General features: G+C 46.6%; 2 protein-coding genes across 2 annotated transcripts; one reads left to right on the forward strand and one right to left on the reverse strand.

Annotated features, from left to right (window-relative positions):
- Positions 1-2,128: 2,128 nt before the first annotated feature.
- Positions 2,129-13,254, forward strand: LOC142771555 (uncharacterized). The gene is made up of 2 exons (XM_075873192.1): positions 2,129-2,582; positions 12,246-13,254. The coding sequence occupies exon 2, from the start codon at positions 12,308-12,310 to the stop codon at positions 13,142-13,144; it is 837 nt and encodes a 278-aa protein (XP_075729307.1). The 5' UTR covers positions 2,129-2,582; positions 12,246-12,307; the 3' UTR covers positions 13,145-13,254.
- A 1,282-nt stretch (positions 13,255-14,536) lies between these two features.
- Positions 14,537-55,038, reverse strand: Cc2d2a (Coiled-coil and C2 domain containing 2A). Its single transcript, XM_075874357.1, has 27 exons — positions 54,946-55,038; positions 53,501-53,714; positions 50,036-50,158; positions 49,335-49,474; positions 49,111-49,233; positions 41,518-41,715; positions 35,973-36,096; positions 35,315-35,369; positions 35,015-35,107; positions 34,856-34,940; positions 34,556-34,709; positions 34,342-34,477; positions 33,155-33,266; positions 32,860-33,042; positions 31,951-32,052; positions 31,691-31,782; positions 30,227-30,429; positions 29,399-29,540; positions 28,145-28,316; positions 27,130-27,294; positions 26,160-26,390; positions 25,376-25,465; positions 22,259-22,516; positions 19,104-19,226; positions 17,747-17,907; positions 16,256-16,331; positions 14,537-14,763 (listed from the first exon to the last, which is right to left on the reverse strand). The coding sequence occupies exons 2-27, from the start codon at positions 53,616-53,618 to the stop codon at positions 14,575-14,577; spliced, it is 3,648 nt and encodes a 1,215-aa protein (XP_075730472.1). The 5' UTR covers positions 53,619-53,714; positions 54,946-55,038; the 3' UTR covers positions 14,537-14,574.
- Between the last annotated feature and the right edge of the window lie 14,055 nt (positions 55,039-69,093).

A 69,093-nucleotide genomic window follows, 5' to 3' on the forward strand; every position in this document is an offset into this window, starting at 1 on the left:
CGTTTCATAAATAAAAGCTCCGTTTCATAAATAAAATAAATCCTAACGTCTGCGTACGTAGGGATTTTCTGTTCATTGGGGTGTGTCAGAGCAGCATCTCCTCTATTTTATCGATGCCAGCCAGATGCGCCCAATCCAGCCGTTCACCGCCCTCTCCTCTAGCCTGTTCCTGCTCTCGCCTACAGCGTTTGCGAGTGCTTTGCGGCCATGAGGGAGAGAGCCCGTCATGTAGTGCCCGACGACGGAGACCATGTGAGGCAATTTCTTTGTTCAACTATGTACAGATCCACGGCGAAAGGCCTTGCACTCCATGTGTTCATAATTTTGGCTGTCACGCTGGCCCTGTAAAAGATACGGTGTTTTGAGATAGCGTGTCACCGTTCATGGCGCTATGCCGGCAACCAATGGGGGAAGCGTCACTGCAACGCTACTGCATGCGCGAAGGAACAAATCTGACAGTCGTATGATATTGGAGTGGGAAACAAGTATCTCACATCTCCGGGGTAAAGCACTCGGAAGAACGAGTGACGCGAGGTGGTGGCCAAAACATTTAATAACCATTAAATGGTTAGACAGAGAGGTGATTGGGTTGGAGCCTTCTTGGCCTCCCCTCACAGTGGTAGGTGGAACCTCTGCGCTACCCTTCATGTCGCGCCGCATCACGACCATTTCCTGAAATAAGGCAGACAGACGGCTCCCGTTGACAAGTGCGCATTTGCACTGGTATTGAAAAAAAATGAAGGAGGCGTTAATCAGAGCTACAAATTCTGTGTCTCGTCGGAAATAAACCAGTTGGAAGTAAGTGCTCTTTTGTTTCTGTGTGTTGGTTCCGTCGTTCTTTTTTTTTGCGCTGTTATTTTTTTTTATTGTATGTGCCACTCCTGAAAGCAGGAATCTTAAGAATATTCGTTTTCATGAACCAGTTACAAGTATGAGGCCACATGTTTCTTTGATGATGCTCGGACACAAGGTTTTATGTTAGATGTCCTTTTTTGGGGGTGGGGGGTGGGGGGGGACGTAAATTTGGCCTTAAGGCATAATTGTCAATGTCGATGAATTGACACTGCGAAAATCGGGAAGTGGAGTTTGGCCTTAAGGCATAATTGTCAATGTCGATGAATTGACACTGCGAAAATCGGGAAGTGGAGCAGACCCCACGGAAGCATCGTTTCAACTCAAAATTCGTTCATAAGTCGAGCAACCATGAGGCCTGTCAGGTTCAGTGTCACCACAAGACGTTGCTAAAAAACGCGCAAAATTTGCAATGACATATGCGCTTACAAAAATTCATGCTCCTTTATAACAAACAGAAGGTCGAAATCTTTGAAAGTTTATTTGACATATGACGCGTAATGATTACAAAGAATACACTTTCGGGATCCAGAAGATTTTGTTAAAGGGTCCTTACCGGGTTCATAATCAATATGTTCAAACATATCTGAAAGGCTATAGTGTAACCATTGATTTCATACCTATCGGAGTTGGACGCTGATGTTTGTTGATTTCAAACGGCTAAATAACAATGTTGTGGGTTTTACGTCCTAAAACCGCGATATCATTACGAGAGACGCCGTCGTGTGAGGGCTCCGCAAATTTCGGCCACGACATCACATCTCTCGGTGAAAACTTTTCTTGTGCCCTTGTTCATCAACACAGTCATTAACACATTTGAACAAGTCCGCCGCGGTGGTGTAGCGGCTAGGGCTCTCGTCTGCTGACCCCAAGGTCGCGGGTTCGATTCCGATTGCGGTGGTCGTATTTCGATGGAGGCGAAATGGTTGAAGCCCACATACTGAGCGATGCTAGTGCACGTTAAAGAGCATCAGGTGGTCCAAATTTTCGGAGCCCTTCATTCTGTGTCTCTCGCAATCATATTGTGTTTTGGGACGTGCAACCCCAGTTACAGCTATTATCATCTTGTGCCCGTGTTTGCGCGCCCGGCCTTCCGTCGGAACGTTTCTATAACGCAAAGGCTTTAAAACGGGAACGACGGTGCTCCCGATGATGACGACGCAAAAGATTCCGTACCGGTCCGACGCGCGATAAGCGAGCGGGCCTCTTGGCGGTTGCCATGGAAACGAGACTGGTTTCCTGGAAGATTTCGCTCACATCTTGCGCCGCTTGTGCATCGGGCGGACGCTCATGGGCCGTGCCAACGTGTTTCAAGTGAAAGTGCCCGTGACGTCTTTCGGCGTGTGGTGTCAACGCCTACAGACCCACGTGTCTTACACCGTGTTGTGCACAAAACTGAGGTGTCGTGCAGGAGAAGACGTCAGTGGGGAGCCAGTGATGCCGGCACCATTCTTCGCTGTTTCATCGATTTTCCAATGGTGCGTTCATGGCACGAGGAACAGAATAATCTTATTTAAAACACTGTAGTGCTACTTTTAACGACGACAGTACAGAGGAGAACATTCACATCATGACGAGCTACACTCGTCATGATGCTACAACGACGCTACAATATTTTAATTAATGCTGTACCACCTACTAGCCACTCACCATGTTTTGACAAGTACCTCAGGCCTCAAGAGGGAGCCAGGTTCAAGAGAAGTTCAGCTCGAAGACTCGCCGAGAACCAGGTAATGCTAGCGGATCACATTTTATGGAACGCATGCGTAGTGGGGCTTTTTTATTATTATTGTTTCGCGTGGTAATGGTCACGCACTCCGGCGGCGGTGGATAACTATACCGTGCCAAAAGCAGCCCTTTTCGTGACGTCATAGTAGCTTTCACCGCGAAAGTATCCCACACGAATGGCATGTGCAGTGCGAGGAATCTACCTAACACTTGCGTCGCTGAAGCATAAAATTGTGCCCGGCGTGAAAATATGGGAATCGCTCAACGAGTGCATCGAGCGGGCAGTTAAAAGGCCCACACACTACAAAACAATCTTCATCAACAGCGACATCGTCAAAGTGTTCAGCACATTCCAAAGTGTAAGGCGCAACGACGACAACTGAGAGAGGGAAATACGTGCACAAAGCGTAACCCCCAACAATAGTTTTATTCAGAAAAGAACACACTACGTGGATACATCGCACGTGGTATCGCTAACGCGAAACATGGCACGCAGTGATTAACCTGCTTCAGCGTGATAACGACGTCGTTGCAACGTTATTGGGCCTCTGCGCGTTAATAACGCAGGAACCAGCATGCAGTGCACTGAAAACACTAACGTGACGTCGCAAATTTCGTGTCCCACCGTGTTGGTGTTCAAACGTGGCGTGGCTGTTTCATTGTGACGTCAGTGCAAGCCATCTCGATGCAGCACGCGCTGTCACAGATCGTCGACGCGCAGTCGCATTCGAGTAGGACATCTTTTCGGGGTATTGATTGATTGATTTGTGGGGTTTAACGTCCCAAAACCACTATATGATTGAGAGACGCCGTAGTGGAGGGCTCCGGAAATTTCTACCACGTGGGGTTCTTTAACGTGCACCCAAATCTGAGCACACGGGCCTACGACATCTCCGCCTCCATCGGAAATGCAGCCGCGGCAGCCGGGATACGAACCCGCGCCCTGCGGGTCAGCAGCGGAGTGCCTTAGCCATTAGGCCACCGCGGCGGGGTATCTTTTCGGGGTAATCATAAGTGTGTGCCACATTGACACACTTATCAACTGCATCTTGTGCATCTTAGCTTTCATGATTCATTTCACAAACTTGTCGAAGCTCTCTGTGGCAATAGAGACCAGCCGTGGTGGTTTAGGGGCTGAGGTACCGTAAACCCGCAGGTCGCGGGTTCGAATCCCAGCCGCAGCGGCCCCATTTTCAATGGAGGCGGCAATGTTGTAGGCCCGTGTGCTTAGATTTAGGTGCACGTTAAAGAACCGCAAGTGGTCGAAATTTACGAAGCCCTTCACCACAGGCGTATCCCGTAATCATATGGTGGTTTTCAAACGTTAAACGCCAACAGTTATTGTCATAACGGCGGCAATAGGCTCCGTGCAGACGCAAATCATGAAAGTGATTCAAGCGTAGATTCGGAAGGACGTTCTCAGCCGCTCGTACAGGGAAGCAATCGCGGAACGATGCCTTTTCCGATACCAATGCTTTTCGCGCTTGGCCGTTGACGGGGCCGTCCACGTTATCAACGCGATCAGACAGCCGCCAGTGTTGGACGATAAGAGCAGCATAGTCGAACGCGATAGTACCTCTGCAGCGGCCGTGAGAGTGGAATCGCTGCTGTCGGTTTCAAGCTGCCGCTCAGTTGGTTGCCGTGTTGAACCCGAAGGTAACAAGCTTCCTGCCCCAACGCGGTGGTCTAGTGGCTAAGGTACTGGACTGCTGACCCGCCGGTCGCTGGATCGAATCCCGCCGGCTGCGCCGGCTGCATTTCCGATGGAGGCGGAAATGTTGTAAGACCGTGTGCTCAGATTTGGGCACACGTCAATGAACCCCAGGTGGTCTAAATTTCCGGAGCCCTCCACTAAGACGTCTCTCATAGTCATATGGTGGTTTTGGGACGTTAAACCCCACATATCAATCAATCATGAGCTTTGACTGTTCACTGACTAAAGCGGCCTACGCTGCACGCTTGTAGTTTCGCTCAATGAGATTGTCACCTTCGTTATCGTTTTGATCAACAATTTGATGTGGTTGCGTTCGCCTGAGGGGGGTTTCGCCAGACTTACCCAAGTCCGGCGAAAATAAAATAAAAAAACGCACGCGCTAACAATATGGTACTCGCAAGGCTCCAAACAGTTTACCCTCTGTTGAAAGCAAACGATAACAAAGGCGCTTTAAACAAAGCACGGCGCAGTGGCTTGCCGCCACTTGCGTCAGGCTGCTCCCGCCATATCTGCTGACGTGGTTGATTTAACGCTGGGGGCAGCGCGCGACTGTGGCGGCTACTAAGGTGCGCGCGGTCACTATACAGAGCTGGTGCGAAATTTTCAGATTACACTAGTAGTAAACGTTCCTGAAAGTGGCGCTCTGTGTCTCCGTTTGACACTTTCAAAACGCTACAAGAAGTCTCAGTTTGTCCATAAAGTTGCCTTGAATGCATATTACCAGCGAAAATGTGAAATTACGGCAGCTTCGCACTAGTGATGCCAAACTTGAAGAAAAAGCGCAGCTGGGTCGATTTCGTTCTATCTATGGCTTATTTTTTTTTCCCGCTCTTTTTATCTTTGCTTACCTTTTTTTTCAGTCTCTCTCTCTCATTTTGCTTATTTTTTTTCCTCTGTTTTCCTCTATCACTTTTTCTTTCTTGCTCAGTTTTTTTTTCTTCATTTCCTGTCTACTTTTGTGTATTTTCCCGTCTCTTTCTATGTTTCTCTCTTTCTTTGTACCTTTTTCTTCATTCTGATAATTCTCTTTTTTTTCTTTTTTTTTCTCGGTCGTTTTCGCTCTGTTTTTCACTATGTTTACCTTTTTATTATTTTATTTCTAGCTATTGTTCTCCCGAACTTTCATTCTAAATGTTCTCTCTTTCTCTCTATTTCTAATTATATCTCACCATTTTTATTTTTTTCTCTCTCTTTTCAGTGTTCGCTTTTCTTTTTGACACTCGCACCGGCTGTGTCCGGTAGCCGGGCTTGCCCAATTCCAGCGGCGAACACCCCCTTCTCGACCTTCCTGGTGACACCGCACAAACTCTTGCTAGCTACCGCAGATTCCTAGTTAAAAAATGTATGCGTATCTACAAAGCGAATGCTGATGACAGGCTGAGGCAGTGTGCACCGGATAATGAACCATGGCCTTTCATTTCGTTCTGGTTAACAGCCTTTTATTTTGTCCGGTTGTAACGGTTCTGTATATTTCTGTTTAGTTTGTTCTGGTTAACGTCCTTTCGAGAACCTTTTTTTGTTGTTCGCAGATGTTACGGTCTGTTCACATGTACCTGCGCTACATCAGCTGTATGCGTCGGAATGCGGTTTGAGGAGATCGTGTGGCCTTAATATGCGTCGCCCCTTAGAGAGGGGACGAAGGGCGCATTATACCAGCACCAGCAGTGGGGAAATGTCGTTCTTCAATTGGTCTGTCATGTTGACTACGCGACACGTAATGCAGTAGCGTATGCATAGCTGTTTTGGGCGGGCGTTTCAAGCAAGTGTTACGGGAAGGATTGAAGTCAAGTGCAGTTGTGTTCACATCATGGGCTCACCGGAAAAATTACACTTCACTGGCCTTTACTGGTGACCACACGGGTAACTCTTGGTCCGACGTAACGTCAGGACGATCGCTATAATCGAAGAGAAACCTGTGAAGCTATGCACACACGCCGGGAGCCAGACAAGTGTGTAAGCGTAACTTCAATCATCCTCGCAAAAACAGAGATTAGCTCCATGCGAGGGTGAATGCAAGACACGTAGCTTTTGAGAGCGTAGCTGTTTATGTAATTGCAACGCTACGTCAAGTTTTGATGTTTATTTGCGGTAGTACTCACTTTATATGCCATCATTCCTAAGCAAAGTTTTGCTTAAAGGCTAGTGATCATGCTTATGGCATTTTTATTCGTCGTTAATTTATTCCTGCTGGTGATACGTATCCAAGTCAAACCAACCACTAAGGTTTAACCGTAAACTTAATTTTTTCATAGATCTATTTCTCTATTGATGTACTTTTTTTTTCGACGCCTTTAGGGGTATCGTTGAAGGGCATTAAGAAATTACGTACACTTCGGTGTGCGTGTGCTACCTCAGTGCTTAAGGGTAACCAAGTGGACCACATGTCTTGTAGGATTCACCTAAATATAGTAAAAGTGCGGCTCGCCTAGCGCTTCTCTTGGTGACGGGGCTTCGGAGCCGGCGTTTTTTCGAGGGTGGCCAACTGCCCAGAGCAGCGGCTGCCGTCGAGGCCCTGCAGGACTTCTCTGAGGTCTTCCACAAAGACGTCTATGAAGGGAGCCGTCCAGTACAGGTCCGACTCCATCCGCTCCCTCATATCCGGCGAGGCGCTGCTTCCATCTATACTGAACTTTGCGTGAAAGCATTCCTGGAGCTAGCACGGACGGCTCGACGTTTTATTTTAGAGGACCTAGCAAAGAGACGTGGTCACTAGTTTAATCAGTTGGTAAGGATAGATGATAGTCCAGTGTGGCCAATCACCCGTCTACCTCATTAGTGCAGTGGTTACGGTGATCATCAAGCTGACCCGATAGGCACCTGACAGTGGACCAGAGGGCAGGACGAAGCTCTTTGGGCCGCCTCAGCGATGGTCGGTAGGATCCTAGTGACGGCGGTCGCGTTTTGATGGAGGTGTTACGCTACAGTCCCGTACTCTTTGCGGTGTAAGTTTAGGTTAACGGACTTCTGTTAGTTGAAATTCCCGTTGCGCATCACAATAATATCGTGGTTCTGGCACGAAAAATTCCGGATATTTGTGCAATCCCGAAACACGACTCGACTTCGAAAGCTATGTTATTTTTTCTTCTTATACCTGTGTCACACGGGCGCGCAAAAAGTCTTTTAAGTAAGCGGTCTTTTACGAAGTTGAAAGACTTTTAACAAAGAGGTGTTTGCGGCGCAGACACACGGCAGCAGCGATCTCCTTTTAGTGTTTTCGTTCGAAGACGCTAGCGAAAGCGTGGCGCTAGCAGTTAAAAGAGAAGCAATGAAAATAAACGATGTATCACGGTGTACAAATTAAAGACTTGTTGCACTGCTCGTTTCTTCAACTAAATTTAAGAACAAGAGATGAATAAACACCAATGTGAAAGTTTGTTGCACTATTTAAGGAAGCATTCCCATAACTAGTGACGTGCGCAAGTCCGTCTGGCACCACTGGGCTTTTATTTACCGTATTTGTTTTTCGCTGCTCTCGACTGCTCTCGACACGTTATGGGCGACCGTACGGGAGAAAAAGCGAGGATCGCAAGCCTCACGGCCTGCCTTCTCGCTCTGGAAAGCGAGGCAGACGCTGCAAAAGCCGCCAAGGAGATGATAACGTGTCTGCTTCCGACCATTGCAGACGCTACCATTTCCGTGGGGCGCCGGCTGCTTGATCTGCGGAGTTGGCCATAGACGCTCGGACTCGGACCACATGAATGACGGGCAAACACACGACTGCCACGCTTTCCTCGCTTGTGCAAAATGGCGCGGCGTGAGACCGAGCGTCACCGCGTGATATTGCCGACGCGTTGTAGCTGCTTACAAGAGTAGAAAAGGAAATAACCATTAAAAGAGTTCATTACACCTTCTGCAGGATATGAAATTTGTTTTTACAAAGAGTTTTGGGGACAGAAAAATAAGCATTTGCTCTTTTTTTCCCACCACTCGAAAATTGCTGGCGCCCACTGGTTTCGAGGCTACTCATTCGGAGCCGTAAAAGAGATCGACGAACTCAGTTTACGAAAAAGACCGCTTCTGAAAAGGAGTTTGCTCTGTGCCGTGTGTCTGCTGTCAGGAACTCCTTTTCGGAAAAAGACCGCTTACTTAAAAGACTTTTAAGTGCCCGTGTGACAGGGGTATTATAGTCGGTGTTCTACTTCCTTCACTCCTCCACTGTCTCAAAGCTTTCGTCATCTAACGTGGTTTCGCACTGCCTCCGTGATCATAATCCATTGAAAGCCTTCTGCACCTCGCTTGGTTTTGCGTTGCCTCCGGCATCAATCCACTTTTGGCCAAGCCGACACTATCAGGCGATGACACCATTGCCTGATAGAGCGCTTACGTAACGTCATAGACACCTTACGTGAGCGGAAGATCCCATTGAAGGCCTTCTGCACCTCACCTGGTTTTGCATTGCCTCCAGCATCGGTCCACTTTTGGCCAAGCCAATACTATCAGGCGATGACGCCATCGTCTGACAGCGCCCTCACGTGACGTCATAGACACGTTACAGCAACATCACGAATTTTCGCTACCTGTGACATCATGACTATGCGATGACGTCACATAATGACATAATCGTGTCATAATTTTTTGTATCATTTCAGTTCTTGTCTATTTCAATGGGAGCCTTCTGAGGAAAAGGTTTCCCTGGTGTCTTTGCTTCCCCACTGTAAAAGTAGGAAAGCAGTCCAAAAGTTGAGGATTTAGCCCCTGTGATAAAGCTCAACTGATGTCTGACGTACTGCCGTTCCGCTACACTTGAGCATCACCCAGAAAACTCTCAAAATGAGATTACAGTTGAAATATTTATATAATTATTTCTTTGGATATTTGTTCTTACGTGATATAAGAGCAGCCGAGTGGACGCACGCACAGGCTTCTGGTTAATTGAGTAGAAAAGCGTTTACGCGAGTAGTACATTTCCACAACTCCCTTCTCTCCTGTGCTGAGTTGTCTTGTCGCAGTGAAACTTTCTCGTATAATTGTAAGTATGGGTTATTCTTTGTCATATGATTTATTGGCACAGTGTTGACAGATGTAGCAGAAGCGACGCTCGTACGAACGTACTGCTGAGCTTGGAATAAAGAAAAAGTTACAAATCTGATCGCAACGCAATAAACTTTTTTGTGTGTGTAAAGTGCCCAACACCTCTGACTGCAAAGCAATAGGCAAATCCCAACTACCTGTTGTCTTCAACGTCGTTGAATATACGGTGTTTGCGTAGAAGAAAGATAGTTTACAATATGCATGTGAACAGGGGTGTAAGACGTGAAAGATGAGAACATGAAGAGAATTAGGAGCAGAAGGAGACTTCACTTGTTATTGGCAAGGAGCTTGAGGGTATGTCTGGGTTTACCACGGTCAACTTCCAGTGCTTTAGTGTATGCGGAGGCTCGAGAGCCACCTTTGGCAGTACTCCGAACTAAAGAAACATCTCGAAATTTATTTAGAATTTTCACGCAACATGAAAGTCATTTTTTATCTGGTGCACTACCAAAAAGGACGGCAACGAGGCTACAGGATTCTATATCATCATTTCAAGCAGTAGTACCAGAATTTAAACAATGGAAACCTTCTAAACCACCTTGGACGCTGCCACTTCTCAACGTTATCCGTGAAATAGACGGCATAGAGAAGAAAGCAGACATGGCACCTCTAGTGGCGGCACAGTTGGTACTTCATCAGCTTCATGTAATGAAAAAATGAAGATATATACAGGCGGATGATGCACAGAAGAAGCGTCAGCCTGTGCGGTCTCTATACCCGAAATTCAGAAAAAGAAGATGTACAAATTATCGCACAAATCTTCATCGACGACAGCAGAATTGGTGGCTATATTTGAAGCAGTTAAGCTTATCTGCGAGAATCCTGAACCACGAAAATGGGTGATATGCACTGATAGCAAACCTGCTCTTCAGCTAATCAGAAATGTGAGATCACCTTACAAAAATGGTGAAATAGCACAATGTACCGCAGAAACTGTGGAATATGCCTCATCGCAGGGTCGCAACATCGTGTTCCAATGGATACCCAGCCACATTGGAATAAAGGGAAATGAAGATGCTGATAGTCTCGCGAAAAAAGCATTGAAGAAAGGACGGGATTGCGCAATCCCTATGTCTGGGGCGGATATTCGACATTTTATATCGCAAGGAGCTAACCATTGTTCGATGGAGAAGTGGTTTGAGAGCCCTAAATCAAAGGAAACGGTACTTTATGAGGTTGATCCACACAGAAAATTTTCCATAGCGACAGACCTCCCACGACACCTAGAGGCATTGATCCACGGACTTAGATTAAAAGTAGCATACACAAACAGCTTCCTGCACAAGATACATCGATCCAACTCACCGGAATGTCATTGTGGTCATGCAGAAGAAAATGTTCGCCATATTCTTTTGGAGTGCGTTAAATATGCGAATGAAAGAGAAAAATTAAAGAACAAATTAGCAAGTTTGGACAGACGGCCCCTCACAATAAAGAAACTACTTGGACCATGGCCTGAGATGCATCTCCAGAAAAAGGCAATAATCTTCCTGACAGACTTTTTAGTGGAGACCGGACTGGACAAGCGCCTATGACTGACAGCCAGAGATGGGTATTATATAAAATGTGGTCATGTATATACTGACATTAGATTAGTGAGGTGTGCGTGTAAGTAGTTTATGACTGTATGAACTGCGTGAAGAAAACTATGTATTGGCATGATATTTGAACTGGTTTCAGTGTGCTATTATGTTTTTTTTTTCTTTTCCGTATTGTTAATTTTTGGGTACCGTTCTGTATTATTATTTTATTTTTCGCTGCAGAACTTTGTGATATGGAGTAGCCGAGGCAATAGGCACCTCAACCTCTCCACAGCAAAACAGTTAAAACAGTTAACAGAATTAGAAGAAAGGAGGAAGGATGACGTAAAGCCGTCAGCCTTTGCAAGCCAACCTGTTTTGAAGCCAGCAGTGTAGGGTCCAACACGGAACCTTTTGCGGTCAGATCACGCAAGAAAATAATTTGCCGACACTTCGGTCACATGGCGCCCACTGTATTTTAATCTAAGTGTGCTTGTGCGGTGGAGACCTGCCGGCTCACGGAGGAGGCTCAAAAACAGAACGCCACCAGAAGTACTAAAACTTACCGCGTGCTCTTGCGCTCTGGTCACGTGTTTGACCGACACATCGGGCCTCAATCGTGTGACGTAATGATTCCTCCTGTCTTTTCGTTGTTGTTATTGTGGGCCTCCGTGCATGGCCCACACTAGTGCAGGGTATTAGCCGAGTAGTAGGTGAAAACGCGGTCAGAAGTGCGAACAATCTTTTTTTCTTACGAAACATTGTCATCTGTCTCTCTTTAATAATTACGATAAGTAGCGCAGGCCAACGTAAACGTCTTCCACCTGCCACACCGTAAAACCGCGTTTCAAAGAGGGAGTGCACCTTTCTGCTTGCTCATAAATAGATTTGTACGTGTGAGTGTGAATATGCGTATGAAAGACTGAATTTTTTTTTGTAAAGTGGAGAGGAGGTTTATGGCGTGCAATACTACCGTTACGAGCTTATGCATCTTCGGTATCGAGTAATAAAGCCCCAGCGGGTCATTATAAACGCTGCCCATGCACGATGGCTGTTTATAAGGCAATTACGCTCTTTACGGAAGAAGAAAATTACACTGTAAAATTTAATGCTAAAGAATTGTTCATTACAAAACACACAATTTTTGCGTAAACCCCACTACTCATACTTACATTCTTTAACCTTTGGATGACGATCTTTTTACCTTGAAAAAGACTAACTACCGCATTGTGCACCACTCCTATACGTTTTATGATTGCATGATTTGTGTTTCGCCTATTTCATAGCTCTCCCACACATTTTCTCGCTCTTTTTGTAAATCGTGATACCGTATAATTTTAACAATTCTCTACGGGTCGCATGTCTGAACTGATTTCGAACATCATCATCGCCGTGAACAGGACGAGATCGTGAAGCCTATCCCAAGACTCGATCGCCAACGGTCATTCCAGGCCTAACGAAGATGACTCACGGCAAAGTTTGCCGCGAGAAGTCGACCGCCACGCAGTCACTAGAAAACGGCGATGAACGACGCGAGGGCAACTCCCTGCCAGAAGACAGCGCCACGTCTTTCAGTCGAGACGCGACCGGCGTCGAAGGCGACATCCACCTCCTGAATCCAGTCACCAACAACGGAACAGAGACGTCCAGGAGACCGGCACAGACCAGTGCCAAGCGCCCCCTGAGCACGCACAGCGGTTGCTGTCCGCCGCTGAAGAAGGTCAGACTGGAAGAGTTCATTCCATCTTCGCAGGTCATCGACTATGAGAAGCGGGACCGGTACGAGGTGAAGCTCTCTTCTTTCGCCGAGGGCACAACACTGAGGCAAGTGTCCGACGTCTGCAAAGGGGCCCTGCAAATCCGCACCGGTTTTCACGGTGAAAACCTCGCCTGGGCCTTCGCGCGGTTCGCCAGCCAAGAAGAGGCGGCCTCCACCGCGCGAACTCTTCAGGGCACCGTCCTGAATGGAGCCCGCATCAGGGTGACGTACTGCGGCGACAAGTGGAAGAATCCACAGCGTCCCCCGCGGTACTTGTACGACACCCTGGACGTCCAGCAGTTGCCCAGGAAGCACAGGACGGCGGCGACGGTGGCCACCCTGTTCCCTACCGGTCGTGTGATCATGGTGACCAACACGGGTCACGCTAAGGTGAAGTTTCGGTCGGGAGCCGAGCTCGTCGCGGCTGTGAGAAGACGCGAATGTCAAGTCGTCGAGGGTCAGAAACTCAAGTTCGCTCTCGCTGTCAACTTCAGAAAAGACCCGACCGGATCGGAGGAAGAAGACGAGAATGCGAGATAAGGTTAGGGATGGTCGCTCTATGGGCGTAAGATGTCGTACATTCCTGCCATTCTCGGCGCGTGATTATCTCCGACAATTCTAAAATAAAAACAAAATTTTGCGTGCCTTTCTGGATGAAGAAAATGTGGCGTCATTTGCATGTGTAGAAATAAAGGAAAGAGTAAATAGTAAGTAGGGCTCCTTGAGTTGCAAAAATGGCGTGCCCATAAAGTTTTAGGACATTGCCAGAACTTTTTAGGCAGGTGGAAGGGGGGAGGTCTACCATAGTTGCAGAAACGACGTGTTCGTAAAGTACCGGGGCCTAACCAGAATTTTTCAGGGAGGGGGAGGGGGGCCGTCTACCATAGTTGTAGAAACTACGTGTCCATAAAGTTCAGGGGCGGAGCCAGAACTTTGTTTGGGAGGTGGAAGGGCGGGCGTCTGTCATACTCTGTGCATGTTTCTGCATGTGTTTGCATGTGCGCGTCTGTACACAGGCAAAAAGGGTAGATGGGCGTAGTTCGATTCCTCCCCAAGCTCAGTGGTTAAGCCGCCAATCAACTTTCCCTACATCTCATTATCCTTGAACATTAATTTATAGTATGTTCCTCCCCTGCAAAGCCGCAAGGACACCACTACCTGCTTAACTTCTAATTTGCAAGGTTACGTCTTTCAATTTCCATTACATAGCGTGGTCCTAAGCTTATAGAAATTACTTACGGTCCACGTTTCTACCCGACACATTACTACTGGTGGAATACAATCACTGTACTTAAACTTTGTACTTTGGTACGACGGCAACTTTCTTGTCATGGGCTGGCAATGCGCGTTGCATGCGCATTAACTAGTTCTTATTCTTCGGCAAATTTCTTTCTCGCCGACCAACTTAGCATCGCCTTTGTCTCTAAAATTGCGCAAATTTAACACTCACCTGAATGTGGCTTCTGAACTCGTTTGCATATTGGTTCGTGTCTTCTCGTCTCCGTCCTGTTTCAGCGCTGTTTCTTCATTTGAAGTCAGTATGTACCAGCCAGCCTGATTGAAGACGCTATTGCATACTAGAAATTTTGATAAACTCGTGGGGTTTTAAGTTGCCAATAGAATATCCGTTGAAAGCACTAAAGGCCGTACAATAGGGGACAAGAATCAGCGGAAGAAAAAAAAAAGCAGTTAGATGAGCTTCGGGGCCATCACCGCGAGTACGTAGGATTCAATATATTTAAGGTGATTATCATCACCAGCAACGCCTGTAGCAATCACGCGAATCGCACTAATCGAAGCATCCAAGGGGAGAATGGTATACCATGTTGGTTACTTGAGCAAAATTGTTACATTTTCAAACAGCTTTCAAAGAAAAGAAAAACTGGCAGCACGAACGTGAATGCTAATATTACTCACTTTGACGACCGATTTTTTTTTAATTTCTAGAATAATCTGGACGCTTTCGGCGCTCAGGACTTTCTCGTCAGTGCCGCAATGTACACCCACACTGCGAGCACGCCGGACGGGTAAGGGTGGATGTGGACTGCCAGGGCGAACTCCACGTTTCTGGACTCGGTCAGGTGAACTCCGGTGGAGAGAACCGTCTCGATGACCGTCTCCACATCCGTGAAGCTCATTGACAGCGGGAAGCCACTCATCTGAAAAAGAAAACAAAAGGAATGCGACCATGTCAATATAGTTGTTGTTTTTTTTCACACTTACTTCGGAGAACCAGTATACATACATAGTTGCCTAGGAGATCGACGAAAAGGCAAGAAAAATCCCGACAAAACGTCAATCCAAGGTGTACACACAAGAATAACTAGTTACGCATGACAAAAGAAATATGAATGTATACAACTGAATTTATTATAGCGAGTTTTCCCGAAATGTTCAGAGTATCTGCGCTTTGCGTAGCAATGAATCTATAACACGGCCGCTGTCACGAAAGCCAATGTTCAGACGAGTGGCCCAGTCTCTTCCAAGGCTCCTTGTCACTTTGTCCTCGTCTCCTTGTCCTAGCGTCCTTCTGCAGTTACTGCCTTGCAGATACGGCCCCTTGCCGAAGCGTTGACCTCGAGTGACAATCCGTGTTCAGAAACGCTCGTAACATAAAGCATTCGTGCTTGTCACAGCTTCCGTCTTGTTTGCAGTCGCATCGCAATGATGAGGTTCAAAAGGACTTTGTGCTGCCGTGATCTAGTCACAGTTCGGCACGTGTTACACTCTTGTGACACAAGAAGGTGAAAGACTCGCTGCACTCGTGTAAGATATCAACCGGAATAAGCTGTAGACATGTTTAGAAATTAACAATTTGAATGCCTTATTGATTGATTTGTGGGGTTTAACGTCCCAAAACCACCATATGATTATGACAGACGCCGTAGTGGAGGGCTCCGGAAATTTCGACCACCTGGGGTTCTTTAACGTGCACCCGAATCTGAGTACACAGGCCTACACCATTTCCGCCTCCATCGGAAATGCAGCCGCCCCAGCCGGGATTCGATGCCGCGACCTGCGGGTCAGCAGCTGAGTACCTTAGCCACTAGACCACCGTGGCGGGGCTTTGAACGCCTTATGTGAGCCCCTTTTTGTATTGTGCATGTATTCACGTCCTCCTATCGGAATGCTCATCGTTGCTGCACTGTTTCCTTTTTGCATTTTTCAATCTCGTTGCCTTCGGCATCGCACTTGTACAGACGGGGAAGCACAAATAGTGACACCCATTTCTTTGGCAGTGGCAAAATCACGCGGCCGCCGCAAGGGCATACACGCTCCATCGCTCGCCTCGTCACCGCCACCTAGCGACGCCGGCAGCGGTCGACGCCGCAGTAGCTACGCCTCTTCTGCGGCTACTTTGCCGTAAATTGGCAGCGTACGCGCGCCCACTTTTGTGGGCGACATCACCTGTTACTGGAGCGTAAAACCGAAAGGAGTCATTGACTGCGCGCACATGCGTTGCTTTCACTCGCTCACAGCTGTTTCCACACGCATGCGCAGCACGGTTTCTTCATCTACGCGAGTTTTACGTCAATGTCACCGGCTCTCCTTTCAATATCGAGGCCCAAGACTTCTGCCCTGAAAGATCTATCTTTTCTGTACTATCGTTCGTGTCTTTAACGAAAAGGGGAGCTGCAAAAGAAAACTGACCTTGTAAGAAGTAAGTATCTCGGAGAGTTCTTGGATGTCGTCAATACAGGCTGATGCCGACGCCATCGACTCGAGTCTGAAAAAAAAGAGAAATGTGCGAAAGTTGAACAAACGTACTCTGCTGTAGAAATATATTGCCCTTTCACTGTTGACAGTATCGGTTCGGGAATAAAAAGAAAAGAGGTTCTCTTTTGGAATTGAAAATTTACACTTGTAAGGACCATAATACAAGGCTCTGGCCAGGAGACGTAATTAAGGTAGCCTAAAGTGGCCGCAAACATTCAGGTTTCGTCTGCTCTTCTATATTTGAAAAAGAGTGCGCAATAAATTATGACAGAACAATATTGCGCGACTTCCACTTCTTCACGCGGCAGCGACTTATTTTAATTATACAAGACTGCTTTCGCAACCTTATATATAAATAAAAAAAGAGCTCGCAATTACTATGAAATGTTTGTAGATGATACATGTAACTAGAGCCTAGAGCTACAGGTAAGAAACTTGAGAACAAACTTAGAGCACGAAAGCAAGCGCTGCCGCTGAAATTATATGTGCTTACTGCTAACTTGCGTTAAGACTTTAAAGCAAGGGTATGCAAACTTTACACTCTACGGTAGTGTCTTAAAGTAAGCGGTGTTAAACGAAAGCAAAACGTCTCCACGCTCGCTGCCACTCACGTTCATGGCCACTGTCTTACACGTATACGTCCATTCATTCATGTACGATCACTGACGTGTCGTATTCTTGTCTGCTTTAATTATTACCTTCGTTCACAAGTCAGCTGACACTGTCGTTCCAGCTGAGGTCTGCTCAGATCTTTCTTCGCTAATTAAGGCCATATATAGGGACAATAAAGGGAGTTTGGCGTGAATACGAGTCAACTGCCTATTCGTACAGCGAGCCAGTTAACTCACGCACGTATCGGTTATTATAGCGATAGCCTCGTCCTGGCAGACCTAACAATGCCTTAATGCGAGGAATCATTGCTCGCCTGCCACCCGAAGCTGAAATCACGTGCCACGTGGTGCCGTGAGGCAAAAAAGGAGTGTTAACACTCACCGTCTCTGCTAAAAGTAGCGCTGGCTAACGCACCCAAGAATTCCGTGTACAGAAATACCCAATGACGTGACCTAGAAGCGCCCTCTGTCGCTGCTCGATTCGTACAGTGTCGTAGCGGCAATTCGGACTCCATAAACGGAAATGTTCAGTTATCGTCCACTTTGAATGATATCGATGTGCGTCATAGTTAGTACACTACTGTTAATGATAACTATTATTGTCCTTGGTCTAATTCCTTGGTTTAGTTGCCCGTCGGATTTATTTGGTTGTGTCTACCACTGAAACAAGCCTCCGAAAAATTTCCCTTCTTACGTTCATTCTGACAAACTCACAACGTCATATCTCAACTCCGCTGGGATGGCCAGCAACTAGAATACCGGCGACAAGGGCCGTAAGAACGAGAAAAAGAGGCCGATGTACACAGTGACTTACCTGGGTAGTATCTTGCGGAGTACCTGGCTTGCGTAGCGGTTCCACGAGGTGCGGAACCGCTTGCGCCACTTCATGACGCTCTCCTTGAGCGCGTACTCGATCTTCTGCTGCAGCCTGGACACGTACGAAGGGTCGGTCGGCTCGTACGACAGCTCACTCGGCTGCGACAGGGTCGGGGAAAAGTGGGAGCAAAAAATGATGCGCCAGTATTTAGGAATGTTTGTCAAGAAAGAGAAGTGCAGAAGGTTGGGGTGTGAATCGGATAAACGTACTTTAATCTACTTAATAGTCCAGAGTTTGATAGAACACTGTCTAGGGGGGGGGGGGCATACATTTTTCGCAAGTAAAGGAACACTCGCCAAAGGTGCAACAAAAAAATTCTGACATTTCCAGATCCCTACGGGTCTCATGTCCACATACATTGGAAAGAAATTGGCCTGTGGCTTCATATGCATCATATAAAAACACGGCCCAACTTCTTTCACTTGTATGTGAAAGAGAAACCCCTATAGGGTTCTTCGAACGTCATCAATTTTTTTTGTTTTTTTTTTAGAAATTTTGTTGTGTGCTTATTTATTTGCAAAGTACATAACACAGCGTAGCGTAAATCACACTCAGTCTGCAAAGTCTCAAAGCAGCTTTATGATGAAAAGACGGAGGTCTTCAAATACACATGCATTGCATAGTTGCCTAATAATACACTAGGGGAAACTCTGACGCTACATTGTCAATGGGAAGTTCAACGCATGGCACTTCAGCCTGCGAGAGAAATATGCGTATAGTACACGGATTTGTCTAAGCTTCGTTCATTCGGCTACGCTTGGCTACATGTGACCTGGAGCCGCTTTCTCTCAAGACGAAGCTCAAAAGATGCTCAGCAGTTACATTTCACCGCTTTTAACGTTTCGGGCTCACCAATTGAAATCGGCTGTTTTTAGACCAAACAAGTGCCAAAACACAACCGTAAACGAGGCCCCAAGTGCACTCGAAGCTGTATGCACGAAGAGCAGGATATTATCATGGTGGCTGAATGATGGCATCACCAGAGTTACCATAGTAAATGGTGTAGTAAACTCTATGGTGTGCTGCCCTTACACCAGCTGAATCAAAGTTATAGCTCCCACAGATTGGGAGCGTAGCCAGAGATGTTTTTCGATGGGGAAGTAATCATAGTTTATGTTCGTGCATGCATTCGCATGTGTGCGTTTTAATATAGGCGAGCAGCACTGAAATGTTTCGGGGAAGGGGGGTGGACTGTTGGAATCCCCCACCCTCCTTGGCTACGCCACTGCCCCAGACATCAGCAAATCAGTTTTTTTTTTTCACTCATTTTTTGGGGATTTGCGAGATTGCGCACCTGAACGGAGTCGAGGGTCGGCGGCACTTTACCCTTGGCGAAGAACGGCTTCCAGTGACTCGACTTGCTCAAGTTGTAAGACAGCCTCGAAGGATGCTCGTGCTTCTGTACGTTGGCCCAGATCTGGAACGACAGGGTGGTATCGGGGAATTTTTAGCCCACAGGAAAACTTCGGCTATCATGTAATTACAACACAGATCGAAAACAAGACGTCGTTATAATAAGTTTCGGGCGTTTTAAATGTCGAAACTATGATGTTGATATATGATTATGGCACGCCGCATTACTATAGTACGGCTGGCATAGGCGATAACGTACTCGTAGCAGCCATCCTTGCGTTCAGCGAGAATGACGCCGAGGCCGACATCGCTAGCATTCGTGTGAATTTCAGTGGATGCATTGGGATCGAAATGGCGGGGAACTGGCGAAGACGTGAGTATAGCCGACGCGTCGTCGTGAATGAGTCGTCGCAATTGGAATTCCAGCCCGAGAGGTCCGCGCTACCGGAGAGAAGCTGCGTCAATGGGGAGATTATGGAGGCAAGATTACGGATAAAACACCGAAAATGTGAGCACGCTACGGAGCTCCTTTAGGGTAGTAGAATCGGGGCACTTGGCAGCGGCTCGTGGTTTGGCAGGGTCCGGTGAGATTCTTTCCCTTGAGACGACGTGACGCAAAAATTGCGAGTATGCGGGCGGCAAAAGGGCATTTTTTTCTTTTTAAGTCCAGTTGCAACCCGGTTGGCGTAAGGCACTGAAGAACTTGTTCAAGGCAGGAAAGATGAGTTTCGAAATTTGCAATAACAGACAACTATGTCATCTGAAAAATAGCAAAGACACGCGTGCCCTTTAAGTCCCCTAAGAATACTGTTCATCCTTTCGTTCCGGATCATTTCGACCCGCTAGACGTTATATGCAACAGCTCATAAATCTAGAAAAAATGGCACTACAGAGAGTAAAAAGCCCTGACTTCAAACTGTCTTTCTTTAGTTTTATGCACTGTTACATTTGTGGACAACGAACCAACCAGCCCGGCATGCAACAACACGCTATAGAGTTCTCTAAAGCATTCACCGACATCGCCCTCTAGCACTTCCCATTCATAGAAATGCGACCACCACCGCCGGTGTCGAGCCCGCGACCTCCGGGGAAAGCAGCCGAGCACCGCAAAAAGAGAGAGAAAAATTTCACTAAAGAAAGCGTGAAGTAATGAATATTTCTGAATATTTGACCAAACTGTTTGAAATCGTCTCGGCGAGTGCAGTCACTAAAGTTACAGGTGCGTGCCCTCGCGGAATGAGCTACGTTAGACGTAACCGAGTGGCGCCACAATCCGACCACTGACGCACCTCCGGTAATCCGCAAGACGTTCGAAAGTTTGCGGATAAACTACAACTCTAAAGAGCGCTATTCCGTTAAGATCGATACACTTTCGGACGAGCTACCGCGCTGCACTTCAACAAATGGGACAATCGCAGAGGCTTGGGCTTGTCCCATCAGTGTATACATGCTCTGCGAGCCACTTAGAGTTCACCTCCGATTACTGAGCAGACACAGACAGCACCCACTGTCAGTACTACCCGCCACTCACCCAGATTGCAGTTTCTCAAAAGTAATATCGCGGTATGAAAATATTATACCATCAAGGACTTCTCCGCCAAATGCCCCTGCAGTGCCTCCATGGGTTCTGCCTAAACTACCTATCTCTATTACGATACCTGGAATCACGAAGAAGTCGCTCATTTCTTCTGTTGGCCTCAGACAACTGACACTATATCACATTTATACAACGTACAGTGATTCTCTGCACGTGTACACCGACGGATCCACCACGCTAAACACCTCCGCCGCAGCCTTTGTCATCCCAGACATGGATATCGCTCGACGATTCAAAGTGGACCATAAAACCACATCAACTGCCGCAGAGCTTGTCGCTATCCGAGAGGCGATAAGGTTTATTTCCGGAGAGCGACCTCGAGCCTGGACGATTTTCTGTGATGCCAAAGCCGCTTTGCAAACCATTAATTGCATCATGAAGCAAGGTCCATATTACAGCTTGGCAATAGAAATCACAGAACTTATTCAGGTTGCTTCAACAAATGGCCATCTTATAACTTTCCAGTGGATTCCCGCTCATTACGGCGTGATGGGAAACGAAGAGGCAGACGCTGAAGCTGAAAATGCCTTAAGCAGTGCCCCTGAAGTACGCATTGCGTTTTCACGAGCTGACACGAACGCCCTGCTTCGCTGCGTGATGCGCAGCTACACACTTCAGCACTGGACCAAACCGGAATGGCGACACCAGCGACTTCACAAATGGGACCCGGAAATGAGGTTCCGCATGCCTCCTAAATTGAAACGGCAACTCACAAGTATGATCCACCGCATTCGTCTTGGTGTAGCGTACACCAGACGTTACGCACATATCATCGGTCGCAGTGACACCGGTCCTAATTGTGAACACTGTGATGTGCCAGAAACATTTGAGCACATATTTTGTGTCTGCCCAGCATACGCACGTGAACGACAAACACTGATTTCTTCTACTGAACTATATCGCAGTAGGTCATTAACTGATGAGACCATGTTGGGCCCTTGGCCAGACACCAACAGTGCAACTGCGGTCACAAGAGCAGTTATTACCTTTTTAGAAACAACTAGACTATATGCGCAGCTATAAAATGTGTCTCAGCTAGAAAGAACACTACATACTCACCTCTCTATCTCACCATCGTCATCCATTAATCTTTCTTTTCCCCTTTCCCTTCCCCCAGTGTAGAGTAGCAGGCTAGAGCAAGCTATCGCTCAGGCCGACCTCTCTGCCTTTCTGTAAATAAACTTACCTCCTCCTCCTTCGGACGAGCTAAGTGTTCCCGCTTTTCTTTCGAGGCGACACTGATTGATTGATTTGTGGGGTTTAACGTCCCAAAACCACCATATGATTATGAGAGACGCCGTAGTGGAGGGCTCCGGAAATTTCGACCACCTGGGTTTCTTTAACGTGCACCCAAATCTGAGCACACGGGCCTACAACATTCCCGCCTCCATCGGAAATGCAGCCGCCGCAGCCGGGATTTGAACCCGCGACCTGCGGGTCAGCAGCCGAGTACCTTAGCCACTAGACCCCCGCGGCGGGGCTTTCGAGACGACACTCACGTTGTCGACGCCGACGAGGCAGCCGACGCTCTGCAGCGGCCCGTAGCTGTCTGTGACGCTGTACGAGCGTCCCGTCACGGCGTTCCAGATGCGCACGTCGCGCCCCCTGGAGGCGTTGCGGGTCAGCACGTACGCGGTCTGGCCCTCGGGTATTCCGCTGCCCAGCAGCAGGTACGCCTCTGCGCCCAGGTGGAGGAAGTAGTTGCACAGCAGCAGGGCGTGTTCCTCTTCGTCGCCCGTCAGGACGTGCAGGAATTGCTGCGCGGAATAACATCGAGTTGTTGTTGTTGTTGTTGTTGTTGTTGTTGTTGTTGTTGTTGTTGTTGTTGTTGTTGTTGTTGTTGTTGTTGTTGTTGTTGTTGTCGTTGTTGTTGTTTCCCTGTGCAAATGGCTCGTACCCAAAGGACGGGATTGGCCGATTATAAGGTGAATTTGCCCTATACTTTCAGCATTGCGTCATTCCTACAAAACTTTTGTACCTTAATTTTGATTTGAAATGCCGATAACAAGTTTGCAGAAAAAAAATGAACAAAAATAGTGAGACCGTAATTTAGCAAGAAAATCGTTTAGTCGCAGTGATGTATTCTTCAACGGCGACTAAAACATCCCTATGGTTTTCCACATGCGCACGTTTTAAAGGGCTGCAGTCAACAGGCTCCCAAAACGCGCAGGAAAAGCTCGCGCATTTTCCCTGCGCGTGGCCAACCTCCTTATACGCGTAGTGACGTCAACTCGGCGATCGGCGACTTGACGTAGCACGCAGCTCGTCGATTGGTCAAGACCAGGTCTCAGCGCAGAGTAATGAAGTCAACGTCACTGATAGTCGAGTTGACGTCACTAGGCGTATAAGGAGGTTAGTCACGCGCAGTGAAAATGCGCGAGCTTTTTCATGCGCGTTTCGGAGCCTGTTGACTGGTCCTTTAAACCGCCTAAAAAAATTGCTGAAAATGCAAGAAGTGAATGTTGATGATGGAGCGAAGCTTCACTGACGAAATGATGAACGAAATAAAGAATGTTTACACTTAAGCTATATGCATGTTATGTACGCTCTGTAGCCGGTTTGTGCACGAATAACGGTAGAGTATGTACAGAATGTTTATTTTCAAACCATATGCGCTCCATGCACGCTCTATAGACGGTATTGCACACAGATGCTTCGCACCTGCGTTTCGACTACACTCAAAGGCAAGATAGACTAAAACGAGCGTGTTTTTTTTCCCGCAACAATAATGGTGATCTATTTTACGGTCCTTTCTTTACACTATCGCCGCGCGTCCGGCACTTTCAGGTCACGAACGACGTGCGCGGTTATGAGCGTGACATCGCTATCTCGATAGGAAGGTGGCCAGCGCCGAGTTATCCAGACAGGAAGCGCAAGCAAGCCGGATGACGATTATTGTTGCGGGACAAGAAGGCACCCTTTTATTCTTGGGGACATTCCACGCAAAAGCTTCGGTCGGTCGGTCGGTAAGTCGGTCGGTCGGTCGGTCGGTCGGTCGGTCGGTCGGTCGGTCGGTCGGTCGGTCGGCTTGCGTTCTATACCTTATCACCTCTGAGACGGGCGGGTGCGCTAGTTCGCCTCCGCTGCACGCTCGAGGCACTCTAACGCAGCGCCTCCGGAATACCATTCACCGATTTCTTGCGCAGAACATCAAATATATGTTTTGTTCAGTCTCTCCACACGCAAGACTGTCATCTTTTGACGACATTTGCAGAGAACATGCAGATACGGGGCCAATTTTTTTTACTAGATTTTTTTCTTCAGAGCACATGGAAGACGGCGAGCCTTGACGACCGTGGTCGGACATGGTGGACGCCTAAGGAGCTTCGCGCCTAAAGTACCAAACATGGGCGCGTCATTCTCTCTTGGCGTTTTTCGTCATTGCATCGCGATTAGAGACGTCAGGAGTTTGCTTACGTGACGTCAGGATGGAATAAACTGTCGATTGGCCAATATATGAGAGGTATCTGTGGTACATGATGACCTACCCTGCTTGGCCGTGCAGTCGTACGTACGGCCTGTCTTGTCTCACATTACTATCGTGAGCGCTAAACTGATTTCACTTCCTTTTCTGCGTCTGCGACTGCGCAAACGGACATAGTCGAAAGACGCGAAATTTTGCCGTTCTATAACGCATAGCGGTGAGATTCCACGGGTTTTATTGTCTGTTAGTTTTCGTTGATATCACGCATTATTGTCTGTTAGTTCTCATCAATATCACAATTATCCGTGCTTATATACTGATGTCACGTGAGCAAATAATTATCATAACAGATTTCTTTTCATTTCTATTAACGCCAGAGTCGTCAGTTCAGAGCCTCACTAACCACTTCTTCCAGTTTTTGTCCTTGTCGGCGCAAGGGTCCGCTTGTTTGCTCCAACTCTGGGCCGTCACCAGGAATTTTTTGGGGGGGAAGAGGGCGGGGAAGCACGTGTTGATGTCTTTAAAAAAACGCCATTTGTATCATTTTTCCTCGGCAAAACACGCCCTCTATACAAATTTCGGAAGGAGGGGGGTCCGACTTCTAGTGCACTGCCCCCCCCCTGCTATGAGCCAGTAGGTTAAGAATATATCAGGTAAAAAAGGTAAAATCTTGTTAAATCGACGTGTCAGGTCGTTTAAAGTCATTGCTATAACAGCCCATTATGAGAGGACAATAGAAGTGAACAGAGGAAGGTTCTGTATGCGAGAAAAATTCGCAGAATAAAGAAAAGTGGTTTCTAAATCTACTGCACACGTTACTCTGCTACTGTTTCATGAAACGCACATGGCAATGTGCTGCTGATAGTATATAGTCTACCGGTATGTCATATTAGGTTCAAAGATAATAAAGATTCCAATACGCCGAAGATAATCTTCGCGCTGTGTACAGCAGATTAATTTCTCGTTTGTAACTCAACTAAAAAAGACAATGTTATCCATAATACTGGGAAACACACCGCTGCTGCAGTCTTCAGATTTAAGTGCCATACCGGCTACTGAAGTGCAAAAGAAGAAATCGACATCAAGACTAAAGCTTTGCTCTACTTTTATTTTATTTGTTGCCTGAATTTTTTTAGTTGCGTCATGTTGTCAAACTATGCTTTTAAGGTGTTTTTGAAGAAGCAGTACTTACGTCACAAGTGCTCCAAATGTCACAAAGCCCCGGAAACAAGACGCTGTCTGACAGCATCGGTATTAGGGACACGAAACGAGCAGCCAGTGCCTGAAAAAGAAACAGGTGTCAATGAGGAATGAACACACGCAACTAACTTCCTGTTTCTAGCTACATAGGAACAGTTATGTGAAAGTGCTGGATGCCTGTTAAACTTATCTGCAAATTAGGGCTTATCGAATTCAAGATAACGACATCGAATATGTCAAATTTCATCGAGAATACAACAATACAATAAACAGCACTTCTTTAAGGTGCTATCACGACGTCAAAATGCCTACTCTAGTATAGGGTCGAAAAGATCTTTGGTGAGCATGTTTTTAGTACTCAAGCCACTGTAGCTGGAAATATTATTCTCATTCATGGGGCAAATGAATCAATTCAAGAGCTTTTCTGCTATATGACGGCTTCATGGTGTCGATAAACACGATAACAATTTCCAAATTAACCATTAAATACCCGCTTATATGAAGTATTGAATGCTAATAAGGTGTTCACCTCAAAAATGGACGACCCTGTATATCCCACTTCTCGTTTTCAGCAGGTCTACATATTGCAGTTTGTAAAACGTTCCTAGAGTGAAACACCATAATACCGACGTCCTTGAGACATTCACTATACTTCGCATCAAGGAATCCTTCCGGGAACAAGACATTTTGATGTTGAATCGGCTGTCTGTATTCTATCTCAATGTAAACTGTGCGTGGTGACAGACTGTCAATGTCATGTCTTTGTGCGAACCCACCATGACGTCCCTGGTCGTAGACGAGACGTCCTCGACGAGGCTTGGGCGCCTGGCCGAGTCCAGGAGCTGCTGGGGTGGCGCCAGGGGCTTCAGGAAGCGAGGCACGAACACCCACTTGCCCGAGGCGTCCATCGCAAGTGCCTTGACGAAGCGGCGAGGGTATCGGGACTCAAATGAGCTCTGCCACTCCTCGGCCTGCTGGACCAGCTGAGGGGGCTCGTCGCTGTCGCACTGGGAAACACGGATCGTTGTATATAGCATCGGGATTTTCGTTTTGAAAAAAAATACAAACACGTGTGAGAGACAGGATAGGTGCTACCATAGTCTTTCAAAAACGTATTGAAGGACTATGGAGCTACTAACAACTGGCTCGTAGCAAACGTTGCAAAAAAATACGTATAGCAGAGTGGTACGCCGACGTACTGAGCGCATATCAAAACGACATCACTTATCAGGATACGGGCGAACGATATAAAAAAAACAATTTCGTTTTCGTACTGGCAGATGGACGTGTCACTATCGTTGTCGGTTCTTTTTTTGTTTTGTATATGGTACGCCTGTCAAACTTCACGAGCTAATCTGTTCCGGCTTCGACCTAGAATCGTGGCATCACGTTGTATATAGCTTCGCGGTGTCGTCTCCCAGTCATTGAATCCGTTTGGCAATAACTTGACCGAACGACGAGGACACGGAGCGCAGACTAAGTACTGGAACATACGATAAATAAAGGAGATACGCTTTTAAATGTTGCCCGGCTTTACTGCGCGGCCGTCGACACTAGTAGCAGCAGAACAAAAGTAGCGGCAGTCACAGTAGTGGTGGTGGTGACGACAACGACGACGTGAGTCATCAACATGCCCAATCGACGACCCAAGTAAGGTGCATATAGATCGCACTGACGTCCTGAAGTTACCCAATATGTTCGGTCACGGCTCAACCCAAAAGGAGGTCACGTCGTCGTCGCACTCACCCGTGCCCTGAGCACCTCGGGTGACTGCAGCCCCGGCTCCACCGTCATGTAGAAGGACACGTAGGTACTCGACGCCGGCGCGTCTTGCGCCGGGGACCATGGCTTGACCTCGTGCGCGTAGCCCAGAAGGACGACGGGAACGTCGATACGGAACGTGCCTTCGATCTGGGCAGACAGACAGACAGACAAAGAACTTTATTTCTTCGATCTGGAAAGAAGCAGAAATACGTTTGGCTGTTGTTCAGTCGGGAAACATCATCGTTCACACGCCCGCCGTTCTTATAGCTTGCGCATCTTACAGATGACATGACGGGCAGCTTTCTAAGAATACTGAAAAATACTACTGTATCAGTGAGTGCTGCCCACCAGCGAGACATCTTTCGCACTTGTCTGAACAACAGCACGTTCACACACTTTTCACTTTGCTAGGATTCATATTGGAAGAAAGTAAGCCACTGCACGCATGCAAGACAAGTCGTTTGTATTGCAAGTTTTTTTTGCGTGTGTTTTTGTCGACTTCACTTTCTTTTGCGAGCGCTTTCGGTAGGTTTGAGATTCCACGCAATAATCATGCTTTTTCAACGCGTCTCATGGTCTGAGTAAAAAGGTCCAAGCAAAAGGATAGATGGGTGGGCTAGTTGGTAACTCAGTGGTTCCACCTCGTCCGTTGTCCTTGCTCCAGCGCCAACATTTCTTTAGACCGTAACAGCCATACACGTTTTGTAAGGGCATTACGGTGGCCGATGTACCAGACTAGTCCTCCAGCTCTCCATCGAGGTATATAACTTCACTGATAACACTCTCGAGATGTCATACAAAGGATCGTAAATGACGACGACTTTGATCACAAGTTCAGAATTACGAAAAACTTATTTTTACACTGTCTTTATTAGGCGAAACGTTTACGTTAGCTAGAACTGTATTTCCGGTAACGTGAGACACTGCATTCCACATACGCAATGTCAATTGTCGAACTTCTCTTTCCCACGGAATTAATTCGATTTTACCCCCTCACCTTGGCGTTGATGTAGAGAGTTGAGAAGGGTATCTTGAGGCTGCCCAGCCACCGTCTCTCTAGTCGCTGGTGCACGGTGCTGTGGCGCTCGCGCTCGTCCTCCAACAGGTCGAGAACCACTTCGTCGAACAGGTTCAGGTAGATCACGTCTTTCACCACACCTTCCTCGGGACTGAAAACAAGAAAAAAGCGTGAAGGTGAATGAAGAATCGATCAGCAGACCGACTTTTATAGTTATTTGTTCAGTAACTACTTTATTGACGGCTGCGGCGGCTGCGTTTCCGGTGGAGGCGAAAATGTTGAGGCCCGTGTGCTCAGATTTGGGTGCACCTTTAAAGAACCCCAGGTGGTGGAAATTTCCGGAGCCCTCCACTAACGGCGTCTCTCACAATCATATCGCGGTTTTTGGGACGTTAACCCCCACATATCAATCAATCAATCAACTACCTTACTGGCTGGTCGTCCGATTACTTGATTTACTTACTCTGCGAGTCATTCTTTCACGAGCTAACCAACTATATTGGGTGCTTCTAGTTTTCTACAGAACGAATTTATTGATTGATTGAATAATTGACCTACTGATTGATCAATTCATTCATTTACTACAACGATATCCATTAATATGTCGGGCTTAACGTGTCGAAATCACCATAAGATTATGAGACGCCGTAGTGGAGGGCTCCGGAAATTTCAGCCATTTGGGCTTATTCAACGTGCACCCAAATCGCAGCACAGGGGCCTACATCATTTTTGCCTCGATCGAAAATGCAGCCGCCGCAGCCGGGATTTGATCCCACGACCTTCGGGTCGAGCGCCATAACATCTGGAACATCTGGACAAACGTGGCAGAGCTACAACGAAATTCAAATGTGCATAGTCTGAAAAGTATCGCAGATTGATTGACTTGTTCGTTATCCCTTTGTTAAAGCTGAACACATAACATAAATGAAGTCACCATTCGTATATTGATTTATTCGAACACAGGCAAATAAACTAATTGCATACATGTTCACCGACTGATATCTTTGTTACCACTGTATCTATTGCCTCATTGCTTAATTGATTAATATACTGACCAAATTTAGTTAGCCAGCTAGAGCATTTGCTTATATGATTGATTGGTGGATGGCTTTACTGGCCTGATTTAGTTAGTTAGTTAGTTAGTTAGTTAGTTAGTTAGTTAGTTAGTTAGTTAGTTAGTTAGTTAGTTAGTTAGTTAGTTAGTTAGTTAGTTAGTTAAATACAAACGCTCACGTGATGGGCAGCCTCAGTTCCTGGTTCCACGTGGGGTGGGGCCCGTCGGCGACGAAAGTTCTCGCTGTGCGTTGCTGGAACATGATCTCGACGAAAGGACGCACCTGGTACTCCATCACGTCGTCCAGCAGGCCAGAATAGGCTGCGTGGTAAACGGTGTCAGCCAAGCCCATAGGTGTAGAACAGAAAGGTGTGTGTGGGGGGGGGGGGGGAGGAAGGGATTGAGGCCTGCTTCTTTTCTTTCGAAATTTTAATGAAGGGGGTGTTTTACCAAAAAATGATAAAAAATAGAACCTGGTGCTTTTCAAGGTCTTCAACAAGTGCTTCACCCTTCGAAGAAAAAATCCTGGCTACGACCTTGAGTCAGCTATCGCGGAGATGATAAAAGGCTATTTTCAGGTTTTTAATGTGGCCTCGCTGAGATCGTCATCTAGAGTTCTGTCCAGTACTTTCAATACAGCTTCTACAGATTTGTACCTTACCTGCGTTTTTTTTTCTCTCTATCTCTCTTCTTCCCTGAGCACGCCAAAAACATCGCCTCCCGAGGCACCCGAAGGAACATATAGTAAACGTATACTGAATGAGCTGCTATATCAGCACACATTTCGACAGATGAGCTGAAAAGCGGGCGAACCGTCTCAAGTCGTCGTCTGCGGCTCCATAATTATTTGTTATCATCGTAAGACCATGCGCTTAGCAGGCGGTTCACTTACCAAACACTTCCGGGCCCCACATCTTCCCGCCCCCACAGCGCGCTCACCCGCTGGCAATTATTACCTTATTCAGATTCCCGAAGTTACCTCTTTCTCTGCGGTCTTAAAAACTCACATGAGGTCGCCCTCGGCGCCCTGTGCGTGGAGGAGGCGTCGGTGTCCCTCCGCACGGGCACGTTCGACGCCCTGAGCACGGTGACCAGGATCTCGGCGTCGGCAGCCGCCGCACTCTGACCCGTCACACGTCGGCGCTCTCGGCGACTTGGACGCAGGGGTCGACGTCGCTTGGCCAGCTTCAAAAGGCCGAAGCCCAGCGAACTGTGTAGGTGATTGGAAACACAGACAATCGAACAACGTGCTTATTCTGATTCACAGATGTGTGTGTGTGTGTGTGTGTGTGTGTGTGTGTGTGTGTGTGTGTGTGTGTGTGTGTGTGTGTGTGTGTGTGTGTGTGTGTGTGTGTGTGTGTGTGTGTGTGTGTGTTTCTGTGTGTGTCTGTGTGTGTGTACGTGTGCGTGTGTGTGTGTGTGTGTGTGTGTGTGTAGAGAGAGAGAGAGAACTGGCGAGCTTCGAACTCTAGGGCATTCAAGGTGTTATTTGCAAAGCTTAGCGAATGCCTACGTTAACACTTGAAGGGAAACTTTACGGCTCATTTTTGCTTTGTGGATTCAGCCTAATGAGAACTGAAAGCCAAGCAGAGTTTGGGCACGTTATTTGCTGTATAATTTAATTGTTAATAAATAGAAGTGGACGACAAGTTCGTACAAACGGTAGAGCACAGGGCACGTTGCCTAAAGGTTGCACGTTCGCTTCCTGCCGGCCACAAGTTGCCATTTCACGCACTTAGGTTCGTCATATTTATATCTCATTTACTACAAATAACAAAATCGATGCTTTTCTTTGCTTGATTGTCGGGTGGACCTCATTATTGATGCGTCAACGCCAACATCTGTAGCTCGAAAATAAGCTCTTGTCTTGACTTCGTCAAAACGTTGGCTACAGTGACATGTCTCGCACCAAGACTACGGTCAAAGGTTTAATTGCAGCGCTTTTTCGTAACAATTCCCGTTCTGGTCCAAGGTGCATCTACAGGACGTGTGATAAGCGTGGTACGGACTTGTCCTCGTCAGGACGAAAGCCTCTTTCAGCAGACATCCAGTGACTGCTGTATTGCCACAGCTGGCATTACACTCCGCCTGCAAACTCCCCTTATTTACATGCCGTATATCAGCTCCAAGTCTTCTCCCTTGGCGCTAAGCCTGTTTCCTCTAACAGACCATTGGCTGTCTGACTTGTCCTTCTTTAACAACTCATCTTCCTTTTCATATCTACTATCAAATATGAGGTCCCCATGTGTTTACGGCTCTCGTTTATTTGTTCGTAATTTCATATCTTCGGGGCTATCGTTTTTCGCTGAATCACTTATTCTGCGTCTTAAGGCGTCAGGCTCACTCAAGTACGTCCCTCTCACCACGGGAAGAAAACGATCAGTTCATTCTAAATAGAAACGTAATATCCCTCAAGTACAGCGAATAAGCGTTAAACACACCGGGTAAGTAGCGTAATTATCGAATCTCACCCAATGAACGGCATTTTCTCTTCAATCACGATGTCTTCCAAGACCCTGTGCGTCTGAGACTCGTACACTTGTCTTAAGACCTCCTCTCGCATCTGCACAAATAAATTAAGGGGGAAGGTGAGGGGGGGGGGGGGTACATGCTCAACATTCACCAAAACTTCCAGTTACACACAAGCCCATATAGATTTCCGCACCGAAAATCGCATTGTCTTGCCTTCTCTAAAGAAACGAGAGAGGGAGTGAGAGAGAGTGAGACTCGCCTCCTTGATGGCGTGCGACATCCTTGCCTGCCGAGCTTCGATTGGATCGTGGTGCACATGGCCCGGGAGGCTTTCCTTGCGCGCTTCCCTCGCGTATATTTTCTGTGAGAAAACACGACACGTCACCATAGATCAGTGCATGACATCTATTCATCATCATCATCTTCTTCTTCATTTGATTTCAGATTGTTGTATTCAACGCATTGTATGTCAACGAAAGGAACGGGTTATGACAAAATAGACTTACTGGCAATGGTCTTGCATGCGCAAAAGTGATATTCGCTCCCTTCCCCACGCCCCCCCCCCAACATTTAACGTCCCAAAACGAAGAGATCATTATAAATTTGAGTAGGATTGAAAACTTGGCACGTCGGTAATGATTCATAGGTGGTAAAGGCAAAACAATGCGCCCCGCGGCGGTGGTCTAGAGGCTAAAGTACTCGGCTACTTACCCGCAGGTCACGAGATCAAATCCCGGGGGTGGCAGCTGCATTTTCGATGGAGGCGAAAATGCTGTAGGCCTGTGTGCTCAGATTTGGGAGCACGTTAACGAACCCCCAGGTAGCCGAAATTTTCGGAGCTCTCTACTACGGCATCTCTCATAATCATATGGTGGTTTGGGGACGTTGAACCCCGCATATCAATCAATCAATCAGGCAAAACGGCGCAAAAGAACCATGAAGTAGACACATCAGCGCTTGTGTTGAGTCTACTCGACGTAGCAGAGGGCTCCGGAAATTTCAGGCCACCTGGTGTTCTCTGACGTGCACTGATATCACACGGTACGCGGACCTCTGGAATCTCGCCTCCGTCTAAATGCGACCGCCGTGGCCGGCATCGGACCGGCCTAGCTTCGAGTCAGCACTGCAGCGCCACAGTCGCTGCTCCAACCGCAGCGGACCCCCTCACCTCCATGAGCGGTACGGTGTACTCGTTGATCATGAGGGGCACCATGGCGAAGTCTCGGAATTGCGCGACGCCAGAGTTTCGAAGCGTCAGCAGCGAGAACCGTGGGTTTCTCTCCAGTTCGACCTTGTCGCAGAACTCCAGGCCACCACCGCTGCTGCTGTCTTTGTTCTTCAGTGGAAGCATCTGGAATATTGGTACAGTTCGAGCACATTTTAGGATTGAGATGTTATTAGACGATGGAGAGGTCTATTGTGTGAGACATGCAGAGAAAAAAAAAAGTGGATGCAAGACTCACGGCGCTGCTCGTGAGATTTCCTTGCGGCTCCTGAGCCAGTGCTCTGAGCTTGGACCGGTTGAGGATGGTGCCGAGCCTTCCTTTCCCGGACTTCGTTTGTCTAACTCGTGCTCTGCATTGGCAGTGGCGAGGAAAAGGTTAAATTACCTTAAAGTAAGAATCTTCTTGTCCCACCAAAAAGTCGTGTTACGCTGAGTTTGATACCTCAGATTGCTGATTGAAGCATGCGACACTGCAGAGACCTTATAGTTTCGTTTTTATACAAAAAAGAAATGAAGTTTCAGCCGCGGACAGTCGAACAAACGAAATACAAATAATTGCTATGCATTGATCAAGCTTTAATAACTCGGATACTACGGCGTTTTTTTTTTTTTTTGTGGCTGGAGATAAAAGTGAACAGTTTGTTACAAGCCCACTCGGCTAAATAATTAGGATTATTCACTTAAAAGTGTGCCTGAAAGTACTTGTGGTAGCAGATGCACTCATGAGCCACAAATTTCGAGATCAATGATGCCTCTAAGAGGAATACTTTTGATCGCTCGGGTGCTATAACTTATTCAATACGTCACTACGCAACGTTTGTTTTTTTTTGCGCGTCTACTTTTCTCTCCCCTTTCCGTCTCATCTTTCTTCCCCTCCCCTTCCCCCTTAGTACAGGGTAGTCAACCGGACGTTACAAATCTAGTTGTCCTTCCTGTTTTTCTTTCTCTCTTGTTCGCTTCCGGTTCCACAGATGTCGTCCAAGGACTCCGGGAATTTAAATCCTCCCATCATTGGGGGCGAAGAAATACTATGTTTTTTTTTTTACCTTCTGGCTAAAATCAAAGTTCACTTCTCTCAATCTATGCTACTCGGGCATTCAGGCTGAAATCAAGCAATAAGGCTTGTTTGCACGAGTGGAACCAGACCAATGTATAAAGGAGATGGCTAACTATTTTATTTCTCGTTGAATTCCACTAGGGCATATACATGAGTCTTAATGATATGCTTTGGCCGCAAATAACACAAACACAATTAAGGGAACGCACAAGGACAAGCACAAGCGGCTTGTGTATTTCTTTACTTGTGTTTGTGTCTTGTGTGTTCTCTTACTTGTGTTTGTCTTATTTGCGGCCAAAGCATGTCTTTAAGCGAGTACCGACTAGGCCAACAATCAGTATATACACGAGTCTCTCTAAAACACGTACCGGGAGTTCATGGCAATTCCAGTTCTGATGACCACGTTTTGGCCAGCGGCGTTGTCCGCCCACGCCAGACTGCAGGTCAGCTCGCCGTTGAGGCTGAGCCAGAGGGGACCACCGCGACCTACCTCGAGGCGGACTCCTTGGTGGGACAAGAGCACGAGAGCGAGCGAGTGAGTGAGTGAGAGTGGGCGAGTAAAAATTATAATACCGTACGTACCACAGCCGACCCCGGCGTGCGACGTGGACACGGTCTTCTCGCTGGCGAAGTGAACTGCCGCGAGGGGCGTGTTGAACGTGGTATGTTCGGCTTCCGGGATCGGCACCAGCACGTCGGCAGTCTTCTGCGAGAGCACGCCCCTCGTCTCGTACACCTGGAGGGAAAGTGGCCGCGTCACGAAATGCGAGTTGCGGATGTGCTTTTTCTGCGGATATATCGCTGTTATTTAAATCCTGCGGCTCTTCCTTACATATATGTGCGCGTTCAGTGAGAAAGTAACGATGTTACGAGACATCTCACCTCGAGGCCGATTGTCCTCGGGAACTGGAGGATTCGCAGCGCGAATATCTGACCCCAAACGACCGTGAACTCTTCGTCGAGTGGTCTGAAATGTTGAGGACATTGATGACTGAATTACGTTGCTTTTAACGCGCGCCACGGTATAGTGACGTCACATACCTCTTGTCCGTCTTGCAGACCTCCTTCTCGTTGAACATGATTCTGAGATGAACGCTGGTTTTCGCAACGTCTTGCCTTCTCTGCTGTTCCTCGCTGCCAGAAACAGTAAACAGGAAATATATTATTTGTATAAAATATATACGTAGAACTGATTGATTGATTGATTGATTGATTGATTGATTGATTGATTGATTGATTGATTGATTGATTGTATATTCATACAAAACGTGTATGAAACCTTGTGATTACAAAAAGAAGTACTTCCAATTAAAAAAAAATACATTTCATGCAAGGTTTTACCTGGGGCACTGGTGAGCAGGTGTCGTTTTTCCTCGGGTCAAGTAGTATACGCACTCTAACAGCATCATACCCCAAGGAAAGGAAAACAAAAAAAAGGTTATATTACTTACAGCCCGACTTGTTCAATAGGTCCATCATGATATACTACAGGTACGAGATAAGTGCTCGAAAGTTACACTCGGTAAAATAATTTGCATAAACCATTCGTAACGCAGAATTCGCCATCCTCACTCTTTGTCAGTAATATTCGCGAGTCGAGATTCGATAAAAGTTCATCTCATCAGGCTACATGATCATGAACTTGCGATTCCCTCATCGCTGGGACCTGTATGTGTTCCAAAATATTTCGGCATATTTTCATTGTTGTCATTTGTCACCTTGACTCAATAAAAGACTGCCAATTCACTATTTTTTCTTTGATAGGAGGCCATACTAGAACGGCTGTAGAGAAGTTTGGCGAGCGTGGAAGTGTATCGCAGTCGAAGCTACTACGGCCGCTGTCTGTGTGCATAGCCTTTTCAAAACAAAATCAAACACACCTTTTTCTTGTGATGACTTGGTTTACAAGATTTACACGTTATTTAATTTTTCTTTTAGAACCAGCGCTTCTTCACTGCAACCTGACAACACCATTTCACTAGCGGAGAGCTCGACATACCTGTCGCCTCTCTCTTCTTCTCGATCCTTCGACGAACGAGATCGGCAATTTCAGATTCGACGATGTCCGCCGGAGGTTCTGGCTTGTACATTTCCGCGTCCTCACCTTGGACGCCTTCCCCTTGCTATTAAACATAATGAGGAGTGAAACTGCGTACTATTATTATTATTTAATTTGGATGCGCAAAACACACAATGACACAGAAATAGGAAGGAAGCAGGCTGACCATTGCCACCAAGAGGGTCAGAACGCTTGCCTGCCCCTTTGGGAAGAGGGAAACACAGAGGAAAGGGGTAATCGAAGGAAAGAGAGGTGAAATACAATCAAATGACACAGATGGGGACACAAATCAGTAGTCACGTGGGAAAGATAGAAATACGTGTTGTATCCAACGCTCTACGGCGTTGCATTGAACGAGTTGTGGCATTGCGCCCATGACATCCTCTGTGGCGTTGCATGAAACGCGTGGTGCGTTTGATGTTGAACATGTTTCGTGAAAGACTGCACCGCGATTGAGATTGGTGCAATTGTTTGTTTGCTGCGTATGTGCGCGTTTGTGATTGGATACGTGTGTTCAGGGACACTGGTATGCGAGTTGCTGTTTAGGGTGTGTGACTTATCAGTATGGAACCGTCGGAACAAAGACGTTCCACGAGCGCGTATCTCTCTCTGTGCGAGTTACAACAATACGCATCCACGAAAATTCGCGCATATCCACGAAGTGGATGCGGATGAAGGAGCAAAGCGATGAGCTATACGGTCAATAATGTCTACGTTGAAGTCGCCGACTAGTACAAAGGACGGACTGATGGACGGAAAGACTCACACACAGATGGACGCACTGTTCCATGGACACACGGACGGACTCATACGGACGAACAGGCGCACGCACAGATAGCCACGCTGTTGCACAAACAGACGGGCGGGCGGATGGATGCATGGACGGCCCATTTTTAAACTATATGTGTGATCTGTAGACGGTTTTGCGCAGAGGTGTTGTGCACGTGTGCTTCGACTGTGCACGGCGCCCAGACGGATTAGAGTCGGATGGACATTGTGAGGCTTTAAGTAGCTGCGATTCTAAAAAAAGATAAACATTCAACGAATTCTGCACTGGTCGATGCCAGTAACATTTTCAAGAGCTTTTCAGAGAGCCCCAACAAGTTTCACGTCGACATAGCCGTAGCGACAATTTTACCTATGCGTTGTTTGACAGGGAAACAAATCGTATGGCTAGGTGTGCGTGTGCTTGCCGCTTTAAGTAAGTGCTTTGGAATGGGAAGTACTTCTGGATTGCATTTTTCTGCTGAGCAGTATACAAAAGAGCAGTCCAGGTGGGTCGTAATAATGGCATTTTTCTCTACATGAAATGTAGCCACAAGAAAAGTTACCTCAGGTAAACTGTCGAAAATAAGCCCTCTTGACTGCCTTGATGAAGACAAGTACACCTCTCGAAACACTGGCTCGTGCAGCGACATGCCTTGTTCGACAATTTCTCGCCACTGAACAGGGTGAGTAAGTTTAGGTCTGGAGCATTCGCCAGAAGTAAGGTGGAGAAACGCTTGTGGCTTAAGCGAGCTCAACCTGGTAGCCTATATCGGACAAGACGTTTTTAACATGGCTGTCTCGGGTGTGACACCGTCAAACACAGTTTCAGTAGGCGAATCAGACCGAGTACCTTCTGTTGGTGCCAAAGGTGCAGCCTCATTTCGTATTCCATCCAGTCTACCTGTTGGAGCAACCTCCTCAGTTTGACTTCCTCGGAGAACAGTTCCTCTTCGGCTGGCGCATCCTGAGGAGGCGTACTTTCCGTCTCCCCTTCACTCTTCGTCCTTCCATGCCTTCTAAAAATGACAAGTAAGAAATTCCATCAGCAACAGTGGCCGCAAACGAATTAAAATCAAATGTCACTTTTATCGCCCTCTCGCGTTATCGACGAGAATACATCTATGTCTAAAAAAAAAGACTATTTGGACAGTTCTCAGACATTGCTATGCGTACTTTTTTTCATTTTTAGTTAATAGTAACATCCTTCACAACTTGATCTGAACATTTACGGATAACGGCCATACTTTGCCGAGCTGTATGAGTTGTCCTCGAAATATGTGCACGTAGTGTGTTCACGAAATCTATGTGAACAGTAAAAATTTTCCGGGATGGTCGGCTCCTAAGTACCGACTTTTGTGCTTACATGGTATACCATCTAGTGACCTCCCGTCTATCTGCGCTTGCTATACTCAAAACACGCACACTTTCATTGCGGCATCTGCTCCGTTCTACGTTCTACTACCTGTAACATTTCCTTGTAAAACTAATCAGGTTTCTCGAAAACGTAGTTACAACTCTAATAGCTGTCAGTGTTCACCATAAATAAATTTTCATTGTTCACACAAGTACGAAGTAGTATGAAAGTGTTGCATGAGAGCATGAAAAAAAAATATTACACTGAGAATGGTTCTATTTGTAACCTTGAAACGACTCCAGTGAGGTCAAGCGTTGCCTCTTAGTAGCAAATTAGCTGCTGTAAGTTCTTGTGTAACAATAAGAACTACGCAATTTATCTTGTGCATTTCTAAGCAAGCTGAGTGTCCTTTCGAGTTTTACGGATTTCAAGTTATTGAATATGTGCTTATTTTACCATATTTGGTTCCTCAGTTACCTCCAAGACGGGTGACGTAAGCTAATCGACTTATAAGTACCCAAACTTTGTATTGAGACGATCAGCTCAATTGGACCTTCCGAACCTTCACTTTATTGCTTTCACTACTAACTCCAGGCGTAAACCATACACTGATTGCGAACGAGACATATCTGTAATTACCTAAGTTTAATTAGGTCGTTCTTACCTGCGAAACTTGAGGGTCACAGCGGTGCTGGTGTATCCCTGCGTCCTCCTCAACTGCTCCATGTCTTCCCAAACGCGTTTCATCTTCTCCACGACTGCTTTCAGGGTGTCCGTCTGAGCGTCCGCTTTCTGCCGCTGTTCTCTGGATGCAACACGAATCGCACTGAACCCTCGTCATGCTTCATAGATACGGCCATTGCGTCGCACCATACGTTTCAATACAACATACACAATGCTATGCCAAAAAAAAACGCATCGTTTTGCTGTGGACAATTACAAATATGTTTTGCAGTCGTCCGCGCCATCTTCTACCTTTAGCAAAGTCGCAGTAGACAATAAGCGCCAAGAGTGGATGACATCTTTCGAATTTGATGGTATTACCATAAACTAACAACCAAAGTTTATTGCAATCCAACTGCAATATATAGGAAAAACAGAATCTGCGCATAACCACGCAACATCAGCAAAATTGGACGTACATGTGCCGAATGGCCTACCTAATCAAGAGCCAGTCATATCAGGGGACCCAAGATAACAAAATTCACAGCCGTGAAGAAAAATCGAAGGTACGCTAACACAGGAAGTACCAAATTGCTCAATGTGGACGGCTTCGCTAATCTCGCGCTCGCGCAACAACCAGCCCAATCAAGCACCTTGTTACCAGCTACAAAGGACGGGTGTTGGCTTACAAATAAAACTAGAGAGATCGCTACGCGGGCTTCCTTAAGTTAATTCTGTTTAAGCAAGTTACACTGCGTTCAGCGCATAAATACGTAACCTCGTGCCGACATTTTTTTTATTTCTCCAATGACTCATTTACATAATGGAAACCAGTTTAGGGCTCATAAGATATGTATGGGCAATACTAATAGCAAGAAACAATGTGGTAATATTTTAAATAATGTAGCCATGTTAATGGTGTGTCAACACCAATAACGCCTTCTTAAGAAAATTTTTTGTAAAAAAAACAGCGGTACGCAGTGCACTGACAACAAACACAAAATTTATTATTTGAATATTATTAGAATAACCAAAATATTGAACTTTTGCTAACACATGGCTCATCCTTACTCCATGTACAAGATCATTTACAATCTAGTCGGTCAAGCCATAAAACAGTGAACATATAAATTTAGGCCAGAACATCCTATGTCTCGTTAGATTTAACTATCTTCGAGTTATTCACATCGCTTTCGTACTGGCCATCTTTAGGGAAAAGATTATCAAAAGTGCAAGCATTGGACCTCACATAACGTCCAGAATTTTTCGCCTTATTTGAAAAAATTCACGCTCGCTGGCCTCCTCGTTGAGTTTGTCCAAGCCTTCTCGGAGCGAATTCATCTGGAACAGACAGAAAAGTAAAAAATAAACGAGAGATATGTCATACTTTCTGAAAAGGTGGCATGAGGCGTATTCGAAAGGTCACGTTATAAAAATTTGGATCGGGTGGTACATATGACTATGAAACGTTAACGTTAAGTTACGCGCTTTAACTCCTGTTACGGTGAGTTAAACGTACATTTAACGTTCGATCATGGATGTATACAGTGATCTGTGAACGTTAACGCTTATGTCAAGATTTGTCTCCCGAATCTCATAAATCCTAAGGACGGCTGTCTGTGATCAAAGATATTCGCATGCTTTCGAAAGGGGGACAAAACCTCGACGTCGAAGATAATTCTGCGCACCGTCAACCAAATCGGAGGCTAGGCAAGTTATCCATACGCGTCTCATCACGCCCTATACACGACTGTCCTCTCGTATTTACCTCTGCCGAGCATTATCCTGGCGACCACAGGTATCGGCGGGAGAGTGCAAAAGGGGCACCCCTTTTCCCCAAGCCACACACAACACTTTCCCGCATCTAAGCAGTACCAGCACTCCTCTTTTTTTTTTTTTTTTTTTTAATCTAGCGTGATGCAACAAGGCACAGCTTCTCCCAAGACAAAATTCTGCCGGCACCCATTACTCTGACGACGGGAAAATACGCGTTAGTGCAGATAATGCGAGCCTTCATCGATTCGCTAAATTTATTCAATGGCCCAAAATACACTAGTTTCGCGCTGTTTGTTTCATCATTATTCAGTGAGCAGTTTACGCTAATTGACAAGACCGTGGTGATAAGATCAAGAAGAAGAAATGGACATGGGCCGGGCATGTAGCGCGTACACAGGATAACCGCTGGTCGTTAAGGGTAACTAATTGTATTCCCTGAGAAGGCAAGAAGGTTAGGGGGAGACAGAAGGTTAGGTGGGCAGATAAGATTAAGAAGTTTGCGAGTATAAATTGTCAGCAGCAAGCACAGGACCGGGATAACTGGCGGACGGGTCTTTACATCATGCGTCTTTTACATCACAAGCCAACGCGTCTTTTACATCACAAGCTGAAAACAGACAATTACAAAGGTAATTACTAATACATAAAGATATGAAGATGATAACTGTGCGACCTGTCGCAAGCGTAAAACCCAGACACACACAGGTGCAATGTGTGTGTCTGGTTTTTACGCCTTTGTCAGGTAGCGCACTTGTCGCTTTTTTTTTTAAGATTCACCAACCCATCCAGCAACAGGTTCTTATAAAAGACCTAAATATAGTTGAGTATGGTTACTTACAACATGCAAGTGTTTATACGTATGCAGTCGGTCTTACAGTTAATGCATTCGTTGAAATCGTGCGTGACGCACGGAGGTAAACTGACCTTCTCTTTAAAGGGTGGCGACGCCTGATCTCCGGAAAGTGCAAGCGCGGCGTACGCATCGTACAAACTGGTCAGCTGGGCCGCCAGCACATGCTCCGAGCTGAACAGCGGGTGGTGCTGGAACTTCAGCGAGGACACGTCCAGCTCCAGTTCAAGCTCCGGCTCGGAGTCACACCGGTACGGAACGCAGTTCATCGCCTGTGTAGTCGACAGGGCATTACGAAAAGGCATTAAAATCCATAGAGTTTCCTAAAAAAACTCCCAAGCATTTCCTCGAGGGTGAACATGGTTAAGTGCGAATACACGGGGTGATGCTATGAGGGGTATTTATTAATTCGCACTATTATATTTGCCCCGCCGTGGTGGTCTAGTGGCTAAGGTACTCGGCTGCTGACCCGCAGGTCGCGGGTTCGAATCCCGGCTGCGGCGGCTGCATTTCCGATGGAGGCGGAAATGTTGTAGGCCCGTGTGCTCAGATTTGGGTGCACGTTAAAGAACCCCAGGTGGTCGAAATTTCCGGAGCCCTCCACTACGGCGTCTCTCATAATCATATGGTGGTTTTGGGACGTTAAACCCCACATATTGCCGCATGAATTCGCGTGGTTTTCGTGTGGAAGAGGACGAAGAAGTTGGGACTGGGCCGCTTTTGTTTTTCCTAGCTTGACGAGCAGTTCTGCGGAAGGTTTCCTTGAGTAAGACAAGATTGGTGACAAGATTGGTGACAAGATTGGTGGAGCTGCTGGGTACGACAACTGACGACGCACCCCATGCACAAGAGCCCGCCCAGGAGCCGGAACACAAGCCCTGTGCCCGTGGACACGCCAGTTCACAGAACAAGCCGCCGCCAACGAGGCCTACCACCAGAGACACCGGCACAGCTTATCCATAGAGCGACTATGACTTCGCCTCAAGGCGTCATGGAAACTCCTACGTCGTCGGCACCAATTTATTGCACTGTCCAGAACCCGCTGATGCCTAGTCCCTTTCACGGAGAGCTGTTTGAGGATGTGGACGACTGGCTGAGCGAGTTCGAACACGTCGCAGCGATCAACTACTGGGACGAAGCCGCCAAACTCCGCAACGTCTACGCGTGTTTGAAAGACGGCGCCCGAACGTGGTTCATGAACAGAAGTGATGTCTTGACATCCTGGCGCGAGTTCCAGCATCGCCTCTTGGAGACCTACCGGAGCCCCGACCGCCGCGATCGTGCTGAACGTGCATTGCATTCACGCATCCAGATGCCTAATGAGACCGTCACCATGTACGTGGAGGACATGACGCAGCTTTTCAGGCGAGCGGATCCGGCAATGCCAGAAGAAAAAAAGCTACGCTATCTGATGCGAGGCGTGAAGGAGCAGCTTTTTGCTGGTCTAGTGCGGAGTCCTCCGAAGAGTGTAGCAGAATTCCTGACCGAAGCCACTACGATGGAGAGGGTACTTCATCAGCGGTCAGCCCTACTCAACCGGCAAGTGAATTCTGCATCACCTACTGAATTTTCCGCCAGCTTCGGGAGCAACAGCATTGAGTGGATTCGCGAAATCGTCCGCTCCGTCGTCCGCGAGGAAATCGCGAAACTACACGGGGCGAGACAGCCGGAGGTAAGCAGCATCACCAATATTATTCGGGACGAGGTCCAGCAGGTGCTTCACAGCCGTCGCCCTCAACCAACGGTTACAAATCTAGAACCACCTCCTGCGTCCACTGATGTTGGGAACCGCACATATGCCGAAGCTCTGCGCACTTCCATGCCGGTCTCAAGCCCTGCAGTCCCAATCCAGACGATGCCGCCAGTTTCAATTCAATCTGCGCATGCTGGTTTGGACATCGACGGTCGCCGTGCCCCTCCGCGGAAGTCCGATATTTGGCGTACGTCGGATAGAAGACCCCTCTGCTTCCATTGCGGTGAAGCCGGCCACATCTACCGGGAATGTCCATACCGACAACTTGGACTGCGCGGTTTCTCTATTCATTCGCCTCGTCCCCTAGTTGGTCAGAGGCCAAGAGAAATTGAGGACTACCTCGCGCAGCAACGCCTGCCTTTCTCACGGCGTCAATCGCGGTCTCCATCTCCACGACGACCCGCAGCTATTGGACCACGTCTCAGTACGATGGCACGGGGACGTTCCCCAAGCCCTCGTCGGGAAAACTGAAGGCAGCGACCTTCGGGGGCGAGGTCGCTGGGACTAAAAGTGCGGAAGACCTCCTATCGACGCTTCCACAAAACGCTGCAGACATTGAATTGACGTCTGAGTGCAGTGCGAGAGAAATGCCGGATTGTGCGTCTGAACCCAGTGGCCGAGTCTCACTCGACATTCCCGTGCTGATAGACGGTCTTCAGGTTAGCGCATTGGTGGACACAGGTGCAGATTATTCTATTATGAGCGGAAAATTGGCAACCAGTCTTAAGAAAGTGATGACACCTTGGAATGGGACGCGTATTCGCACTGCTGGAGGCCACGTTATTACTCCATTGGGTCGCTGTACCGCAAGAGTGGAAATACGCGAGTCAACGTTTGTGGTAACCTGCCTCGTACTACGCGACTGTTCTCGTCAGCTCATCCTTGGAATGGACTTCCTTCGAGAGAATGGCGCGATCATAAATCTCCGCGAGCGAATGGTGACTTTCTCGACGCAACTTGCAACCGATCGAGGCGCTGATAGCTGTCGTAGACCTGCGCTGCGTGTTGCCGACGAAAGCGTGACGTTGCCTCCCCGAGCGACTGCTTTCGTAGAAGTCACCTGTGAAGACCTCCAAGACGGTGACGTGGTCGCCGAGAGCAACGTATCCCTTTTACTGCTTCAAGGTGTGTGTGCAGTGCGAAGCATTCTGCGTGTGCGTGACGGACGGTCGCAGATACTCGTCACAAATTTTAACTTCGAGCACCGACATCTTTTCCGCGGCACCACCGTGGCCTTCGGAGACCGTGTAGCGGATGTCACCGAGTGCTTCGCATCCGAGGAAATGGTTGATGGAGATAAGTTTCTGGACCACATCGACGTCAGTTCGAAGCTTTCGGACGAGAAGAAGGCCGCACTGCATACCCTGCTGAAGGAATTTAAATCTTGCTTCGCCTCTTCATCTAGAGTCGGTCAAACACCCCTCATAAAGCACCGAATTATTACCGACGATGATGTTCGCCCAATCCGCCAGCAACCTTACCGTGTTTCGGCTAAAGAACGCGAGACTATACAGACGCAGGTAAAGGAGATGCTTGACGACGGGGTGATACAACCGTCGAGCAGCCCGTGGTCCTCGCCAGTCGTTCTAGTAAAGAAGAAAGACGGAACGCTGCGATTCTGTGTTGACTACAGGAAACTCAATAGCGTCACAAAAAAAGACGTCTACCCGCTCCCACGGGTTGATGATTCTCTCGACAGGCTACGACACGCGAAGTATTTTTCATCGATAGATTTGAAGAGCGGCTATTGGCAGATAGAGGTCGATGAGCGAGACAGAGAGAAGACAGCGTTTGTAACTCCCGATGGGCTTTATGAATTCAGAGTTCTTCCTTTCGGCCTCTGTTCGGCTCCCGCAACATTCCAGCGAATGATGGATACCGTTCTCGCTGGCTTGAAGTGGCAAAGCTGCCTTGTATACCTTGATGATGTGGTCATCTTTGCCGAGAGTTTCGAAGAACATCTGAAGCGTCTAAGAATGGTTCTGGAAGCTATTCGTTCGGCCGAACTCACGCTAAAACCCCAGAAGTGCCATTTCGGCTACGATGAGCTGAAATTTTTGGGACATGTTGTGAGTGCGGATGGAGTGCGGCCTGACCCAGAAAAAACTGCAGCAGTCGCCACCTTTCCTGTGCCGTCAGACAAAAAAGCGGTGCGGCGTTTTCTCGGCTTGTGTGCTTATTATCGCCGATTCATTACCAACTTCTCGACGATAGCCGAACCGCTCACGCGACTCACCCGAGATGATGTACCGTTTGCCTGGACTACAGAGCAAGAAGCAGCTTTCACAGAGTTACGGCAGCGAATGCAAGAGGCACCTGTTCTTGCGCATTTTGATGAGGACGCTGATACCGAAGTTCACACGGATGCAAGCAACGTCGGACTTGGCGCTGTCCTTGTACAACGGCACAACGGCGTAGAACATGTCATAGCTTACGCCAGTCGTACTCTCTCTCGAGCCGAGGCCAACTACTCCACTTCAGAGAAGGAATGCCTCGCAGTCGTGTGGGCAACGGCAAAGTTTCGACCTTACCTCTACGGCCGTTCCTTCAAGGTGGTGACCGATCACCATTCGCTGTGTTGGCTGGCCAATCTCCGTGATCCGTCTGGTCGTCTCGCTCGGTGGAGTTTACGCTTACAAGAGTTCGACATCATGATTGTGTATAGGTCTGGGCGCAAGCACGAAGATGCCGACGCACTTTCTCGAGCACCCGTGGGACATCCTGATATGGACTCGGAATATGCTGATGGTTTTCTCGGAGCCCTCAGTGATTCTGACTTTATGTCTAGACAGAGAGCCGATCAGGAATTGCGCCCTATTATTGATTCCTTAGAAGGCCGAAATTCTCACACTCCTCGGCGCATCGCTCGCGAATTGTCATCCTTTTGTCTAAGGAGGGGCATTCTTTACAATAAAAATGCTCGAGGTAGCAACAAAGCCTTCCTCCTCGTTGTACCAGCCGACATGCGGGATGACATCCTACTCGCGTGCCACGACGAGCCCACGTCGGGACACTTGGGCTACTCGCGGACTCTCGCCAGAGTGCGCCAGCAGTACTATTGGCCACGACTTTCGACCAGTGTACACCGCTACGTGCAAGGCTGCCGCGAGTGCCAGCGTCGCAAGACGCCACCCGTGAAACCTGCGGGCCTTCTCCACCCTATTACACCACCACGGACACCTTTCGACCTCGTGGGAATGGACCTTCTAGGACCCTTCCCTTTGTCGGCCACTGGTAACAAATGGATTATAGTGGCAACCGATTACTTGACCCGGTATGCTGAGACAAAGGCATTACCCCGCGGCACGGCGTCTGAAGTGGCGAAGTTCTTCGTGCAGCACATCGTCCTCCGGCACGGCGCGCCGTCATGTGTGATTACGGATAGAGGAACATCATTTACGGCACAAATGCTAGAGGACATTTTCAGACTGAGCTGCACGAGTCACCGAAAAACAACGGCTTACCACCCACAAAGTAATGGACTGACGGAAAGGCTCAACAAGACCATAGCGGACATGCTGTCAATGTACGTGGACGTGCAGCACAAAACCTGGGACGATATCCTCCCATACGTCACGTTCGCATACAATACGGCAATGCAGGAAACAACCCGATTTTCACCTTTCCACCTTGTTTATGGACGCAACGTACAAACGATGCTTGACGCTATGCTGCCGTACGATAATAGCGATGCTCTTTCTCCAGAAGCCGAGCAATACACGCAGTACGCCGAAGAGGCTCGTCAACTGGCTCGCGTGAACATCGGTCACCAACAAGACGCAGATGCACGACGTTACAACCTTCGCCGTCGAAACGTCGCATACCACCCGGGTGAACGAGTGTGGGTGTGGACTCCTGTCCGACGACCAGGCTTGTCTGAAAAGCTTCTGAGCCGTTATTTCGGACCATACAAGGTTATCCGACGTGTGAGTGACCTTACATACGAAGTACTTCCGGACGGCACAGTGTCGTCACGTCGACAACATCGGCCCGAAACTGTGCATGTCGTACGACTCAAGCCGTACTACACACAATAGTCTCTGTGCTTGCGAGTTACTTCGCAAACGTGACAGTGATCTCATGTGGTGTTTTTTTTTCTTCTTGACTCTTCCACTGGTGCTGTTGTGTTCGCGCATGGTCCAAGTGCTTGTGCGCCCTCTTTGTTTTCCCTGGCACTCACTTGGTGATTCTCTGCGTCAACGCGTGTTCTAATTATGGGTTTTTTTTTTTTCTTCTTCTTTTATTTAGAAGCATCGAGTCGATGCTTTTTAAAAGGGGGGACTAATGCCGCATGAATTCGCGTGGTTTTCGTGTGGAAGAGGACGAAGAAGTTGGGACTGGGCCGCTTTTGTTTTTCCTAGCTTGACGAGCAGTTCTGCGGAAGGTTTCCTTGAGTAAGACAAGATTGGTGACAAGATTGGTGACAATATCAATCAATCAATCACTATTATATTTATTAATCACACTATGGTGCCTTTATTGTGTAATGGTTCCTGGGAATCGCAATTTGATCACACAGGGGAGTTTACGTTAACTCACTGCCGAATGCCAACGGATTTTAACTTTACTCCCCCTCACAACCCGCTCTCGACGGGAGACTGAGAGAGAAGGCGGGTGCACGAGAGAGAGGGGTGCGCGCGCAGCTGCAGCGAGCGAGGAGAGCGGAGGAGCGAGCGAAGGGGGAGGGGGTATAAGGCGCGTTACTGACACCGATATCAGCGTCGCGTCCGTGGCTTATTCGGTAGAGCGTCGCGCTGCGGCCCGCCAAGTCCTCTTTCTTTTAAAGATAGAGAGAAGACTGCGGACGCCGCCGACGGCGGTGGATGGTTTGGGGTCGCTTATAAAGTGTATTCACACTTAAAATTAACTAGAGGGGACTCTGGCGCTGCGATCGTTCAGCAACCTTAGGAATGATGGGTAGTATAACAGATTTGCCTATATATAGTCTTCGTACTTGCGGGCGGCAAATCGTACTTGCGGCTTGGTTTATTGTTGTGTTTTGGTTTTGTTTTGACAGAAAGAGATTCAACACTTTTGAACTTCGTGACCCGATTTGAAAAGGCAAGCCCTCCCCCCCCCCCAAAAAAAAAAACAAGGTGCTGAAGCACAATGGCTGAACATTTGCTGAATTTTGTTTCGCGAGAAAACAGTTCCAAGCCACACGAACACACACGGAGCCAGAAGCAGGCTAGAAATACGAAAATTAGACAAATGTGTGTACTACCCACCATTCCTATGCTCGCTGAAGCGCCGTGCGTTGCAGCTTCTATAGACACTAACGCCAGAGTTTCCTACAGTGTATTTTAGAAAACTCTGTTAAAGACCTTCGTAAATACCCTAAAAGCGAAGCATTCTGAATAAAATAGTCTTGCTGACAGCTTATCTGAACTTGGCAGGTCATCTAATGTCTAGGATTCGTAAAAGGTGGTCTGGCAGTGTCGATGAATTAGGGCACAAAGATATGAAGCAAACAATTGGAGAGCACAGAAATAGGTATCAGATTAGGGGATTTGCAGCCATAGCAGATGAAGTTAGCTGACGAGATAAATGTGTCAGAGCTCAATGATGCAATTTTATTATAGTGGATAAGAACGTTTGTGGTTACAAATATAATCAACATTATCCACTTCTGAAAAAGAAAAAATGAAAAAAGTGCGGACTTGCTGTTTAAATACAAGTCGAGTGGGGAAAATTAAACAGACGATCTCGCTATTTTTTTAATTGCTCTTCCTCTCCTGAAAGCACTACACCTTATCTATATTGTCTCAGCAGTTTCCTGATAACAGGATGTCACGTCTCATGTGTGTTTCATAAGGAGAGTATTCCAATAATTCTTTATAACTCTGTCACAGATGATCAACGCAACATAAAGCGTTGTGCTTTCGAGAGACGTATAAAAAAAAAAAAACCTCACCTTCGTGTATCTTGGGCTAAAAGCTCTAGCATTATCGTCGTAACTCCGAAGACGGTACGGCTTATCCCCAATTGCAATTCGTGTCGTTTTCACGGTCCCGTTACTGGTAAACCACTGCAGCTCCTAAAAACAGCAAAAAAAAATTACTTTTGTTTTTGAGGAAACGAAGCGCCGCCAAATGCTACGAGTTAACCACCAAATACATAATCAATGCTCAAACTCACGCCTTGATTGATCAACCGGTGTTCCATCTGGTTCATCGCAAAGCGACACAGATTATTCCTCATTAGGGAAGACGGCCTGCTGTGGTCACTCGTGTAGTCCTCGTGATCAGCTGCGTCTCCCAATTTCGCAGACAGAGGAACTGCAAGGAATCCGAGTTAAGCTCGAACTGAAAGCTTCACTATGTTTACTGGAAAGCACGTCACATTGCGCGGCGTTGCAGCTCGTTTTAATCTAAGTGTGACGCGCAATATGTCCCTCATTCATAATATAAAACCTATATTCTGTTACCATCGGCGTGTGGATATTATAGCAATGTATGGGACTGACTATGCGCCCCCCTCCCTCCACAGGTGTACACGCTTATGCTAACGTCTTATGCCGATTACAACCTAACTGTAGGCTGCAACCCACAGAACCATGGAGAGCCTGCCATTCTGAAAGACGGTCATGCTAGCCGACTTCCGCTCGAACTTTAGGTACTCGAATATTGTGAATAGTAAGCGTATTGGCAGTAAAAGGTTCGTCGTTACTAAGAAATACACTACGTTTCGCACAGTGACGTCAGAATCGCCGGCAAAGTTTGCCAGATTGTTCAAGTTTCCGACCTAAAACGATCGGCACTTTGCGTTTATCGAAATGGTACAGTTTTCAGACGCAGTGAATTTGCGTTCGCTCACTGATCACTGCATGAAACGCGTACCTTTGGAGGATGAAGGGAAGTGCAGGCTGGCGTCGACTCTTGGTTTGTACTCCGCCTTGACAATCTTGCACGCGAGCTCAGGAACGTCGGGAATGTAGTCGTCTGACGTCAGGAGGTTCTCCTCTGAAAGGAGGAGGGAGGGGGGGAAGGGCAAAACAAAATATTGAATACGTACTCACCCCTTTCTTGAAAATGCATCACACTCGACAGAACTGAGTTGAATCCGAACGAGTGCTGCACAAATGCGGCGAGTGAAAAAAGCAGCAGAACCGACCTCGTGCAACAGCATCGATCTAACAAGATAACGTGAAACAACGCAAGAAAGCCGAGGCCAACGTGAAGTGGCATTTATTTTTTATTTATATAGTGATACCGCAGACCACCGCGTACTCCATGCAGGAGGAGTTGTACATCAACCGCGGAATCCTAATAAGAAAAGATTAAAACATCGCAATCAAAGTGATTAGGCTTTTTTTAGAGGCTCTTTTCTGCAAGCCATTCAGATTTCTTGCCGTATTACTTTTTATACAACCTGTGCTGCTTTGTCTCGGCTTAATTTTAGTACCCTGCTACCACGTTTGTACTATTCATTTTTTTTCATACATGACTTTATAAAAAACGCTGGGATACCCATGAAATTTAAATTTACAGTGACGCATTTGCTAAACAAACAACCACCCATTTGTAGCACGAAGGCACAAGTAAATCTGTACGGATTTCTCAAAAAAAAGTTTTTTTTAAGTTGCCAAAAAATTTGTCCCGGTCTCTGGTTAGAGCCCCGGACCAGGACGAATTTTTCGAGGACTAAAAAGGCTTCCTTTGTGAGAAATCTGTACGGATTTTCTTGTAGCTTCGTGCTACAAAAAAAAAAAACGGGTGGTTGATTGTTTCCCCTTTCTGAGCCCTTTCCGCCACCTTGCGGGATTCAGCAGAACTCATTTGCGTTACGCATTCGCTATGTCTGGGGTAGGGTTTGGACCGTAAGACTAGGGCTTTTAACCCACTCGAAAACTTTCTCATAAATATTTGGTGCATATTATTTATGTACGAGCTGTTTGGTTAGCAAACACCCCGAAAATGAATGATCTCGCTTAGTTTCTAGGTGCAGTCATCATTTTTTTTCTCACGCAGTGAATCACAAAGTACGGCGCATACATAGTAAGCCCATCATAAAACTATGATCGAAAAAAAATTCGTCCTATAATAAGTGAAACTCAAAAGACAAATTACGACAGCTTCGCCTAAGTGGTGGTAAGCATGAAGTAGTGCTTTGTTTTTGTTTCATTTTCTGTTCTCCAGTTTCTGTTGTCTTTTTCATCTTTTTTTATTCATTTCTATTTTTCTTTATACTTTTCCCTTTCTTTATCTTGACTATTGCTTGCTTCTTTTTTTTTTTTTGGACATGGTTTTATTTACGCTACACCAAGCGATGACAGCATACGACAGCGCGGGCCTCTAAAGGGCTGTTCAGTTCAAAGTATGCACTAACACGTGAGATGCCGGTGCCAAAATGGCACCCCTTATATCGACAACCAGCTAGCGCGTTGGTTCGTGTTTTTGAAAGAGCGCTTCACCTATTGCGTTACAATTAAAAGTGGTGCCCACTTTACAGGACGATCATGTAAGACAAGTGTTGTCATTCTTGCATTTGGTTCCTACGTTCACTTCGACCAGATCAGAGGTCACACAAATATAAGCACATAAATTACACGTTGCTTACGTTAGACAACAATGTGCCAACTAGTTTCACGTTAGGAGCGATCACGTTGATATACCCTTATGCACGAGTATTTCACGGCAACGCACAGTTGTAATACAACCTACGACACAGCACAAAATAGAATAATATTGTCAAAATTCTCACTTGTTCGTTTAGTGCAGTAATGTTTTACGAAGGAACTTCAAAAATAAAACATTTTATAATGATGTCTTTTGCAAAAAAGAATGCTGACTAAAAGTAATCATTAGAGTAGGTCAGGGAAGAGTTCCTCCAGAACCGCTACATATATTCCAGCGTTTTACCATTATTACTGCATTTCCTCCGTTCGAACAACTCGTTAGAGAGGCTCTGACACTGCCAAATATCTGCCTCCTCATTTTTCATTTTTTTTTTACTTGCTCGTCTCCTTCATTTATCAGCCACACATTCAATTTTATTTCTTATTTTTATCCCACTGTATAAGCAGCTCTTGCCATGAACTTCCTGAATACTCCAACAATATTAATTTGCCAGGTAATATCCCACGACCACATCTTTCTAGTAAATGCACATTTTGTTTTCGTTTTCTTTTTGTAAAGTGTGCTTCACCTGTGGCACTATTAATTAGGGTGGTGCACGCTTTACAGGATGAACAAAAAAACTACGACGTGGTGACGCTTGCAGTGTGTCCGGTCTGGAGTTACTTAGACTTCATGAGGGCTCGAAAAGTCAGCTTACCTTGTGCATCCGCGGAAATTTCCACGCATGTGCAGTAGGTTTAACTCTATAGTTTGGATATTCTAACAAAACTCACACGGTTCCTTGTGCACTTGCTTAAGACGACCACAAGTCGCCTATGACGCCTAAAAAACTTCTCAGTCGATTGTATTGACACCTCCCATCGAAAGCTTTTTGCGACTCGCCTGCTTTCGCAATGCCTTCGTAATTGACCCACGATCGAATAAGCGGCATTTTTTGATGGCGCCACCGCGTGACGTCCCGTTACGCGGTGCCATGTTGTCGTCATAATGACGTCGGAAATTTCGGCGATATGTGACATCATGATGTTGCCATAAAATGGCATCGTCACGGGCTGGTGATTTTTAAAAGCAAAATCACCTTATGAGCTCGCTTGATCCGATGGCGTCCGCGCTTCGCTGCGCATGCGCGTTCTCTCCCCCCTCTCTCTCTCCTCCTACGTTCCCTGCTCTCTCGCTTCGCAACGCCGACGCAGGCAGCGTCTGCTAGCAAGTTTCTTGATTGAAAAAAACCAACTGCCCGCGCTGCACAATCGTTCACTGGCCACCTCGTATACTATATAGGCACTGCATCTTGAACTCTAAGGTAGTGCTGCTGAGATATTTCTTCTGAGCATTGTTGGACAATGAAAATTCGCAGCGTGCGCGTTAGCTAAAAGGAGGCTGCGGGTCTTTGTGTCCATTCAGAGCCTTGTGTCTCTCGTTGCCCATTAGCAGGGACTGGCACGTTCCAGTAGAGAACACCGGTCCATCACTTTGTGTTTAGCACCTCCCCACGTTTCCCTTCTGCTCAACGCCACGATGACGGGCTAGCGTCAACGTTGCCGCCAGTGTAAGCGTCGGCGATCGCTGCTTCGCATCTATACATGGTTTTCCTCAGACGGAGATGGTGTAATTTTTCGCATCACTTGTGTTAACAGCGACAGTAAGTTTTCACCTCGGGCGGAGCACTTAGGACTCTCGCCACAACAACCCTAAGCAAAACCATTCTGGGGTCATTATGCTTACCGTCTTCGTCCGCTTCGCGTGAAGTCTCGTTGACGTCAGCTGTCGCTCCTTGGGACGTGATTTCACCAGAGCCGACGGTGGATGAGCGACCAGCTTCCTTTGATTCTTTGTCCTTCATTTCCTTGGCGCTACCGGAGGTCGCTTCCTTGGTCCATTTCCGGGTGAAAAATTCCGTTGCTTCTTCGACCAGCGTCTTCTCGGCTAGTTCTGCTGACTGAATACGACAGGAGAAGCCTGTGTCACGTATCTCTCACTTGAAAGATACCATAAAAAGTTATTTAATGAAAAGTCCTTTATTGCCCTCATTTTTCGACCAAGTGAAAACCATGTGTTTGCGGTGCTCTTACTACTATTTTTACGATGGGATATACAACACAGACATTTTGCACTATCTGACCCGATACCATTTGTCTCTAGTAGAGGCCTTCCTTATCAAGCTACCATAGCAAACTGACGGAATGTTCCAACACAATAATGTGACGTTGCGATATATGTCTCCTGATACACCTGAGAATCAGTTCTAATTGCACACTAAAAAAATAAATAAATAAATAAATAAATAAATAAATAATGCTTTTGAAACAACCTGGTTTTGTTTTTTCCAGCTTGTGCCGCAAAACAACGCGTATGCACATGTGTGGAGGCTATTAAAGTTCCTACGTCCGAAGAAAATAATTGTATATCGAAACAAGTCCAAGAGCGCAAGTTTATAACGCTGTTTCATTGAACTAAAAGAATTCACGATATCGCTTCCATCCTAATAAGCCGTTAACGGTCTCACATGGCCCTTGTGCCGCTACTTCGTTCGCTAGAACGCCTCTATTAGAAGCCTTTACACAGCTTTGGTAAGTGTTAACTAATTACATTTCTTCTTTACTATTCAACGCGAAAGCCCAAGTCGTGCGTACGTCACGAGTTCAAACCCTACTGCAACGTTCCGTATGCGAGTCCAGTAATTCCATATGTTTTCATGCGGAATCCATATGTTTTCCGTATACTTCCTATATATTTTCCGTATACTTTCTATATACTTTCCATATATTTTCGTAGGATTCTTACGGAAACATACGGAATTATCTATATCTATATAGATAATTCCGCAATCTATATTGCCGCGTGCATAGCTGCATTTATCGGCGAGATAGCGACGACAACGAAGAACGCGGATTTGCTCGAGAGGCGCAGCGCAGCAGAGTGAAGAAGACGACAATCTTAGCGGCCTTCTCTGAGAGCGTCTCTACAAGTCCCACTGTCCGTCTTTTTAAATAAACCCCCTGTAACTTATAACCCACGACAATATGTTTTCCTTATACTTTCTATATACTTTCCATATATTTTCCTAGGATTATTACGGAAATATACGGAATTATCGGACATCGCGTACGGAACGTTTCAGTAGGGAAGACACTGCACAGCACTCCAGCGTGCGTCGCCGAAGAACTCACCTGGCGAAGAGCGGACGAAGCGCTCGATTTCCATCTCGCGAGCGCTTCGCGACGCTTTCTCAGTGCTTTCTCGATTACTTCTTCTTCAGCTTCTTCCTGGTAAAAAAGAGAGACGCAATGCTTAAGACGCTGACGTCAGAGCCTGGCGGTCTGTGCAGCGTTGCATTTTTGCGTTGACGCCCGAATCTTGGCAAGGAATCTGTTGTGCAATAAATAGCTCACTCAAGGACATACCGACACTCATCTGCACGCTAGGTAAGATAGACAACCGTCCCTTATCCCAGGGTAAGGTTCTCAGACTCTGAAACCCTCTTTAAAATGTACCTCGAGCTCGGAAGGCTTCAAATTGTCACCCTATAGAAAGCACGAAAATTATATTTAGTTTAGGCAATGGCCGGTGCGGCTTCTCACGGTGAACAGTGGTTGCAGCGAATGCTGCACAGTGACGCGCTGGCGGACCAACTCGGGGCTGTCCAGAGGGCCCGTGTGGCGGCAGAGGGGCTTGGCCTCTCTGTCCCGACGTGGGAACAGCCAGCACCAGTCCTGGACCGATCCTCCGGACTTCAATAATGTTATCCATACCATACCATAGTGCGTCTTAGGTGCGAAGCACTTTACAGGTCTCGGCTTGTTGGCGTCTAATGTCATAAAATGTCATGTGTAGTCACGTGCGGTCCATCATAAAAACGGGTAGGCGCCACAAAATTTGAGTCGATTCCACTACTCGCCACCCGTCCACTAAAAATGAAGAACGTAATAGTTAGTTTGATTCTAAATGCGAGCGTGATACGTTGACAGGAACAGCTAAGACGTGGACAAAGCGCTCGTCCCTGTCCTTCCTGTCCCTGTCTACGGATCACACTCGTATTTCGAACCGTCGTGAAACCACCGACTCGCCCAATCAACAATTTCAATGAGAGATAGTTAGCCCAATAAATGGGAAGCCCTTTATTACCCTCATTTTTCGACCAAGTGAAGACCACTGTGTTTGCGGTGCTCTTACTACTATTTTTATGACGTCGAATGATATCGTAATGAATGATACTGTTTTGACGACGTCAATAGAGCCGAAGCAACCTTCCCTACATGCTGCATGGAGGTGAACTGAAACCGAACATGTAGAGAATGATAAGCAGCTTAATTAAGCTGCATTCGGACGCAGTTTTCCGAAACGTTAGTGGCGCGCAAACACCTTTTCCAACATGCCGGGTTTCAGGCCTTCACCACTAGGGCCTCATCAAAGAAATCTCTCTCAAAACACTCTGTGCTTTGTCCATCCCATCGTTTCCCGTTTGTGAAGCTGAAGCGCCCTTTCCTACGTGCTTCGCCCCCTACCCATCGTTCCTAGGAAGATCAGTTATTCGACTTCTGTTTGTAAATATTGCGTCCCGCACATTTTTCGTTCCCGATATGCCGTGCCCACAGTATACTCACCTGTCGAACTTGTCCCTTTCGAGGAAGTGGCATAGGTGGCGTTAGCCTCGCACGCGTTGCTCTGGGCTGCTCCCGCGGGCGGCGAGTCTGCAGGTGAGAAAAAAAAGCAAATTTTGGAAAGTTAGGGTGAAGCCCTCCGAAGATGTGAGCAGTAGAAGTAGACAGGACCGTGTTTACGCTCACAAGTTATTCTCTATTACTCGAAAAAAAAGGCGACGAAATCATTTTTTAGACTGAATGACCGACTGACTCGTGAGATAGCGGAATGGTACCGTACCCAAAAGAAGGAAAATAACTGTGTTGGTCAAGCCACGATTGTGCTGCACGATAAGTAGTAGGTGTATTTAGACGCGTGCAGTGCTTGTGACAACCGATAAATGACATGTATAACGCAGAAAGGTTTCGTGCTAATCTCGACACGACTGCTTCCTTTGTTCCGCCCGACTGCACTGACACGCATGCGCGAAGAATCGTGTGTCTGCTTTATATGCCTTTTTGTGATTGATAAAGAATCACTTGTGAGTGTAAGCGCTCTCTTGTCCACGTCTTCAATGCGCTTCATCCGAACTTTCTAAAGCTAAACGCATATCAACTAGTCCGACTCGCCATCTTGTTTTTGAATTTCGGAATCTGGCTCTCACTCTTTATCGAATTACCCTTCAGATGTAAGACATTGTTGTAAACTGCTTTAAAGGGCAACTGAGGAACACCTCACGCGGTAACCAAACAAATGAGCGTTAGTTCAATAAAAAAAAGTCGCCTGAATGGCCTGAAAGTCGCCTGAATGTTGTGGAAAATTTTCGCATGGTAGTTAAATTAAAAATAGACAGTTTGATATAGAAGAGCCTGAACTTTTCTGGCATGGCATCCTTGTGGTATATATTAGTATCAGGTTTACTTCTCAATATTTATCTTTGTTTACATATTTTCTTTGTTATGTAATATTTTTTTCCTTTTATCTGAAATCTTTTGGTCCCGTTCCCCATCTCTATACACAGTAGAATGCCAGCGCTTATATACAAGCCAGCAACAGTACTCCCTCTTCCTCTCTTTCTCTCTCTCTCTCTCTCTCTCTCTCTGTACGCACACACCTCAGATGTCCTCCGGCGCCTGCGGTGACCCTCGGTGACCCTCGAGCTGGCCACAGAACTTGGGGTCTGACTCCCGGAGCTTAGTTCTGCATCTGAAACACCCCGCGAAACAAATGGCTCCGAACATTCATTCATTCATTCATTCATTCATTCATTCATTCATTCATTCATTTATGCATGTGCCTCATGGGGTCTAGGTGGGAGCGTTGTCACTGAAATGGGTGGGTGCATTTTTTTATATATTTAGAGAACGATAAAAGCAAAAGAAAAATGGAAAATAGGTAGATAAACCCCTTGCCTATACAACGCAAAGTATTAGTCGTACAAAATTGCAGGGCTAATTAAACGTTGCACGGCGCGAATGCTAATGCATAAACATGAAATACGACTAATGAAATTTTCATCGAATAAAGGCCTGAAAGTATAAATGTGGATTAAAAGGTTTAGGACGACGTAGATGGGTGGAACATTGGAATGAGCGGCTGTACATTAACATGTTATAGTATTGTAGTGTTCCAAGAGACATCACTTTCAGCCCCTTTATGAAAATCTAGGTATTTCGGACGTCAGCTATGTTATCCGGAATATTGTTCCACAATACAATGGCGCGCGGTAATGAAGACAAATCGAGTGCAGAGACGCTGCAAACAGGTTATTCTACAAGAAATGAGGAGGAACTTGAGAAACTTAATGAGTCTATTTCCAGCACCTGAGGTTTCGGCGACCCGTTCTCGAAGTGGTGGCAGAAGACGGGGCGAAGGTTTCGCCGATGACGGCGACACTGACGGCGACGGGGCCGGACGATCCTCGCCCTGGTCATCGTCGGCGAAGGCCTCGTTGTCGTACTGCGTGACGCTCTACGAAGTGAACCGCGTCAATATCGCACCACGGTTAGATTACGCCGTACTGTTACGACATCGAATATATCGAGCATGGAACTAGCGCTGCATAGAGGAAGGGAAACGAAAAGGTAAAGGTTGCACGTGGTACCGTTTAGCTGTACACCATAATAGACGACTTGTACGTATAGGTGCCACTGTTACTGCGGAGTAAAGAAAGTAGGCTCGGCTGGAGACTGACAAGGTAAATTTAAGTAGATCCCGCACGTGATCACGAAGCAGTCAGGATATTTAGTCTCTCTCCCCAGCTCAGCTCGTACCAGAAAGACAGCGAAAAGGACCGCGACGTGCATGTTTTTCTCGCGTGTCAGACTATAGTATAGCATGTCCCTCCAGTATATTAAAGGAAAAAAAGTTTAAGGACTCCTTGTTGTTGTTGTTGTTGTTGTTGTTGTTGTTGTTGTTGTTGTTGTTGTTGTTGTTGTTGTTGTTGTTGTTGTTGTTGTTGTTGTTGTTGTTGTTGTTGTTGTTGTTGTTGTTGTTGTTGTTGTTGTTGTTGTTGGGCAGATTATTCAGGAAAATTCACAGATAACGATGCCTATAGGACATGGTGTCCCACTGATATAACACGTCCTACTAGTGCGTCCCACTAGTATAGCATTCCACGCTAGTTTAGCATATTCCATGAGCATATAACGTCCCACTAGTACAGCATGTCCCGATAGTATGTAGCGTGCCACCAGTACGTCCCACTAGTATATCACATCCCACTAGTAGTAAAGAGAGCCCCATGCGGCGGCTCTTTTTCCTAGTGGGACGTATACTATAGTGGTACGTAGCCAGCAAACGTCGATCCCCTAGCGCACGCCTATGGGGGTGTCTGCCGAACTAACGTTGCTTCCAAAGCGGGGCTGCCAAGCATGTACACAATCAAGCAGCTGTACCTGGTCAGCTTTTATTATATTTATTACACACACACGCTCACGCTCACACACAGGCGTACGCATAGGATGTCAGGGAAGAGGCGCCCCCCTTTCTAGCTAATCTCCTAAGAGGAGCGAGGGGCGAAAAATCTGCCCCATATACTACGACTTAAATGGTGGGGGGGGGGGGGGGGGGCTGCGATGACTTTTGAGCACGCCTATGCAAATACACACACACACGCGCGCGCATGCACGCACGCACACAGTCAAGAACATGCAAGTATATTCGTTCTAATGACTTTTAAGGTAAAGTACGCACCTCTTTAGGTTCGTCATTCCCGGTGTCTTTGGAGGCGAACGCCCTCCTGCGTCTCATCAGCCTCTCCTGCAACGCCCTATCCAAGAGCACAGTCGGCAAGAGTAAACCACTCAAAATAGCTAATGTGGGTTAAAAAATTTGCGACAAAATCGAACGCCTACCAACGGTGCTGGGGTTGCTGAGGCAGAACACAGTATATACATATGGTTAATAAAATATTTTCATTTATAATCTTAATTTTAAGTGCACCGATTCATCCGCATAACTAGTTTTTATTTATTTATTTATGTATTTATTTACATATACTGCAGGCCCTTCACGAGCCCATGCAGGAGTGAATACAAAAAATATAAACAGAAAATAAATACAAATGCACAGCATATCTTGGCACAGCTGAAAAAATAATACATAGCAAATTAACAAGTCGAAAGACATAGCACGCAGCAGTATATACACACCTACACATACTTATATTTATACTATACTTATATTTATAGTACATTTATATCTATACTAATATATACATATTTGTACATTATATATACACACATATATACACATACATAAAGGCCACATACATCAATGATGAACATACAATGTATTCCACTACTCCAAAAAAGTAGGAAGATGGTTCGCCGCGATTTTCTGATGCCATTTACTAATTGTGAGTTATCCCTAAACAACGAGTTATGTGTAAACCCTTTTTTCCGCAAGGCGTGCGCGCGGCCCAATCACACATGTGCACAAACCCACATTTTGCCAATGTAAATGTTTAAGATGTCACTTCTTCCCCAGAATAGCGTCAGAGACAGAGTGAAACCTTAGACGCTGTCTGGGGTTCAACTCCGACGCTTTTCTAGGGAAGAATTTCTTCTTTATTCCTTACGGCATAAGGAATCAACTTTTTCAAAAAAAGCACGTTAACCATGCTATCTGTGCTGTTTGAAAGTGTGTATAATTTTTGTAACAACTTTATCACAGTTTTTGCATTGTATTTCTTTCCCTGTGGCAGTATGGGTGCCCTTCCCGCAAGGACTGAATTGTGGTCTGTAGTATAATGCAAATAAATAAATAAATAAATAGTAAACAAATATATAAATAAAGTTCTACAAAGATGTCTAAAACGCTTCCATCCATTCAAGTTCGTATATTTGAGAAGAAACAACTTTGTAATGTCGAATCCAATTGCTACTTCCGATTTTCGAGTGAAATATATTACTCTCTGTACCCCAATGTCCCCTCATGTGGACAAAAGCTATCCGTGCAGTGGAATCTGGCGAGCCAACGCATTGCCTAAAAAACCGGTTAGAAATGTCGGTATTACTCCAGCGTTTTGTAACAATATTTGCATGCGTCCACTGTTGTCAACATACAGTGGTACGTCTGCACGAACGTAGAGTGGTATGTTTACATTTTTTGTAAGTTCATTCTAAATTCATGGTAAATTATTCCTTTTTGGGGTTTATTCAAGAAAAGGAAGGGTTTATCTCATTTTCACGCGATCTTCGTTACACTGCGAAGTTACACTGTTCCCAAGTGTCTCATATACTTCTATAGTACATACATTGCCAGTATATTTCCACTCCTGTAATAGCCCTAAACAGGGCTGACAGTATGAATGAATGAATGAATGAATGAATGAATGAATGAATGAATGAATGAATGAACAGAGGCGGCGCCAGGGGTGAGCAAAATTTCCGCCTGCCCCCCCCCCCCCCCCCCACACACACAGCGGAAACATAGCCATAACACAATGGCTAAGTTCCTCGCCTCCCTGCGCCCCTGAAGGAACTCGCCTATCGTTTCACACAGGGTTCGTGTGAAAAGCTGACAGAACGCTGAATGGTACCAAAACCCGCTTTGTCGCTGGGTGGCTCTACAGAAAGCATTATCTTAAGCGTAGGTAAACACAACTTTTAGATATGTTTACAACTCATCTGTTTTATTTGGGACGTAGATTAAGTGACGGGGGTATACATGCCACAATTTTCAACTTGACTAACGGAAGGAAATGTTGCGATTCGAAGGACAGCGATAATTGGCGCGTTGAAGCAGAGCCATCAACAAGCAAAGGCATCTTGAACAATGCTACTGATGATGATGAAAACACAGAGACTGAACGTAACCATGAACGCTTTGGTTTTAATGATAAACGACGATAAAGATGTTGAGGAGCACGTTCAAGTAACGTTGTTAGCAAGAAAATGGGCCTTGAATTGTGATAATGAGGGTGCTAATGAAGGCGTTGAACATTAGCAATAAGGCGTAGACGATGGCTATAGTGAACGATGATGAAAAAGTGCTATATAAGAGCCGCCAACAAGCGGCCACGTGAACGTTGATGATGATGATGATGATGATGATGATTATGATGATGATGAACGCTTTGAAGTGATTATGAAAGCGTTCATTACGGTAAGTAGTGTTGATGATAATCATTGACGTGTTCAAACAGAGTTTTCGGCAGGCAAGTTCTTATGTACAATGAAGGATAATGGACTTAGTGTAACTGGTGCTCCCAGGGTTCTCGGAACGAGAGCTGAATTTTCCAGGTTCTCAGTTTATTCCCACTTTCGTCTAAATCGTTTTTACACACATATATATACGGTCAAAAAAACATTTACTTACACAGCTGGATTGGCTATTGGGAAACAAAGGTTTAATCTAGCGTGGAGTCCATCTAAAGGATTAATAATAATAGCTAATGCGTTTCACGTGTTAAAACGGCAGTATAAGCATGGGACACACAGTAGTGGTGGAGTCCAGATTAGTGTGATCCACCTGGGGAGTTTTACGTGCACCTAAATTTAAGTAAACTGGTATTCTTGCGATTCTTCCGCATCGAAATGAAGCCGCCATATCCCGAAATGACAGCTAGTGCCAAGAGAATGTTACGCAGTGTCGCCATTCAAAAACAAAAACTAATTTTTCGTATGTCGAATATAAGGGTCATTTCTGAGGGGAATATATATGACCTCATATTTCGAAAAAAAACGTCGACACTGAACTCTAGAATGACCATGATTCGCACGCCGATTCTGAAAGGTAGAGTTTTCAAGTGAAAGGTTGTTATGAGATCTCAACACGGTCACGTGCGCGCCGTAGTTGTTCGCCGCCGCCGGTGTCCGTAACCACTATCGCACGAAATAAGAAGGGAAAAAAACTCAGTAAATTAAAAACAGCAAGGACACATTTGGATTCAAACTCGGGTCCCCTGCGTGCCAGCCCAGTGTTCTACCACTTAGCTACGCCAGTGCTTGTATCTCTTGCAAACTGGCCTTAGGCAGGCTTGATTTCGGGAACGGAATCACGTTGATGTTAGTAATAAAGCGTTCTAGAACAGCAAAGGAACATCCAGGAGTCACGTGATGCAAATTGCGTAATCAGTGGGTCGCCGAAGGCTGCAATTAACCTTTACAAAAGCTTGATCTCGTTTACCTGTTAATTGTAGTGCATATCCACTGTGGGGTATTGTGGGAATTACAAAAGCTTTTGGCATGATTCTTCATGGTCGTCAGCCACAGCGCAAAAAAAAAGTACAAAGTTCTTGCTAGTATGACACGACTACCACGCTTCTCCAAAGACTGACGGACGATGGCGCAGTGAATGCCTGCCTACTCCTACACACACAGTGATTAATGGCGTAGTTGGTACCCTGTAAGTGTGCTTGCAGCAGCTCCCCTAAGAGTGTTAAAAAAAAAAAAAAGCTGTGAAAGGACGCTCTTCCAACTTTCACTGTGACAGCACTGCACGTCCCGCGCAGGCCTAGTGTTTTTGTTTGTTTGTTTGTTTGTTTGTTTGTTTGTTTGTTTGTTTGTTTGTTTGTTTGTTTGTTTGTTTGTTCCACGGTTATGTTCATGGAGCCTCCTTGTTTATGTTTTTACACATGGCGACCACATGGGTGCCTCACGAAAAAATATGCTCGAGAACAGGCACACCTGCGTAGCTTTTGAATCAAACGGCCGCTAGGCTAAGAAAAAAAGGAATTTTAAATGTGTCACACGATGACTTCTAAGCGGGGACCGGGCCGTTGGCGAGGGGTCCGCGTATTTGATACCCCGGCAATAAACAAACGTGCAAGCATTCGCTCGAGATCCTGTCATCTAAACACGCACGTTCCAGTGTTTGACTTCATTGTTGAATATCGGCATATGAGGTAAGAGCCGTTAGCGAGTAACTACCGCTTGTAAATGGAAATGAAAGTAAGTACTTACATTCCGGAACGCTTTCCGAGCTAATTCCGCGCACGGAAACGGTATTCACGCGCAAGTGGAGGCGTGTTGGGGACGCCGCTCTGTGTAACCATGGCAACGACTGGGCGTGGGCGTGGTAGCGCCGCCAAGCGGGCAGCGCGTCGAGCGCTGCGCATTTGAACCGTGGCATCCGAGAACGGCGCATCTAAAATCCCGTACGCTGCGCTCGGAACATGAAACGGGCAAAAAAAAAAAAAAAGAAAAGCTCAGGATGGAGCTCTCCTGGCTTCCACAAACCAACATCCGCGATGCCGCTGGGTTTTAAGATTGTTACGTGATGCTCACTCGTAGTTTTCATCATCATCATCATCATCATCGTCATTATTATTATTATTATTATTATTATTATTATTATTATTATTATTATTATTATTATTATTATTATTATTATTATTATTATTATTATTATTATTATTATTATTATTATTATTATTATTATTATTATTATTATTATTATTAGTTCTCTGTGGCTCAGAGGCATGCTCTGATGTGTAGAACAGCAAGAGTTGCGTGCACTATTATCGCAAAGCACGTTTCTTGACAATAAAGTAAAGGCTACAGAACCAAATGACGTGTATCTCACCGCTAATAAATGTAGCCCCACAACTTGCGTCCGCTTTTTTCTTTTTTTTTCTGCGTGGTGTATCAGAAATACGCCTTCATTTCCTACTTGTAGCTCTTTTAGACACCACGCAACACACACCAGCAAGATATTTGCTTTTTTTAATGTATTCTCATTGTCATCTACTCAGGACGTCATGAAAATGCTGAAGCATCACATCATTGATCAGGAGACGAAAGACGTTAGAGCTATTCTCGGTCTGGATCTTGAAAAGGCATTTGACAATGTCTCGCACTCCCACATACTTGCCTCCATCTCTTCTCTCAACTTAGGAGCCAACTTTCACAATTTTACGAGCTCGTTCCTCAGGAATAGAAAAGTCACTTTACAGCTTGGCGATCTCAAGTCTGAGCCCTACGATCTCGGTTCCTTCGGCACTCCGCGGGGCTCAGTCGTCTCCCCACTGCTGTTTAACATTGCAATGTGCGGCCTTGCTGCAAAGCTCTCAAACCAAGAAGGCATCAAGTTCGCCATCTACGCGGACGACATCACCACAAGGAGTGTCGGTGGCTCGGAGGGCTCTGTGGAGAGCTCTCTTCAAGAGGCCGTCGACTGTGTTGAAGTCTACATAAATGAAATGAGCCTCAAGCTTTCGCCAGCAAAGTCTGAACTTCTCTTATATCGACCCAGGAAACGGGACCCAAACCCAAAAACTGGCAACCACTGGCCGACATCGACATTAGGCTGCACACGGCATCGGGGCAATTTATTCCAAGGGTGGACTTCATACGCGTTCTGGGCATGATTATCGAAGCTAATGGACAGAACGGCCGCACGATCGACCGTCTGACTTCCAAGGCGGAAGGGGTCATCCAACTGATTTCACGCATTTCCAACAGTCGGGGTGGTCTTCGAGAGCACAACCTCCTCAGACTGTTCCATGCATTCTTGATGAGCCACATAAGCTATGTCGCATCTATGCACCGGTGGCAACTTCATGAAAGAAATAAATTGAACATCCTCATAAGGAAAAGCATCAAAAAAGTTCGTGCCATTCCTATGCGCACAAGCACTGAGAACCTTATGAAACTTGGAGTCCACAGCACGCTTGAAGAAGTTATCGAGGCTCAAGAAACGGCACAGGTTGCCAGACTTTCGATCACACCAGCGGGGTGAAAGATTCTGGTTGACACTGGAGTCAACCCCCTGAGGCTCGAAGTGCAAAATACGCCACTCGATGATTATATACGCTCTCGAATTAAAGTGTTCCCCCTTCCACGAAATATGCATCCACAGTACAACGTCCTCTCTTTTAGCTCAAGCTCACAAACACTCGTCTGTTTCATGTTTTGTTGATGCCGCCCAGTACGGCGTTTCCGCTCGCTTTGCGGTAGTATCCGTAGATACTAATGGTCAGATTTTATCCTCGGCGTCAGTTCGAACCACTTCTTCTTACAAAGCAGAACAGATGGGCATTGCGCTAGCACTCCTTGATCCACAAAAGATTGATATTTATACGGACTCTAAATCCGCTGCTAGGGCCTTCGCTTTTGGCTCCATGTGCAAGGAAGTTTTGAGAACTCTCGCTCAAAAGGAACTCACCCACCACACTATTATGTGGTTCCCTGCTCACCTTGGCTTGAGGGTTGGTGGCCTTCCCAATGTCAACGAGCTAGCGCACTCCAAGGCGCGAAGTTTCACTTACCGCGCCGGGAATTGTGCTTCTCAGACAGAGGAGTCAGCCAGCAGCCTTCATTTTAGGGACATTTTGACTACCTTCAACGAGATCACGAATCATTATCAATTAGGCCGTAGGTCATTTCCATTGCCCCACGAAAAGTTGTCTAGGCCAGAGGCAATCTCTCTTCGCATGCTTCAGACGGGAACATACCCTAGCCTCGTAACCTATAGCCATTACTCCGATATTTCAGAACTTTGTCCGGACTACCAGAATCGCAGTGATTTTAACCACATGCTCTGGAGGTGCCCCTCTTTACAAAGAAAAAATGAAGAATTTTCTGAGAACTCCTTTCATTTAATGCTCACGAGTCCGGTTCTCATACGGCGGTGAGGCTGGGCCTCCCCGTCCCATCGTGGGAGCGGCCCGCGATCCTACCCCTATAAAACGGGGGTGGAATCCTTCAGAACCCCAATAAAAATTTTTCACCCATCCATTCTCGTTGTCACTGCGTTCTCACGCGCGAGGTAAAGTCGCGCCTCATTCACTTGCTTCCAACGCTGAGCGGCGTTTACTTCAAAATGCAACGCTCATTGCGCGATGCCATCACTTTTCGCAGCGGTACTAGAGTGTACTAAAAGCTTCTAGTACACTCTAGCGGTACGGGCCGCGTGCCAAACCAGATTACTTCGCGTAGGAGTACATGTTCAGAACCTAGCTCACCTCTGTCGCGTGCGGTAGCGTCACTAGCGTGTCTAATCCGCCATGTTGTCGAATTCCACCATTGGTCAACTCTGACTGGCCCAGATTGCAGAGCACTCTGGTTGATTTTAAAAAATGCTGCCGACACGAAATTTGGCAATATGGTGAAATTCGACTGTGTTCAGAATGGCTACATTTGGTACACATGGCTATATTTTCGATTGATTGATTGATTTATTTGTGGGGTTGAACGTCCCAAAACCACCATTTATTTATTTTATTTATTTATTTACAAGTACTGCTGTCCCACGCCTGGGACATTGCAGAAGCGGGTACAGAAAAATCAACGAAAGCACAGAAACAAACAATAGTGCGCACAAATTTATGAGACTAACACATAAAATTTTTCCCGAACTCTACAGTGTTCAGTCTACGCAATGCACCATCAAGCTTGTTCCAAACTTCCACCACACGCGAAAAAAAAAAGAGAATTTGAAACAATCCAAACGAGACCTGAAGGGTACAAGGTTCAAAGCGTCTGTACTACGTGTTGTACGCGCTGGTATATCAGCGAAAGATAAGGGCGCGTGAACGCGGGTCATTTTGAGAGACCATTTGATTATGAGAGACGCCGTAGTGGAGGGCTTCGGAAATTTTGACCACCTGGGGTTCTTTAACGTGCACCCAAATCTGAGTACACGGGCCTACAACATTTCCGCCACCATCGGAAATGCAACCACCACAGCCGGGAATCGAACCCGCGAACTGCGGGTCAGCAGCCGAGTACCTTAGCCACTAGACCACCGCGGCGGGGCCTGGCTACACTTTCAATGTACAAAGAATGTACAGAGGAACGTTGAAGCTACCGAAACAGCTCGTGAAGTGCGAGGTTCAGTGTCCCACTGTTTGAGAATAGTACATACTGCCATCGGTCACCCGCCATACTTGTGTGGCCTTGTGGCCCCCAAATCTCTTGCAGGACAGACAGCTGCGTATTCCACAGCTTCGCTTATGAGACCAGAGGGGCTTTAAAAAATTGAAGTGGAAATGTCTCACAACTTCATAAAGCCAGACATCATCCATGTTACGAGGAGCAAGACAACACGTTATCTTACAGCGAAGAAAGAGCAGCGATTGTTCCAGACAGCTAGTGTAGTGCTTGAAGGGGTACTGACACAAAATTTTGGGGCCGAGATAGCCTGCGGGGTCGATTCTCGTGAACATTCGTATATCATCTGCAAGATATAAACAGCGAATGCAGCTTGGAAGGTATTTTAAATTAATTCTGAAGTTTGCGTGAGCGACCGACTCCATAGCGTTATAGACAACCTCGGAGGCACGGAGGAAGGACCTTGCCTTCCTCCGTGCTCGGAGGGGACCCCCTATTTTTCTCACGACAACACGCTGCATTCAACACATCTTATGATGACGTCATAGCTGCCATTTTTCTTTTGCCACGTTAGTTCCCGAAGTCTATATTTCTCGGCTGCTGGTTGGGAGTGCGCGGCCGTGACGCACGCTTAGAAAGTTTCGTGTTTGACGACATTTCAGTCCTGTTTCCTATTCGAAAGTAATTCTTGATGCGGACCGTGCGAAAGTGCGTCACAGCTATGTGTGCTGACGTGTTCAAGAGCTGCACACGCTAAGTGGCGACAGCTGCACCCAGTTTTTTGGAACTCTCCCAAACCGAAACTGATTTATAATGAGAGGCCTGTAATTATTTATTCGTTGCGTGCTGCAGCAAACAATGTGTCGTGTCTAACAGGCCCCTAGCAACGCATTGCAGCAGAAAAAACGCGCGGTCCAAGTTTTTGTGTCAGTACCCCTTTAACGTACCTCCATTAATTTAATTCTTAGGTTAGCAGAAGGTAATCACTCCTAGCTGGCACCACACAAGGCTTTGTATCCGAGGCTTTTATGCTCGCTTCGTGCCTCTATTTAGTTGCCGGAGCTTCCAAACAAACTCACGGGGTCCTTAGCGCGTTTGCTTAAGACTTCAACAAAAGCTCCCTGCATCTCGCGTGGTATTGCACGCATCAAATATCGGGGGCTCTGCAAGCTTTCTGCACCTCACCTTGTTTTAAGACATCAGTCCACCTTTAAACAAGTGACTATGCCATGTGATGACATCACTTTTTTTTTTAATCTAACATCCCCACGTGATTTTTTTTTTTTTCGTCATTTGCGCCGACGCCGAGTTTGTTGAGGAATGCCAAGGCTTTCACCTGAACATTTTTTTTTAACTTGAAGTAAAACCTTTATCTCGTCTTTCTTGGTAGGAAGCGCACAACTGTTACACGAGGACACGAAAGAAGAGAGACGAGCGCTAGTAAGTTCTAGTGAAAGC

This window comes from Rhipicephalus microplus, chromosome 9 (assembly GCF_043290135.1).
Source record: "Rhipicephalus microplus isolate Deutch F79 chromosome 9, USDA_Rmic, whole genome shotgun sequence".
Lineage (NCBI taxonomy): Eukaryota > Metazoa > Arthropoda > Arachnida > Ixodida > Ixodidae > Rhipicephalus > Rhipicephalus microplus.

What these genes read in the sequence shown, in the direction of transcription:
- Cc2d2a (XM_075874357.1), bottom strand. Translation starts at nt 53,618, where the DNA reads ATGAAGGACAAAGAATCAAAGGAAGCTGGTCGCTCATCCACCGTCGGC. An exon ending in GGAATTGCCATGAACTCCCG is followed by an intron (nt 33,267 to 34,341) that starts GTACGTGTTTTA and finishes CTGCCAATGCAG; the next exon opens with AGCACGAGTTAGACAAACGA. An exon ending in TGTCGCACGCCATCAAGGAG is followed by an intron (nt 31,783 to 31,950) that starts GCGAGTCTCACT and finishes TTATTTGTGCAG; the next exon opens with ATGCGAGAGGAGGTCTTAAG.
- LOC142771555 (XM_075873192.1), top strand. Translation starts at nt 12,308, where the DNA reads ATGACTCACGGCAAAGTTTGCCGCGAGAAGTCGACCGCCACGCAGTCA.